General features: G+C 40.5%; 2 non-coding genes across 2 annotated transcripts; both read left to right on the forward strand.

Moving 5' to 3' along the window:
• The first annotated feature begins 4,475 nt into the window (after positions 1–4,475).
• LOC112713615 (small nucleolar RNA R71) lies at positions 4,476–4,583 on the forward strand. Its single transcript, XR_003158585.1, has one exon. It is a non-coding gene; the product is annotated as a small nucleolar RNA R71 (small nucleolar RNA).
• Positions 4,584–37,541: 32,958 nt separating this feature from the next.
• On the forward strand, positions 37,542–37,649 carry LOC112713982 (small nucleolar RNA R71). Its single transcript, XR_003158941.1, has one exon. It is a non-coding gene; the product is annotated as a small nucleolar RNA R71 (small nucleolar RNA).
• The last annotated feature ends 34,440 nt before the right edge of the window (positions 37,650–72,089 follow it).

Consider the following 72,089-nt stretch of genomic DNA (forward strand, 5'->3'; position numbering starts at 1 on the left):
AGCTTTTTGCCTCTGAACAGTTTTGGCATCTCACTCTATCCTTTGAAATTCAGAATGATTGGCTTCTTTAGGAACTTAGAATCCAGATAGTGTTATTGATTCTCCTAGTAAAGTATGATGATTCTTGAACATAGCTACTTATTGAGTCTTGGCCGTGGCCCAAAGCACTCTGTCTTCCAGTATTACCACCGGATACATACATGCCACAGACACATAATTGGGTGAACCTTTTCAGATTGTGACTCAGCTTTGCTAGAGTCCCCAACTAGAGGTGTCCAGGGTTCTTAAGCACACTCTTATTGCCTTGGATCACAACTTTATTTCTCTTTTCTCTATTTTTTCGAATTTTTTTCTCTTTTTTTTTCGAAAATATATATAATTTTTTCATTGCCTTTTCTTGCTTCAAGAATCATTTTTATGATTTTTCAGATCCTCAGTAACATGTCTCCTTTTTCATCATTCTTTCAAGAGCCAACATTCATGAACCACAAATTCAAAAGACATATGCACTGTTTAAGCATACATTCAGAAAACAAAAATATTGCCACCACATCAAAATAATTAAACTGTTATAAAATTCAAAATTCATGCAATTCTTCTCTTTTTCAATTAAGCACATTTTTTTTATTTAAGAAAGGTGATGGATTCATAGGACATTCATAACTTTAAGGCATAGACACTAAGACCCTAATGATCACAAGACACAATCATAGATAAACATAGGCATAATTTTCGAAAAATAGAAAAATAAAGAACAAGGAGATTAAGGAACGGGTCCACCTTAGTGATGGCGGCTCTTTCTTCCTCTTGAAGGTCCTATGGAGTGCTTGAGCTCCTTAATGTCTCTTCCTTGTCTTTGTTGCTCCTCTCTCATGATTCTTTGATCTTCTCTAATTTCATGGAGGATGATGGAGTGTTCTTGATGCTCCACCCTTAGTTGTCCCATGTTAGAACTCAATTCTCCTAGGGAGGTGTTTAGTTGCTCCCAATAGTTTTGTGGAGGAAAGTGCATCCCTTGAGGAACCTCAGGGATCTCATGATGAGTGGGGTCTCTTGTGTGCTCCATCCTCTTCTTAGTGATGGGCTTGTCCTCATCAATAGGGATGTCTCCCTCTATGTCAACTCCAACTGAATAACAGAGGTGACAAATGAGATGAGGGAAGGCTAACCTTGCCAAAGTAGAGGACTTGTCCGCCACCTTATAAAGCTCTTGAGCTATAACCTCATGAACTTCTATTTCTTCTCCAATCATGATGCTATGAATCATGATAGCCTGGTTTATGGTAACTTCGGACCGGTTGCTAGTGGGGATGATTGAGCGTTGGATAAACTCCAACCATCCTCTAGCCACGGGTTTGAGGTCATGCCTTCTCAATTGAACCGGCTTCCCTCTTGAATCTCTCTTCCATTGGGCACCCTCTTCACATATGACTGTGAGGACTTGGTCCAACCTTTGATCAAAGTTGACCCTTCTAGTGTAAGGGTGTTCATCTCCTTGCATCATGGGCAAATTGAATGCCAACCTTACACTTTCCGGACTAAAATCCAAGTATTTCCCCCGAACCATAGTAAGATAATTCTTTGGATCCGGGTTCACACTTTGATCATGATTCTTGGTGATCCATGCATTGGCATAGAACTCTTGAACCATCAAGATTCCGACTTGTTGAATGGGGTTGGTAAGAACTTCCCAACCTCTTCTTCGGATCTCATGTCGGATCTCCGGATATTCACTCTTTTTGAGTGAAAAAGGGACCTCGGGGATCACCTTCTTCAAGGCCACAACTTCATAGAAGTGGTCTTGATGCACCCTTGAGATGAATCTCTCCATCTCCCATGACTCGGAGGTGGAACCTTTTGCCTTCCCTTTCCTCTTTCTAGAGGTTTCTCCGGCCTTGGATGCCATAAATGGTTATGGAAAAACAAAAAGCAATGCTTTTACCACACCAAACTTAAAAGGTTTGCTCGTCCTCGAGCAAAAGAAGAAAGAAGAGAGTAGAAGAAGAAGAAATGAGGGGAAAGGGAATGGCTTTTGTTTTCGGCCAAGAAGGTGAGAAGTGGTGTGTATGTTGTGTGAAAATGAAGGAGTGAAGGAGGGTATATATAGGAGAGGGGGAAGGGAGGGTTCGGTCATGTATGGGTGGGTTTGGGTGGGAAAGTGGTTTGGATTTGAATGGTGGGGTAGGTGGGGTTTTATGAAGGATGGAGGTGAGTGGTGAAGAGAAAGATGGGATTTGATAGGTGAAGGGTTTTGGGGAAGAGGTGTTGAGGTGATTGGTGAATGGGTGAAGAAGAAGAGAGAGAGTGGTGGGGTAGGTGGGGATCCTGTGGGGTCCACAGATCCTGAGGTGTCAAGGAAAAGTCATCCCTGCACCAAATGGCAAGCAAAATCTCGTTTTGTGCCAATTCTGGCGTTAAACACCGGGCTGGTGCCTATTTCTGGCGTTTAACGCCAGCTTCTTGCCCTTTTCTGGCGTTTAACGCCAGTCTGGTGCCTCTTTCTGGCGTTAAACGCCCAGAATGGTGCCAGACTGGGCGTTAAACGCCCAACAGCTAGCCTCACTGGCGTTTAAACGCCAGTGGGTTCTTCCTCCAGGGTGTGCTGTTTTTCCTTCTGTTTTTCATTTTGTTTTTGCTTTTTTCATTGATTTTGTGACTTCTTATGATCATCAACCTACAAAAAATATAAAATAACAAAAGAAAATAGTTAATTATAAAACATTGGGTTGCCTCCCAACAAGCGCTTCTTTAATGTCATTAGCTTGACAGAGGACTCTCATGGAGCCTCAGAAATGTTCAGAGCTATGTTGGAACCTCCCAACACCAAACTTTGAGTTTGAATGTGGGGGTTCAACACCAAACTTAGAGTTTGGTTGTGGCCTCCCAACACCAAACTTAGAGTTTGACTGTGGGGGCTCTGTTTGGCTCTGTTTTAAGAGAAGCTCTCCATGCTTCCTCTCCATGATGACAGAGGGATATCCTTGAGCCTTAAACACCAAGGATTCTTCATTCACTTGAATGATCAACTCTCCTCTATCAACATCAATCACAGCCCTTGCTGTGGCTAGGAAGGGTCTGCCAAGGATGATGGATTCATCCATGCACTTCCCAGTCTCTAGGACTATGAAATCAGTAGGGATGTAATGATCTTCAACTTTAACCAGAACATCCTCTACAAGTCCATGGGCTTGTTTTCTTGAATTGTCTGCCATCTCTAGTGAGATTTTTGCAGCTTGCACCTCAGAGATCCCTAACTTCTCCATTACAGAGAGAGGCATGAGGTTTACACTTGACCCTAAGTCACACAAGGCCTTCTTGAAGGTCATGGTGCCTATGGTACAAGGTATTGAAAACTTCCCAGGATCCTGTCTCTTTTGAGGCAGTTTCTGCCTAGACAAGTCATCTAGTTCCTTGGTGAGCAAAGGAGGTTCATCCTCCCAAGTCTCATTTCCAAATAACTTGTCATTTAGCTTCATGATTGCTCCAAGGTATTTAGCAACTTGCTCTTCAGTGACATACTCATCCTCTTCAGCGGAAGAATACTCATCAGAGCTCATGAATGGCAGAAGTAAGTCCAATGGAATCTCTATGGTCTCTTTTTGAGCCTCAGATTCCCATTGTTCCTCATTGGGGAACTCATTGGAGGCCATTGGACGTCCATTGAGGTCTTCCTCAGTGGCGTTCACTGCCTCTCCTTCCTCCCAAAATTCGGCCATGTTGATGGCCTTGCACTCTCCTTTTGGATTTTCTTCTGTATTGCTTGGAAGAGTACTAGGAGGGAGTTCAGTAATTTTCTTGCTCAGCTGACCCACTTGTCCCTCCAAGTTTCTAATGGAGGACCTTGTTTCAGTCATGAAACTTTGAGTGGTTTTGATCAGATCAGAGACCATGGTTGCTAAGTCAGAGTTATTCTGCTTAGAACTCTCTGTCTGTTGCTGAGAAGATGATGGAAAAGGCTTGCTATTGCTAAACCTATTTCTTCCACCATTATTATTGTTGAAACCTTGTTGGGGTCTCTGTTGATCCTTCCATGAAAAATTTGGATGATTTCTCCATGAAGGATTATAGGTGTTTCCATAGGGTTCTCCCATGTAATTCACCTCTTCCATTGGAGGGTTCTCAGGATCATAAGCTTCTTCCTCAGATGAAGCTTCCTTAGTACTGCTTGGTGCATTTTGCATTCCAGACAGACTTTGAGAAATCATATTGACTTGTTGAGTCAATATTTTATTCTGAGCCAATATGGCATTCAGAGTGTCAATCTCAAGAACTCCTTTCTTCTGACTAGTCCCATTGTTCACAGGATTTCTTTCAGAAGTGTACATGAATTGGTTATTTGCAACCATTTCAATCAGCTCTTGAGCTTCTGTAGGCATCTTCTTCAGATGAAGAGATCCTCCAGCAGAGCTATCCAAAGACATCTTGGATAGTTCAGAGAGACCATCATAGAAAATACCTATGATGCTCCATTCAGAAAGCATATCAGAAGGACACTTTCTGATTAATTGTTTGTATCTTTTCCAAGCTTCATAGAGGGATTCTCCTTCCTTCTGTCTGAAGGTTTGGACTTCCACTCTAAGCTTACTCAATTTTTGAGGTGGAAAGAACTTTGCCAAGAAGGCATTGACTAGCTTTTCCCAAGAGTCCAGGCTTTCTTTAGGTTGAGAGTCCAACCATGTCCTAGCTCTGTCTCTTACAGAAAAAGGGAATAGCATAAGTCTGTAGACCGCAGGGTCAACCCCATTAGTCTTGACAGTGTCACAGATTTGCTAGAACTCAGCCAAAAACTGATGAGGATCTTCCAATGGAAGTCCATGGAACTTGCAATTCTGTTGCATTAGAGAAACTAATTGAGGCTTAAGCTCAAAGTTGTTTGCTCCAATGGCAGGGATAGAGATGCTTCTCCCATAGAAATCGGGAGTAGGTGCAGTGAAGTCACCCAGCACCTTCCTTGCATTGTTGGCATTGTTGTTGTTTTCGGCTGCCATAGGTTCTTCTTCTTTGAAGATTTCGGTTAGGTCCTTTACAGAGAGTTGTGCTTTGGCTTCTCTTAGCTTTCTCTTCAAGGTCCTTTCAGGTTCATGATCAGCCTCAACAAGAATGCTTTTGTCCTTGCTCCTGCTCATAAGAAAGAGAAGGGAACAAGAAAATGTGGAATCCTTTATGTCACAGTATAGAGATTCCTTTAGGTGTCAGAGGAAAAGAAAAGTAGAAGACAGAAGTAGAAAATTCGAACTTATCAAAGAAGATGGAGTTCAAATTTTGCATTAAGGAATAGTGTTAGTCCATAAATAGAAGGATGTGAGAAGAAGGGAAGTAATTTTCGAAAATTAAGTAAGAATTTTTGAAAACATTTTGAAAAACACTAATTAGTTTTCAAAAACCAAGAGTGGGAAAGAGATCAAGTGATTTTTGAAAAAGATTTTGAAATTAGAAATCAGAAAGATTTGATTGAAAATTATTTTGAAAAAGATGTGGTTAAGAAAATATGATTGGTTTTAAAAAAATGTGATTGAGAAGATATGATTTGAAAAACATTTTAAAAGATTTGATTTTGAAAATTAGAAACTTGGCTAACAAGAAAAGATATGATTCAAACATTAAACCTTTCTCAACAGAAAAGGCAACATACTTGAAATGTTGAATTAAATCATTAATTGATAGCAAGTAAGGAAAGAAATTGATTTTGAAAACACATGATTGAAAAGATATGATTTGAAAAAGATTTGATTTTGAAAAACTTTGAAAACTTGAAAAAAATTACATTAAAAAACAGAATCTTCCCTCTTGTGCCATCCTGGCGTTAAACGCCCAGAATGGTGCACATTCTGGCGTTTAACGCCCAAAACTATACCTTTTTGGGCGTTAAACGCCCAACCAGGTACCCTGGCTGGCGTTTAAACGCCAGTCTGTCCTTCTTCATTGGGCGTTTTGAACGCCCAGCTTTTTCTGTATAATTCCTCTGCAGCATGTTCTGAATCTTCAATTCTCTGTATTATTGACTTGAGAAGACACAAATTAAAAATATTTTTGGATTTTAATAATAAGGAAAAACCAAAATGCAACAAGAATCAAATAATAATGCATGCAAGACACCAAACTTAGCAGTTTGTATACTACTAACACTAATGATAATGCATATGAGACACATAAACACTCAAGTCAAGAGAATTCAAAGATTAGAGTAAGAAATCATCAAGAATTATTTGAAGATCCTTAAGACACATGAATGAATGCATGCAATTGACACCAAACTTAACATGAGACACTAGACTTAAACAAGAAATATTTTTGGATTTTATAATTTTATAATTTTTTTGTGTGATTTTCGAAAATGAAAGTGGAAAAAGGTATCAAAATTCTTAATGAGAATTCCAGAAATCATGCAATGTTAGTCTAAGACTCCGGTCCAGGAATTAGACACGGCTTCACAGCCAGCCAAGCTTTCAAAGAAAGCTTCGGTCCAAAACACTAGACATGGCCAATGGCCAGCCAAGCCTTAGCAGATCACTGCTCCAAAAGCAAGATTGATAGAAATCAATAAGCTCTTGTGATGATAAGTTGAAACCTCGGTCCAATGGAATTAGACATGGCTTCACAGCCAGCCAGATTTCAATAAATCATCATGAAACTCTAGAATTCATCTTCAAGAATTTCGAAAAAAAAATACCTAATCTAAGCAACAAGATGAACCGTCAGTTGTCCAAACTCAACAATCCCCGGCAACGGCGCCAAAAACTTGGTATGCGAAATTGTGATCAATACTTTTCAAAACTCTAATAATCCCTAGTAATGGCCCCAAAGACTTGGTGCTCACTACCATGGCATAAACACAACTTCGCACAACTAACCAGCAAGTGTACTGGGTCGTCCAAGTAATAAACCTTACGCGAGTAAGGGTCGATCCCACAGAGATTATTGGTATGAAGCAATCTATGGTCACCTTGTAAATCTTAGTCAGGCAAACTCAAATGGGTATAGTGATAAACGTATAAAACATAGAGATAAAGATAGAGATACTTATGTAATTCATTGGTAGGAATTTCAGATAAGCGTATGAAGATGCCTTTCCTTCCGTCTCTCTGCTTTCCTACTGTCTTCATCCAATCCTTCTTCCTCCTTTCCATGGCAAGCTTAAGCAAGGGTTTCACCGTTGTCAGTGGCTACCTCCCATCCTCTCAGTGGAAATGTTCAACGCACCCTGTCACGGCACGACTATCCATCTGTCGGTTCTCGATCAGGCCGGAATAGAATCCAGTGATTCTTTTGCATCTGTCACTAACGCCCCGCCTTCAGGAGTTTGAAGCACGTCACAGTCATTCAATCATTGAATCCTACTCAGAATACCACAGACAAGGTTAGACCTTCCGGATTCTCTTGAATGCCGCCATCAGTTCTAGCCTATACCACGAAGACTCTAATCTCACGGAATGGCTGGCTCGGTTGTCAGGCGAGCACTCGGTTGTCAGGCGATCAACCATGCATCGTGCAATCAGGAATCCAAGAGATATTCACCCAATCGAAGGTAGAACGGAGGTGGTTGTCAGTCACACGTTCATAGGTGAGAATGATGATGAGTGTCACGGATCATCACATTCATCAAGTTGAAGAACAAGTGATATCTTAGAACAAGAACAAGCGGAATTGAATAGAAGAACAATAGTAATTGCATTAATACTCGAGGTACAGCAGAGCTCCACACCTTAATCTATGGTGTGTAGAAACTCCACCGTTGAAAATACATAAGAACAAGGTCTAGGCATGGCCGTGAGGCCAGCCTCCTAATGATCTAAGAACTAGACGTCCGAAGATGATAATACAATAGTAAAAGGTCCTACTTATAGAAAACTAGTAGCCTAGGGTGTACAGAGATGAGTAAATGACATAAAAATCCACTTCCGGGCCCCCTTGGTGTGTGCTTGGGCTGAGCAATGAAGCATTTTCGTGTAGAGACTCCTTCTGGAGTTAAACGCCAGCTTTAGTGCCAGTTTGGGCGTTTAACTCCCATTTTGGTGCCAGTTCCGGCGTTTAATGCTGGAATTCCTGAGGGTGACTTTGTACGCCGGTTTGGGCCATCAAATCTTGGGCAAAGTATGGACTATCATATATTTCTGGAAAGCCCAAGATGTGTACTTTCCAACGCCGTTAAGAGCGCGCCAATTGGGCATCTGTAGCTCCAGAAAATCCACTTCGAGTGCAGGGAGGTCAGAATCCAACAGCATCAGCAGTCCTTTTTGGTCTCTGAATCAGATTTTTGCTCAGGTCCCTCAATTTCAGCCAGAAAATACCTGAAATGACAGAAAAACACACAAACTCATAGTAAAGTCCAGAAAAGTGAATTTTAACTAAAAACTAATAAAAATATACTAAAAACTAACTAGATCATACTAAAAACATACTAAAAACAATGCCAAAAAGCGTATAAATTATCCGCTCATCATTGCCCAGTAGGCCTTGTGTTCCAGTTCCACTGGCAGGTGACAGACTTTTCCATACACAAGCTGGAATGTAGAGGTCCCTATAGGAGTTTTGAATGCAGTTCTATATGCCCATAGAGCATCATCCAGACTCTTTGCCCAATCATTTCTACGGGTATTCATAGTCTATTCCAGAATTCGTTTTAGTTCTCTATTTGAGACTTCAGCCTGCCTATTTGTCTGTGGATGATATGGAGTTACCACTTTGTGGTTAATTCCATATAGGACTAGAGCAGAGTCAAGCTATTTATTGTAGAAATGAGTTCCTCCATCACTGATTAGTATTCTGGGGACACCAAATCTGCTGAAGATATGCTTCTGGAGGAACATCAGCACTGTCTTAGTATCATTAGTGGGTGTTGTAATTGCCTCCACCCATTTAGATACATAGTCTACTGCCATCAGAACACAAGTGTTTGAGTATGATGGCAGGAAAGGCCCCATGAAGTCAATACCCCATACATCAAACAACTCAATCTCTAAGATCCCTTGCCGAGGCATGGCATAACCGTGGGGCAGATTACCAGCTCTTTGGCAACTGTCACAGCTACGTACAAACTCTCGGGAGTCTCTATAGAGAGTAGGCTAGTAGAAACCACATTGGAGGACTCTTGTGGCTGTCCGCTCACTTCCGAAAATGTCCTCCATATTGTGATCCATGGCAATGCCATAGGATCTTCTGTGCATCTTCTCTGGGTACACACCTACGGATTATTCCGTCTGCACATCTCTTAACGAGATATAGTTCATCCCATAAGTAGTACTTTGCATCAGTAACTAATTTTTTTGTTTGCTGCCTGCTGTACTCTTTGGGTATGAATCTTACCGCTTTATAGTTTGCAATGTCTGCAAACTACGGTACTTCCTGAATGGCAAAGAGTTGCTCATCCAAAAAGGTTTCAGAGATCTCAGTAGAGGGGAGGGACGCCCCTTCTACTGGTTCTATTCGGGACAGGTGATCTGCTACTTGGTTCTCTGTCCCTTTTCTATCTCTTATTTCTGTATCAAACTCTTGTAGAAGCAACACCCATCTTATGAGCCTGGGTTTTGAATCCTGCTTTGTGAGTGGATATTTAAGAGCAGCATAGTTAGTGTACACAATCACTTTCGATCCTACCAAATAGGATCTAAACTTGTCAATGGCATAAACCACTGCAAGCAATTCCTTTTCTGGGGTTGTGTAATTTTTCTGCGCGTCATTTAAAACACGACTGGCATAGTAAATGACGTGCAGAAGCTTGTCATGCCTCTGTCCCAACACTGCACCAATCGCATGGTCACTGGCGTCACACATTAGTTCAAATGGTAATGTTCATTCTGGTGCAGAAATGACTGGTGCTATGACCAGCTTGGCTTTTAGAGTCTCAAACGCCTGCAGACACTCTATGTCAAAGACAAAGGGTGTATCAGCAGCTAGCAAATTACTTAGAGGTTTTGCAATTTTTGAAAAATTCTTTATAAACCTCCTATAGAATCCTGTATGTCCCAGAAAGCTTCTGATTGCCTTAACATTAGCAGGTGGTGGTAATTTTTGAATTACCTCTACCTTAGCTTGATCCACCTCTATTCCCTTATTCGAAATTTTGTGTCCAAGGACAATTCCTTCAGTCACCATAAAGTGACATTTCTCCCAGTTTAAAACCAGGTTAGTCTCTTGGCACCTTTTTAGAATAAGTGTTAGATGGTCAAGACAGGAGCTGAATGAGTCTCCAAATACTGAGAAGTCATCCATGAAGACTGTGATGAGCGGATAATTTGTACGCTTTTTGGCATTGTTTTTAGTATGTTTTTAGTATGATCGAGTTAGTTTTTAGTATATTTTTATTAGTTTTTAGTTAAAATTCACTTTTCTGGACTTTACTATGAGTTTGTGTGTTTTTCTGTGATTTCAGGTATTTTCTGGCTGAAATTGAGAAACCTGAGCAAAAATCTGATTCAGAGACCAAAAAGGACTGCAGATGCTGTTGGATTCTGACCTCCCTTCACTCGAAGTAGATTTTCTGGAGCTACAGAAACCCAATTGGCGCGCTCTCAACGGCGTTGGAAAGTAGACATCCTGGGCTTTCCAGCAATATATGATAGTCCATACTTTGCTTAAGATTTGATGGCCCAAACCGGCGTTCAAAGTCATCCTCAGAAATCCCAGCGTTAAACGCCGGAACTGGCACCAAAATGGGAGTTAAACGCCCAAACTGGCATAAAAGCTGGCGTTTAACTCCAAGAAGAGTCTCTACACAAAATGCTTCAATGCTCAGCCCAAGCACACACCAAGTGGGCCCAGAAGTGGATTTTTATGTCATTTACTCATCTCTGTACACCCTAGGCTACTAGTTCTCTATAAGTAGGACCTTTTACTATTGTATTTTCATCTTTGGATCTTTGGATCATTTTAGATCTTTTGATCATCTTTGGACATCTAGTTCTTAGATCATTGGGAGGCTGGCCTCACGGCCATGCCTAGACCTTGTTTTTATGTATTTTCAACGGTGGAGTTTCTACACACCATAGATTAAGGTGTGGAGCTCTGCTGTACCTCGAGTATTAATGTAATTACTATTGTTCTTCTATTCAATTCCGCTTGTTCTTGTTCTAAGATATCACTTGTTCTTCAACTTGATGAATGTGATGATCCGTGACACTCATCATCATTCTCACCTATGAACGTGTGACTGACAACCACCTCCGTTCTACCTTCGATTGGGTGAATATCTCTTGGATTCCTAATACACGATGCATGGTTGATCGCCTGACAACTGAGTGCTCGCCTGACAAACGAGCCAGCCATTCCGTGAGATCAGAGTCTTCATGGTATAGGCTAGAACTGATGGCGGCATTCAAGAGAATCTGGAAGGTCTAACCTTGTCTGTGGTATTCTGAGTAGGATTCAATGATTGAATGACTGTGACGTGCTTCAAACTCCTGAGGGCGGGGCGTTAGTGACAGACGCAAAAGAATCACTAGATTCTATTCCAGCCTGATCGAGAACCGACAGATGGATAGCCGTGCCATGACAGGGTGCGTTGAACATTTCCACTGAGAGGATGGGAGGTAGCCACTGACAACGGTGAAACCCTTGCTCAAGCTTGCCATGGAAAGGAGTAAGAAGGATTGGATGAAGATAGTAGGAAAGCAGAGAGATAGAAGGGAAGGCATCTTTATACGCTTATATGAAATTCCTACCAATGAATTACATAAGTATCTCTATCTTTATCTTTATGTTTTATGCGTTTATCACCATACCCATTTGAGTTTGCCTGACTAAGATTTACAAGGTGACCATAGATTGCTTCATACCAACAATCTCTGTGGGATCGACCCTTACTCGCGTAAGGTTTATTACTTGGACGACCCAGTACACTTGCTGGTTAGTTGTGCGAAGTTGTGTTTATGCCATGGTATTGAACACCAAGTTTTGGTTTCATTACCGGGGATTATTTGATTTGTGAAAAGTATTGATCACAATTTCGTGCACCAAGTTTTTGGCGCCGTTGCCGGGTATTGTTGAGTTTGGACAACTGACGGTTCATCTTGTTGCTTAGATTAGGTATTTTTTTTTTGGAATTCTTGAAGATGAATTCTAGGGTTTCATGATGATTTGTTGAAGTCTGGCTGGCTGTGAAGCCATGTCTAATTTCATTGGACCGAGGTTTCAACTTATCATCACAAGAGCTTGTTGATTTTTATCAATCTTGCTGTTGGAGCAGTGATCTGCTAAGGCTTGGCTGGCCATTGGCCATGTCTAGTGTTTTGGACCGAAGCTTTCCTTGAAAGCTTGGCTGGCTGTGAAGCCATGTCTAATTCCTGGACCGGAGTCTTAGACTAAACATTGCATGATTCTTGGAATTCTCATTAAGAATTTTGATACCTTTTTCCACTTAATTTTCGAAAATCCAAAAAAAATTTTACAAAATTATAAAAACAAAAAAAAATATTGCATGTTTGAGTCTAGTGTCTCATTTTAAGTTTGGTGTCAATTGCATGCATTCATGTGTCTTAGGGATCTTCAAGTTGTTCTTGATGATTTCATTGCTCTGACCTTTGAATTCTTTTGACTTGAGTGTTTATGTGTCTCATATGCATTCTCATTAGTGTCAGTAGTATACAAACTGCTAAGTTTGGTGTCACTACAAGAAAAACACCCATTCAAGTATACTTGAAAAGTGTAGCCAAAAGTGAAAAAAAATGATGCCTTAGGCTATGGCTACGCTTTTTGGGCTACGGCTACGCTTTTTGGAGTGATTCCTATTCGGCCGTTGCCTATTCTCAAAGGCTACGCTTTTCTACACCAAGGGCTACGCTTTTGGCGTTTGGGAATAGGCTACGCTTTTCAAGTGATGCTGTTCAGGGGAATAGGCTACGCTTTTCAGCTTTCATTCTTCCAGAATAGGCTACGCTTTTCAATGCTACTGCATCACTTGTAAAGCGTAGCCCCATCGCATACCATAGCTACTTTTTATAAGCGTAGCCTTAGGTCCCTCTTTTTTTTTTTTTCTGGTATACTATAGCTACTGTATATAAGCGTAGCCTTAGGTCTCGTTTTTTTTTTTCTGTATACTATAGCTACTGTATATAAGCGTAGCCTTAGGTCTCATTTTTTTTTCCTATACTATAGCTACTGTACATATAAGTGTAGCCTTTGGTCTTTTTTTTCTTCTGTATATATATATAATTATCTAATAATTATTAATACAACATAATAGTTAATATGATTACATGTATAAATGAATTGAATATTACAAAATAAAAATAAAAACATAATTATACTAAATAATTTCTTTATATAATAAAAATTGTCTCAAACCAAAATATATTTATAACATTGATCCAAAAGTACTAGAATGAAATTAACTGTAAAAATTCATACAACTCAAATTAAAGTAAGCATAGCCATATCAAAACCATAATATCACTTGGCCAATAAAGGTATCTTCTAATAAAAATCATTAGTCAACCATACATGTAAAGATCCTAAATACCACTCTATCTTAGCCAAAAAACCACAATAATAGTCAGCTTACTCTTCATTGCTTAATCTTCATTGTTATCCTGCATAATTATATAGATAAGTAGTTAAAAAAATATTCATAATGACATTCGTAATTATAAAAATTAAATGGAACACGTAGTCATAGTAAGCCAAGAAAGCATATATACTAAAGAAATAACATGGTCACAATCCTGATATAAAAATTATGTATGAAGAGGTGAATTCAAGAAATTATGTATTATCTTGTTTCATTCAAACTATGAAAATCTACTGGTGTTTCTTCCTTCCATTTCCTTTAACACAATCCTGATATGTCCCTATAGCATTTTTCATGCACTAATTAACCAGACTTTCACACTTAAATTAGATATAGGGACAAATTCATATGTACCAAGTGCACAAAATCAAAGATACAACCACCAGAATTACACAAACAAATTTCAGCCATAGCAATACAACTTTAGTGTTAATAAAGCCAACAAACATTTTCAGCCATAGCAATTAATGTAAATGCAAGTAAAAACTATGGAATAAGGAATAGATAAGGACATACCACATCTAAGTTCGGAAAATGTGTTGATCCATGGCCGCTATTCGCATCAATAGGAGATTGTTGGGCGTCTTGTAATAAAGCTTCTAGTTCTTCTGGCCTCATTCCAGGTTCCGATCGCTGCAGTAATAACTTGATCATATTTCGCAGCCCATGAATCTCTTCGTCTTGTTTTTGCTGTTTGGCCTCTTGTTTTTGCTGTTGGGCCTCCATGTGTCCAAGTTTATCCTTCAGACTGGATACTTCCTCTTTGTGCTGATTCTTGATTTCATTAATTTCAACATATTTTTTTAAATCAGTCTTTGTCACGGATCTTCCATACAACCTTATCCGACCTGGTTGTTCTTTCCCAAATAAGGCCTCAAATGCTTCCTCTTCTGTTTCACCAGCAGCTTGGCGGTGTTGGAAGTCTTCCTGCATAGAAGAAACATTTAAAATTGAGTTAGTTACGGTATCTTAAATTTGAAATGTAATTATGAATGATTTAGATGAATTTCTGATATAAAAGCAGAGTAGCTCAATTTAGATGAATCTGTAAGTGAGTCAAAACCGATTCTTGAAGCTAACATTGGCAGTTTAAATTGTGAAGAAGACAGTGATATGTTTAAGCAACATTTTGGCAGCTTATCAAATACACACAAGGTTTGTCTTCTTTCATAAAATAATAATGTCATATTAGGCTATTTCTTGGAAGCATAAAGGATTTAAAAGTGTAAGAAAACTCTTATGTCCATTACTTTAAATTAGTCTCTTGGCTTTATTTGTCTTATTCTTATTCTGGGGAAATACTTATTAAGCTGCCCATTATAAAACTGAGAATATAGGTTGGCAATTGACCTAGTTTATAACTAGCTTTAGTAGAAATTAATGCTTAGCTTATAAAATATATTGCTGGTTCTTTTTAGCATCGTCTTGGAAAAATATTGAAAATGACCGGTGGGTGACAAATTGATTATATTTAGGAAAAGGGATTTACGCATCTAATATGTAATATAGAGATAACACTATAATAGGACTAAGCATAAATGACGTTTTTTCTCTAACTATAAAGTTATTGGCAACAATATTCATGGCCTGTTAATTTGTGAAAAGTTGAGGGTTTGAGTGGGGTTAATTTCTTTCCAAAACCAAGCCTTCTTTGCGGAGAAAATTTTGTCACAAATTTTGGATAATATAGATACAGTTGAAGTACTCTACAACTTGAGTTATTTTCTCTCCAGATTAGACCACATTAGCTAAGTATTTTGAGCTCTTTTAATGGTTATGTGCAGACAAAGTCAATAAATTCATTAGTTAAAAGGTTTTCTACAAGGTATGTTGTGCAGCAGAATTACCCAGGAGATTGCAAAAGACTATTTATCAGTCCTGTTAGACATATAACTAATAAAAGCATGAACTCTGAGGAAAAACCTGCAACTTATACCTTATCCAAAAACAGATCCTTGCAGGACAACAAAATTGACGAATTAAGAAATTCTTCTAAGCATGTATATGTGAGTTTTCAATTCAACTTACTTTTCAGCTCACCTTTCTTCTTCCTCTTCTACTTCTTCTCTACTCCTTGTCTTCTTTTCATTCTTTACATTCTTCACACCATTTCTGTTTCTGGCTAACCAAGAAACCGTTCAAACTGTAAGAACTATGTTAGAAACAGGAAGCTGAAAATAGGAAGCTCAAAACAGGAAGCTCAAAACAGAGAAACGAAAGCCAACTTATTCATCGAGAAATCACAGAAACAAAAGCTTATTAACGCTGCATTTGGATTCAGTCTCAGAAACAAAAATACAGAGAAAATAGACAAGCTGTATATTGAATCACAGTTCACAAACCCTAAAAAACCACACATCTTCATCAATAACAGCATGCATGTTATCACATTACAGTTCATAGACCCATATTTCAGAGATTAAAAGCCCCAAATTAAAACCCCTAAAATAGGAACCCTAAGCCACTGATCAATTTTAGAAGCAAATAAAAATCACTACATACCTATTCAATGATGTGAGCACAGCGAAGACGATGATGAGAAGCACGGAGATGATGATGGTGAGAGCGGCGCAGCCACGATGGTGACGATGACTCTCAACGGCGACAGTGAGATGGTTTCCGAGACTGAGAGGGTGAATGGCGGTCAATGGCGAGACTGAGAGGGTGAATGGTGAGACCGAGAGTGAGAGGGTCAATGGCGAGCTATCGAGACCGAGAGTGGGGGGCGACGATGGTTACCTATCGAGACCGAGAGTGAGAGGGTGCTGTGGAGGGCTCGAGGATGAAGGTGATGACTGAGTGTTAAATCAAATCCTTTTTACTAAGTGTTATTTCCTTAGTTTTAATTTACTAACAATACAAACTTTTAATAATTGATTATTTGTTATTTTATTGGCTGATTGTTACTTAAAAAACAATTTCTTAGAAAACAATTAAATAAAGCATTAGACATTTTTAAAATGTTAAAATGGAGATAATATTAAATCAGAATTCAGTTATAATAAAAAGATAATAAACATAAAAAAACAAGGTTAATAAGGTCTTTCAGGAAAAACAAGGAAAAAATTACTAAGTGTTAAAGTTTTTGGCTCTAGAGACATTAGGCATCACTTTTTAAGTGCACCCAAAACTTAAAAAATAGGCTACCCTTTAAAAGCGTCTCCTTTGATACGAAAAGTGAACCTATAGATATCAACCTACGGCTACACTTTATAAGTGATTTCTATAATACCTAAGGCTACGCTTTTTAAATGATGCCGCATTTGTGTATCCTTTTCTCTTATAAAAAGGCAACACGGGGAAAAGCGTAGCCTATTCTATGAATAGGCTACGCTTTTCAAATGTAGCCTAAAAAAAGTGTGGCTGAATGGGTATTTTTCTTGTAGTGTGTCTTACATGCATTGTTATTTGATTTTAGTTGCATTTTGATTATCCCTTATTATTAAAAATCCAAAAATATTTTTAATTTGTGTCTTCTCAAGTCAATAATACAGAGAATTAAAGATTCAGAACATACAGCAGAGGAATTACACAGAAAAAGCTGGGCGTTCAAAACGCCCAGTGAAGAAGGACAGACTGGCGTTTAAACGCCAGCCAGGGTACCTGGTTGGGCGTTTAACGCCCAAAAGGGTATAGTTTTGGGCGTTAAACGCCAGAATGTGCACCATTCTGGGCGTTTAACGCCAGGATGGCACAAGAGGGAAGATTTTGTTTTTAATGCAGATTTTTTTTTTCAGTTTTCAAACTTTTTCAAAATCAAATCTTTTTCAAATCATATCTTTTCAATCATATGCTTTCAAAATCAATTTCTTTCTATTTTCACAGATACTTGCTATCAATTAATGATTTGATTCAACATTTCAAGTATGTTGCCTTTTCTGTTGAGAAAGGTTTAATGTTTGAATCATATCTTTTCTTGTTAGCCAAGTTTTTAATTTTCAAAATCAAATCTTTTTAAAATGTTTTTCAAATCATATCTTCTCAATCACATCTTTTTAAAACTAATCATATCTTCTTAACCACATCTTTTTCAAAATAGTTTTCAATCAAATATTTTTGATTTCTAATTTCAAAATCTTTTTTAAAAATCACTTGATTTCTTTTCCACTTTCATTTTCGAAAATCAATTAGTGTTTTTCAAAAAGGTTTTCAAAATCTTTTACTTAATTTTCGAAAATTACTTCCCTTCTTCTCACATCCTTCTATTTATGGACTAACACTATTCCTTAATGCAAAATTCGAACTCCATCTTCTTTGATAAGTTCGAATTTTCGACTTCTGTCTTCTACTTTTCTTTTCCTCTAACACCTAAAGGAATCTCTATACTGTGACATAGAGGATTCCACATTTTCTTGTTCCCTTCTCTTTCTTATGAGCAGGAGCAGGGACAAAAGCATTCTTGTTGAGGCTGATCCTGAACCTGAAAGGACCTTGAAGAGAAAGCTAAGAGAAGCCAAAGCACAACTCTCTGTAGAGGACCTAACAGAAATCTGCAAAGAAGAAGAACCTATGGCAGCCGAAAACAACAACAATGCCAACAATGCAAGGAAGGTGCTGGGTAACTTTACTGCACCTACTCCCGACTTCTATGGGAGAAGCATCTCTATCTCTGCCATTGGAGCAAACAACTTTGAGCTTAAGCCTCAATTAGTTTCTCTAATGCAACAGAATTGCAAGTTCCATGGACTTCCATTGGAAGATCCTCATCAGTTTTTAGCTGAATTCTTGCAAATCTGTGACACTGTCAAGACTAATGGGGTTGACCCTGAGGTCTACAGACTTATGCTATTCCCTTTTGCTGTAAGAGACAGAGCTAGGACATGGTTGGACTCTCAACCCAAAGAAAGCCTGGACTCTTGGGAAAAGCTAGTCAATGCCTTCTTGGCAAAGTTCTTTCCACCTCAAAAATTGAGTAAGCTTAGAGTGGAAGTCCAAACCTTCAGACAGAAGGAAGGAGAATCCCTCTATGAAGCTTGGGAAAGATACAAACAATTAATCAGAAAGTGTCCCTCTTACATGCTTTCTGAATGGAGCATCATAGGTATTTTCTATGATGGTCTCTCTGAACTGTCCAAGATGTCTTTGGATAGCTCTGCTGGAGGATCTCTTCATCTGAAGAAGACGCCTACAGAAGCTCAAGAGCTGATTGAAATGGTTGCAAATAACCAATTCATGTACACTTCTGAAAGAAATCCTGTGAACAATGGGATTAGTCAGAAGAAAGGAGTTCTTGAGATTGACACTCTGAATGCCATATTGGCTCAGAACAAAATATTGACTCAAGAAGTCAATATAATTTCTCAAAGTCTGTCTGGAATGCAAAATGCACCAAGCAGTACTAAGGAGGCTTCATCTGAGGAAGAAGCTTATGATCCTGAGAACCCTTCAATGGAAGAGGTGAATTACATAGGAGAATCCTATGGAAACACCTATAATCCTTCATGGAGAAATCATCCAAATTTCTCATGGAAGGATCAACAGAGACCTCAACAAGGTTTCAACAATAATAATGATGGAAGAAACAGGTTTAGCAATAGCAAGCCTTTTCCATCATCTTCTCAGCAACAGACAGAGAGTTCTAAGCAGAATACCTCTGACTTAGCAACCATGGTCTCTGATCTAATCAAAACCACTCAAAGTTTCATGACTGAAACAAGGTCCTCCATTAGAAACTTGGAGGCACAAGTGGGTCAGCTGAGCAAGAGAATTACTGAACTCCCTCCTAGTACTCTCCCAAGCAATACAGAAGAAAATCCAAAAGGAGAGTGCAAGGCCATCAACATGGCCAAATTTTGGGAGGAAGGAGAGGCAGTGAACGCCACTGAGGAAGACCTCAATGGACGTCCACTGGCCTCCAATGAGTTCCCCAATGAGGAACCATGGGAATCTGAGGCTCAAAATGAGACCATAGAGATTCCATTGGACTTACTTCTGCCATTCATGAGCTCTGATGAGTATTCTTCCTCTGAAGAGGATGAGTATGTCACTGAAGAGCAAGTTGCTAAATACCTTGGAGCAATCATGAAGCTAAATGACAAGTTATCTGGAAATGATACTTGGGAGGATGAACCCCCTTTGCTCACCAAAGAACTGGATGACTTGTCTAGGCAGAAATTGCCTCAAAAGAGACAGGATCCTGGGAAGTTTTCAATACCTTGTACCATAGGCACCATGACCTTCAAGAAGGCCTTGTGTGACCTAGGGTCAAGTGTAAACCTCATGCCTCTCTCTGTAATGGAGAAGTTAGGGATCTCTGAGGTGCAAGCTGCAAAAATCTCACTAGAGATGGCAGACAATTCAAGAAAACAAGCCTATGGACTTGTAGAGGATGTTCTGGTAAAAGTTGAAGACCATTACATCCCTGCTGATTTCATAGTCCTAGAGACTGGGAAGTGCATGGATGAATCCATCATCCTTGGTAGACCCTTCCTAGCCACAGCAAGGGCTGTGATTGATGTTGATAGAGGAGAGTTGATCATTCAAGTGAATGAAGAATCCTTTGTGTTCAAGGCTCAAGGATATCCCTCTGTCACCATGGAGAGGAAGCATGAAGAGCTTCTCTCAAAACAGAGCCAAACAGAGCCCCCACAGTCAAACTCTAAGTTTGGTGTTGGGAGGCCACAACCAAACTCTAAGTTTGGTGTTGAACCCCCACATTCAAACTCTAAGTTTGGTGTTGGGAGGTTCCAACATTGCTCTGAGTATCTGTGAGGCTCCATGAGAGTCCTCTGTCAAGCTACTGACATTAAAGAAGCGCTTGTTGGGAGGCAACCCAATGTTATATTTTGACTATTTTCTTTTGTTATTTTATGTTTTTTGTAGGTTGATGATCATGAGAAGTCACAAAATCAATGAAAAAAGCAAAAACAGAATGAAAAACAGGAAGAAAAACAGCACACCCTGGAGGAAGAACTTACTGGCGTTTAAACGCCAGTAAGGCTAGCTGTTGGGCGTTTAACGCCCAGTCTAGCACCATTTTGGGCGTTTAACGCCAGAAAGGGGCACCAGACTGGCGTTAAACGCCAGAAAAGGGCAAGAAGCTGACGTTAAACGCCAGAAATGGGCACCAGCCCGGCGTTTAATGCCAGAAATGGCTAAAAACGCATTTTTGCATGCCATTTGGTGCAGGGATGACTTTTCCTTGACACCTCAGGATCTGTGGACCCCACAGGATCCCTACCTACCCCACCACTCTCTCTCTTCTTCACCCATTCACCAATCACCTCAACACCTCTTCCCCAAAAACCCTTCACCTATCCAATCCCATCTTTCTCTTCACCACTCACATCCATCCTTCACAAAACCCCACCTACCTCACCATTCAAATTCAAACCACTTTCCCACCCAAACCCACCCTCAATTAACCGAACCCTACCCTTTCCCCACTCCTATATAAACCCTCCTTCACTCCTTCATTTTCACACAACCTAAACACCACTTCTCCCCCCTTTTTGGTCGAACACAAAGCCATTCCCTTCTTCCTCATTTCTTCTTCTTCTACTCTCTTCTTTCTTCTTTTGCTCGAGGACGAGCAAATATTTTAAGTTTGGTGTGGTAAAAGCATTGCTTTTTGTTTTTCCATAACCATTTATGGCATCCAAGGCCGGAGAAACCTCTAGAAAGAGGAAAGGGAAGGCAAAAGCTTCCACCTCCGAGTCATGGGAGATGGAGAGATTCATCTCAAGGGTGCATCAAGACCACTTCTATGAAGTTGTGGCCTTGAAGAAGGTGATCCCCGAGGTCCCTTTTTCACTCAAAAAGGGTGAATATCCGGAGATCCGACATGAGATCCGAAGAAGAGGTTGGGAAGTTCTTACCAACCCCATTCAACAAGTCGGAATCTTAATGGTTCAAGAGTTCTATGTCAATGCATGGATCACCAAGAACCATGATCAAAGTGTAAACCCGGATCCAAAGAATTGGCTTACCGTGGTTCGGGGGAAATACTTGGATTTTAATCCGGAAAGTGTAAGGTTGGCATTCAATTTTTCCCATGATGCAAGGAGATGAACATCCTTACACTAGAAGGGTCAACTTTGATCAAAGGTTGGACCAAGTCCTCACAGTTATTTGTGAAGAGGGTGCCCAATGGAAGAGAGATTCAAGAGGGAAGCCGGTTCAATTGAGAAGGCATGACCTCAAACCCGTGGCTAGAGGATGGTTGGAGTTCATTCAACGCTCAATCATTCCCACTAGCAACCGGTCCGAAGTTACCATAGACCGGGCTATCATGATTCATAGCGTCATGATTGGAGAAGAAATAGAAGTTCATGAGGTTATATCTCAAGAACTTTACAAGGTGGCGGACAAGTCCTCTACCTTGGCAAGGTTAGCCTTCCCTCATCTCATTTGTCACCTCTGTTATTCGGTTGGAGTTGAAATAGAGGGAGACATCCCTATTGATGAGGACAAGCCCATCACTAAGAAGAGGATGGAGCACACAAGAGACCCCACTCATCATGAGATCCCTGAGATGCCTCAAGGGATGCACTTTCCTCCACAAAACTATTGGGAGCAACTAAACACCTCCCTAGGAGAATTGAGTTCCAACATGGGACAACTAAGGGTGGAGCATCAAGAACACTCCATCATCCTCCATGAAATTAGAGAAGATCAAAGAATCATGAGAGAGGAGCAACAAAGACAAGGAAGAGACATTGAGGAGCTCAAGCACTCCATAGGATCTTCAAGAGGAAGAACAAGCCGCCATCACTAAGGTGGACCCGTTCTTTAATTTCCTTGTTCTTTAGCAAAGCTGAGTCACAATCTGAAAGGGTTCACCCAATTATGTGTCTGTGGCATGTATGTATCCGGTGGTAATACTGGAAGACAGAGTGCTTTGGGCCACGGCCAAGACTCAATAAGTAGCTATGTTCAAGAATCATCATACTTTACTAGGAGAATCAGTAACACTATCTGGATTCTAAGTTCCTAAAGAAGCCAATCATTCTGAATTTCAAAGGATAGAGTGAGATGCCAAAACTGTTCAGAGGCAAAAATCTAAAAGCCCCACTCATCTAATTAATACTGATCTTCATAGATGTTTTTGGAATTCATTGCATATTCTCTTCTTTTATCTTATTTGATTTTCAGTTGCTTGAGGACAAGCAACAATTTAAGTTTGGTGTTGTGATGAGCGGATAATTTGTACGCTTTTTAGCATTGTTTTTAGTATGTTTTTAGTATGATCTAGTTAGTTTTTAGTATATTTTTATTAGTTTTTAGTTAAAATTCACTTTTCTGGACTTTACTATGAGTTTGTGTGTTTTTCTGTGATTTTAGGTATTTTCTGGCTGAAATTGAGAGACCTGAGCAAAAATCTGATTCAGAGACCAAAAAGGACTGCAGATGCTGTTGGATTCTGACCTCCCTGCACTCGAAGTGGATTTTCTGGAGCTACAGAAGCTCAATTGGCGCGCTCTCAACGGCGTTGGAAAGTAGACATCCTGGGCTTTCCAGCAATATATGATAGTCCATACTTTGCCGAAGATTTGATGGCCCAAATCGGCGTTCAAAGTCACCCTCAGAAATCCCAGCGTTAAACGCCGGAACTGGCACCAAAATGGGAGTTAAACGCCCAAACTGGCATAAAAGCTGGCGTTTAACTCCAAGAAGAGTCTCTACACGAAAATGCTTCAATGCTCAGCCCAAGCACACACCAAGTGGGCCCAGAAGTGGATTTTTATGTCATTTACTCATCTCTGTACACCCTAGGCTACTAGTTCTCTATAAGTAGGACCTTTTACTATTGTATTTTCATCTTTGGATCTTTGGATCATTTTAGATCTTTTGATCATCTTTGGACATCTAGTTCTTAGATCATTGGGAGGCTGGCCTCACGGCCATGCCTAGACCTTGTTTTTATGTATTTTCAACGGTGGAGTTTCTACACACCATAGATTAAGGTGTGGAGCTCTGCTGTACCTCGAGTATTAATGCAATTACTATTGTTCTTCTATTCAATTCCGCTTGTTCTTGTTCTAAGATATCACTTGTTCTTCAACTTGATGAATGTGATGATCCGTGACATTCATCATCATTCTCACCTATGAACGTGTGACTGACAACCACCTCCGTTCTACCTTCAATTGGGTGAATATCTCTTGGATTCCTGATACACGATGCATGGTTGATCGCCTGACAACCGAGTGCTCGCCTGACAAACGAGCCAGCCATTCCGTGAGATTAGAGTCTTCGTGGTATAGGCTAGAACTGATTGCGGCATTCAAGAGAATCCAGAAGGTCTAACCTTGTCTGTGGTATTCTGAGTAGGATTCAATGATTGAATGACTGTGACGTGCTTCAAACTCCTGAGGGTGGGGCGTTAGTGACAGACGCAAAAGAATCACTGGATTCTATTCCAGCCTGATCGAGAACCGACAGATGGATAGCCGTGCCGTGACAGGGTGCGTTGAACATTTCCACTGAGAGGATGGGAGGTAGCCACTGACAACGGTGAAACCCTTGCTTAAGCTTGCCATGGAAAGGAGTAAGAAGGATTGGATGAAGATAGTAGGAAAGCAGAGAGACGGAAGGGAAGGCATCTTCATATGCTTATCTGAAATTCCTACCAATGAATTACATAAGTATCTCTATCTTTATCTTTATGTTTTATGCGTTTATCACCATACCCATTTGAGTTTGCCTGACTAAGATTTACAAGGTGACCATAGCTTGCTTCATACCAACAATCTCTGTGGGATCGACCCTTACTCGCGTAAGGTTTATTACTTGGACGACCCAGTACACTTGCTGGTTAGTTGTGCGAAGTTGTGTTTATGCCATGGTATTGAACACCAAGTTTTTGGTTTCATTACCGGGGATTATTTGATTTGTGAAAAGTATTGATCACAATTTCGTGCACCAGACTGCCAGAAATTTTTCTACCATATCAGAGAAAATAGAGAGCATGCATCTATGAAAGGTTGCAGGTGCATTACACAGACCAAATGGCATCCTTCTATAGGCAAATACTCCAGATGGACTTGTGAATGCTATTTTTTCTTGATCCTGAGGATCTACTGTAATTTTGTTGTAACCTGAATAGCCATTCAAAAAGCAGTAGTAATCATGACCTGCCACTCTTTCTAGCATTTGGTCTATGAATGGTAAAGGAAAATGATCCGTTCTGGTGGCTGTATTGAGTCTTCTGTAGTCAATAGACATACGCCACCCTGTAACTGTTCTTGTAGGAACCAGTTCATTTTTTTCATTATGAACCACTGTCATGCGTCCCTTCTTGGGGACTACTTGGACAGGGCTTACCCAGGGCCTATCAGAAATAGGATAAATGATCCCAGCCTCTAGTAATTTAGTGACCTATTTCTGCACCACCTCCTTCATGGCTGGATTCAGCCGCCTTTGTGGTTGAACCACTGGTTTGGCATCATCCTCCAATAGGATCTTGTGCATGCATCTAGCTGGACTAATGCCCTTAAGATCACTTATGGACCATCCAAGAGCTGTCTTGTGTGTCCTTAGCACTTGAATTAGTGCTTTCTCTTCCTGTGGCTCTAAGGTAGAGCTTATGATTACAGGAAAAGTGTTACCTTCTCCCAAAAATGCATATTTCAGGGATGGTGGTAGTGGTTTCAGCTCGGGTTTAGGAGACTTTTCCCCTTCTTGAGGAGTTTTCAGAGGTTCTTCTGTTTTCTCTAGTTCCTCCAGATCGAGCTGAACATCTTTAAAGATGTCCTCTAGCTCTTTTTCAAGACTCTCAGTCATATTGACTTCTTCCACCAGGGAGTCAATAATATCAACCCTCATGCAGTCTTTTGATGTGTCTGGATGCTGCGTAGCTTTGACAGCATTTAACTTAAACTCATCCTCATTGACTCTCAGGGTCACCTCTCCTTTTTGGACATCAATGAGTGTTCGTCCAGTTGCTAGGAAATGTCTTCCTAGAATGAGAGTTGCACTCTTGTGCTCCTCCATTTCCAGGACTACAAAGTCAGTGGGAAAGGCAAATGGCCCAACCTTGACAATCATGTCCTCAATTACGCCTGATGGATATTTAATGGAGCCATCAGCAAGTTGGAGGCATATTCGGGTTGGTTTGACTTCTTCAGTCAAGCCAAGCTTTCTGATAGTGGATGCAGGTATTAGGTTGATACTTGCCCCAAGATCACATAGAGTTGTCTTGGTACAAGTACCCTCTAATGTGCATGGTATCATAAAGCTTCCGGGATCTTTAAGCTTCTCTAGTAAGCTTTTCAGAATGACTGCACTGCATTCTTCAGTGAGGAAAACTTTTTCAGTTTCTCTCCAATCCTTCTTATGACTTAAGACCTCTTTCATGAACTTAGCATAAGAGGGTATTTGCTCAAGTGCCTCTGCAAACGGGATCCTTATTTCAAGAGTCTTGAGATTGTCTGTAAAGTGGGCAAATTGTTTATAATGTTCCGCTTGGCGGAGTTTCTGAGGATAAGGCATCTTGGCTTTATATTCCTCAACCTTAGTTGCTGTAGGTTTATTTCCTACAGAGGTGGTTGGAGAAGCCTTCTTAGGAGGGTTACTATCAGCACTTGCAGGTGTCTAATCCCTCATTAGTGTTTGAACGCCAGGATTAGGGGTTGAATGGGCGTTTAACGCCAATTTTCCACCCTTTTCTGGCATTTGAACGCCAGAACTGGACATGGACTGGGCGTTTCACACCAGTTTTTCACCCTTTTTCTGGCATTTGAATGCCAGAATTATTCCTCTCTGGGCTCTTACTGTCCTCAGAGGGATTTTGGGCAGTGGTTTGCTCATTCTCTGTCAGTTGTTCCTTCCTTGACTTTTTGCTGCTTTGAGTTGAGGTATTTAATGTCTTCCCACTCCTTAAATGAACAGCTTGGCACTCTTCTATTATTTGTTTGGATAATTGCTGTTTTGTCTGATTCAATTGTTTCCATACTCTGGTTAGCATCTTTGGTTTCTTGTAGCATTTCTTTGAATTCTGCTAGCTGTTTTGTTAGAAAATATAATTGCTGATTGAGTTTAGCAACTTATTCTGGAGGACTAAGTTCAGTGGATACTGCCTTAGACTCTTCTTTCATGGAGGACTCACTACTTAAGTACAGATGTTGATTTCTAGCAACTATATCTATGAGCTCTTGAGCTTCTTCAATTGTTTTTCTCATGTGTAAAGATCTACCAGTTGAGTGGTCTAGAGATATCTGGGCTTTTTCTGTAAGCCCATAGTAGAAGATGTCTAACTGCACCCACTCAGAAAACATTTCAGAGTGGCATTTCCTTAGCATCTCTCTGTACCTCTCCCAAGCATCATAAAGAGATTCATGATCCTCTTGTTCAAAGCCTTGGATGTCCAGCCTTAGCTGTGTCATCCTTTTTTGGAGGGAAATATTGATTCAAAAATTTGTGTGACAACTGTTTCCATGTTCTTATGCTGGCTTTGGGTTGGTTATTTAACCACCTCTTGGCTTGGTCTTTTACAGCAAATGGAAACAGCAATAATCTGTAGACATCATGATCCACTTCCTTATCACGTACTGTGTCAGCAATTTGTAAGAACTGTGCCAGAAACTCAGTAGGTTCTTCTTGTGGAAGACCGGAATACTGGCAGTTTTGCTGCACCATGATAATGAGCTGAGGATTTAGCTCAAAAGTGTTAGCTCTTATGGGGGGTATTCATACCCTGGGTCGAGCTATCCGACCCGGGATGTTTAGCGACAAGGCAACCGACCTCTTCAGGTCAGACTATTCGACCTCTTCTCAAAGAGCTCGGCCAAATTACCAAGAAAGCCCAGTAAAGGGCCAAAATAGAGGAACGCGACCCAAATCCTAAGGCAGCCCAAGCCTACAGAGAGAAGGGTGGTTCCCTTGAAGATAAGATGACCTCACTTGAAGATAAGATAAAGATAAGATAAGATAACTAACTTATCTTATCTAAGAAGGTCACTTTATGCCATTATAAATACACTGAAGCACCCAGGTATAACTCGGACTCTGATTCTACGAAAAACCTATTTAATACCCTTGATAACTTAAGCATCGGAGTCCCTTGCAGGTACCACCACCCTCCGGTGACAAAGGATCAGCAGCATTAGCAGTCCAACATGCAGGACACGTCATCCCCGACCAGCGCAGAAGATCTCGATCGAGATCGAGCTACAGTTTTAGGTAACCCTCAAAACATTGGCGCCGTTGTCGGGGAACCTGGAAATCATCCTATCACCATGGCAGACGACCATGACAACGACCACAACTCAGATCCGGAGGATAGAACGCCGCACAAAAATGCGAACACTACACTAAAGGATACCCCTCAACTTAACAACAAGAAGAATTCTCCAAATGCAGGAGCCATGGAGGCGCTTCAAGACCGTTTAAAACAACTTGAAGAAGAAGCCCTACGTCAACGAGAGGCTGAGAAAGACCTACAGAAGGAAATAAGGCGATGCCGGGAATTGGAGGACAAACTCCTAAAGCTCGAAGCCGATCTCAAGACCAAAGCTAACCGATCCCCTCTGGAGGATAATTCCCGCAAGGACCAAGATTCATTCACCAAGGAGATCATGAAGACCAAAATCCCAAAAGACTTTAAGCTCCCGGATATGACTTTGTACGATGGCACTACAGATCCCGCCCATCATCTCAGCAATTTCAGAAGTAGAATGTACCTCACCGACGCCTCAGATGCAGTTCGCTGCAAAAGCCTTTCTAACTACTTTAACAAAGGTAGCAATTAGATGGTTCAACAATCTACCTCCTAGGTGCATCTCGAGTTTCGACGACTTAGCCAAGAAGTTTTTGGCCAGATTCTCCATCCAAAAAGATAAGGCTAAGCACGCCTCAAGTCTATTAGGAATCAAGCAAGGAGAACGGGAAAGTCTTCGCAAATACATGGAAAGATTCAACAAAACGTGCCTGGACATACAAAGCCTACCAACAGAGGCTGCCATTATGGGCATCATCAATGGCTTGCGAGAGGGTCTATTCATACCCTGGGTCGAGCTGTCCGACCCAGAATGTTCTACCGACAAAGCGACCGACCTCTTCAGGTCAGGATAATCCGGCCTCTTCTCAAAGAGCTCGGCCAAACTACCAGGAAAGCCCAATAAAGGGCCCAAACAGAGGAACACGACCGGAATCCAAGGACAGCCCAATCCTACAGAGATAAAGGTGGTTCCCTTAAAGATAAGATGGCCTCACTCGAAGATAAAGATAAGATAAGATAACTAACTTATCTTATCTAAGGAAGGTCTCTCTACACCATTATAAATACACTGGAGCACCCAGGTATAACTCATACTCTGATTCTACTCAATACCTGCTTAATACCCTTGCTAACTTAAGCATCGGAGTCCTTTGCAGGTACCCCCACCCTCCGGGGACGAAGGAATCAGCACCACCAACAAGTCCAACAAATCGGATACAACCATTCCGACCAGCACAGAAGATCTCGTTCGAGATCGACCTACAGTTTCAGATAACCCTCAGAACATTGGCGCTGTTACCGGGGAACCTGGAAGTCATCCTATCACCATGGCGAACAACCATGACAATGATCATAATTCAGACCTAAAGGATAGAACGTCGCATAAAAACGCGGACATTACCCCATAGAATACTCCTCAGCTTAACAACAAAAAGAATTCAAACTTGGGAGCCATGGAGATACTTCAAGACTGTCTAAAATAACTTGAGGAAGACGCTCTACGTCAACGAGAAGCTAAGAAAGACTTACAGAAGGAAATAAGGCGATGCCGGAAATTGGAGGACAAATTCCTAAAACTCGAAGCTGATCTCAAGACCAAAGCCAACCGATCCCCTCACGAGGACAACTCCCACAAGGAACAAGATCCATTCACCAAGGAGATTATGAAGACCAAAATCCCTAAAGACTTTAAAGCTCCAGATATGACACTATACGACGGCACTACGGATCCTGGCCATCACCTCAGCAACTTCAGAAGTAGAATGTACCTCACTGATGCCTCAGATGCAGTTCGTTGCAAAGCCTTTCCAACTACTTTAACAAAGACGGCAATCCGATGGTTCGACAATCTAACTCCTAGGTCCATCTCAAGTTTTGACGACTTAGCTAAGAAGTTTTCGGCCAGATTTTTCATCCAAAAAGATAAGGCTAAGCATGCTCCAAGTCTATTGGGAATTAGGCAAGGAGAACGGGAAACTCTCCGCAACTACATGGAAAGATTCAACAAAAAATGCCTAGACATACAGAACCTGCCAACAGAGGCTGCCATTGTGGGCCTCATCAACGGGTTGCGAGAGGGACCTTTTAGCCAATCTATATCAAAAAAGCACCCCACATCTCTAAACGAAGTACAAGAACGAGCAGAAAAATATATCAACATGGAGGAAAACTCTTGACTAGGAGAGGCCCTAAAATCTGGACTCACCTCCCGGGATAAAGACAAAGAATCCAAAAAGAAGGAAGATCGATATGGAGAAAAAATAAAAAATATCACAATTACACCCCCCTTCGGGTGTCTCTCGTGGACGTCTACAGAGAAGTATGCAACACTGAAAGAATACTCCTAGCTCGACCACTCAAAGGCAAAAAAGGAGGAGAAAATCGCGCTGAATATTGTGAATGCCATCAAATCCGTGGACATTCCACCAATGAATATTTTGACTTAAAAAACGTCATCAAAAAACTAGTAAGAGAGGGGAAGCTAGATCGGTTTCTGGCCACCCAGGAAGATGAACAAAGAAAAAGAAGAAAGGAAGAAGATATCGGACGAACCGAAAAGTCATCCTGTACACCAGAAAGTCACGTCCACATGATACACGAAGGATTTGCGGGAGGAGGAGTCTCCAAATCATCTCGCAAAAGATATCTTAAAGAGATATATTATGTCGAGGGAAAGAAGGAAGCACCCAACTTTCGGATGCATGAAAACTTGTCTCTCAACAAATTTCCCTTCGGCAAGTATACCAAATTTTTCGTCAAGTAAAAACTCACAATAGAGTGAGGTCGAATCCCATAGAGATTGATTGGTCAAGCAACTTTAGTTGGAAGAGTATGCTAGTTGAGCTAAACAGAGTGTAGTTTGAGAATTGCAAAAAATTAAATGACAGAAAAGTAAATAGCAGAAATTAAAGTGCAGAATCTTAAATGGGGTTTGGGGTAATGAGCATGAAAATAAATGACAGAAAATAAAGAGAATGGGTAAGATCAGAAATGGGGAATTCATTGGGATCAGGAGATGTTGTATTCTCTGGATCAAGTTCATTTTCATCTCTTCCTCAATCAATGCATCTATTGATCTCCTTGGCAATCTTAGGTGATTAGATTCCAATTCCTTGATAACCCAATCTCTCTAAGCTTGAACAATTGCCCAATTCCTTGATTTAATTGCTCATGGTAAGAGATGAAGTATGGTCACTGATTATACCACATGTATTTCCAAATCAAAGTGTTGGGAGGATTACATGTCACTATATCCGCCCAGACCCCAATTTGGTCCAACATGAGAAAGCATTTCTAGCATGATCTCCTCATTCCTTTTCCAAGGCTAAGAGGAGATCCAATTATGGAGAGTTTCTTTTCCAAGACAACTAACCAATTGAATTAAGATCGAAAGCTTTCTAGTAAATCAAAAAAGAAGAAAGAAGAAGAGAATGAAAACTATAATTGATCCATCAAATTACAACAGAGCTCCCTAACCCAATGAAAGGGGTTTAGTTGTTCATAACTCTAGAAATGGAAAATGGCAGAAAAGAATACATCCCAGCTAAAAGTGCAGAAAAGTAAATGTATAGAGAGTAGTTCTCCAAAGTGCCAATGGTATGCGAAATTGTGATCAATACTTTTCAAAACTCTAATAATCCCTAGTAATGGCCCCAAAGACTTGGTGCTCACTACCATGGCATAAACACAACTTCGCACAACTAACCAGCAAGTGTACTGGGTCGTCCAAGTAATAAACCTTACGCGAGTAAGGGTCGATCCCACAGAGATTGTTGGTATGAAGCAAGCTATGGTCACCTTGTAAATCTTAGTCAGGCAAACTCAAATGGGTATAGTGATAAATGCATAAAACATAGAGATAAAGATAGAGATACTTATGTAATTCATTGGTAGGAATTTCAGATAAGCGTATGAAGATGCCTTCCCTTCCGTCTCTCTGCTTTCCTACTGTCTTCATCCAATCCTTCTTCCTCCTTTCCATGGCAAGCTTAAGCAAGGGTTTCACCGTTGTCAGTGGCTACCTCCCATCCTCTCAGTGGAAATGTTCAACGCACCCTGTCACGGCACGGCTATCCATCTGTCGGTTCTCGATCAGGCCAGAATAGAATCCAGTGATTCTTTTGCGTCTGTCACTAACGCCCCGCCCTCAGGAGTTTGAAGCACGTCACAGTCATTCAATCATTGAATCCTACTCAGAATACCACAGACAAGGTTAGACCTTCCGGATTCTCTTGAATGCCGCCATCAGTTCTAGCCTATACCACGAAGACTCTGATCTCACGGAATGGCTGGCTCGTTTGTCAGGCGAGCACTCGGTTGTCAGGCGATCAACCATGCATCGTGTATCAGGAATCCAAGAGATATTCACCCAATCGAAGGTAGAACGGAGGTGGTTGTCAATCACACGTTCATAGGTGAGAATGATGATGAGTGTCACGGATCATCACATTCATCAAGTTGAAGAACAAGTGATATCTTAGAACAAGAACAAGCGGAATTGAATAGAAGAACAATAGTAATTGCATTAATACTCGAGGTACAGCAAAGCTCCACACCTTAATCTATGGTGTGTAGAAACTCCACCGTTGAAAATACATAAGAACAAGGTCTAGGCATGGCCGAATGGCCAGCCTCCCAATGATCTAAGATAGCATCAAAACAAAGATAACTACCCCGATATGATCTAAGAACTAGATGTCCAAAGATGAAAATACAATAGTAAAAGGTCCTACTTATAGAAAACTAGTAGCCTAGGGTGTACAGAGATGAGTAAATGACATAAAAATCCACTTCCGGGCCCACTTGGTGTGTGCTTGGGCTGAGCAATGAAGCATTTTCGTGTAGAGACTCCTTCTGGAGTTAAACGCCAGCTTTAGTGCCAGTTTGGGCGTTTAACTCCCATTTTGGGCCATCAAATCTTGGACAAAGTATGGACTATCATATATTGCTGGAAAGCCCAGGATGTCTACTTTCCAACGCCATTAAGAGCGCGCCAATTGGGCTTCCGTAGCTCCAGAAAATCCACTTCGAGTGCAGGGAGGTCAGAATCCAACAGCATCTGCAGTCCTTTTTGGTCTCTGAATCAAATTTTTGCTCAGGTCCCTCAATTTCAGCCAGAAAATACCTGAAATCACAGAAAAACACACAAACTCATAGTAAAGTCCAGAAAAGTGAATTTTAACTAAAAACTAATAAAAATATACTAAAAACTAACTAGATCATACTAAAAACATACTAAAAACAATGCCAAAAAGCGTACAAATTATCCGCTCATCACAACACCAAACTTAAATTGTTGCTTGCCCTCAAGCAACTGAAAATCAAATAAGATAAAAAGAAGAGAATATGCAATGAATTCCAAAAACATCTATGAAGATCAGTATTAATTAGATGAGCGGGGCTTTTAGCTTTTTGCCTCTGAACAGTTTTGGCATCTCACTCTATCCTTTGAAATTCAGAATGATTGGCTTCTTTAGGAACTTAGAATCCAGATAGTGTTATTGATTCTCCTAGTAAAGTATGATGATTCTTGAACATAGCTACTTATTGAGTCTTGGCCGTGGCCCAAAGCACTCTGTCTTCCAGTATTACCACCGGATACATACATGCCACAGACACATAATTGGGTGAACCTTTTCAGATTGTGACTCAGCTTTGCCAAAGTCCCCAACTAGAGGTGTCCAGGGTTCTTAAGCACACTCTTATTGCCTTGGATCACAACTTTATTTCTCTTTTCTCTATTTTTTCGAATTTTTTTCTCTTTTTTTTTCGAAAATATATATATTTTTTCATTGCCTTTTCTTGCTTCAAGAATCATTTTTATGATTTTTCAGATCCTCAGTAACATGTCTCCTTTTTCATCATTCTTTCAAGAGCCAACATTCATGAACCACAAATTCAAAAGACATATGCACTGTTTAAGCATACATTCAGAAAACAAAAATATTGCCACCACATCAAAATAATTAAACTGTTATAAAATTCAAAATTCATGCAATTCTTCTCTTTTTCAATTAAGCACATTTTTTTTATTTAAGAAAGGTGATGGATTCATAGGACATTCATAACTTTAAGGCATAGACACTAAGACCCTAATGATCACAAGACACAAGCATAGATAAACATAGGCATAATTTTCGAAAAACAGAAAAATAAAGAACAAGGAGATTAAGGAACGGGTCCACCTTAGTGATGGCAGCTCTTTCTTCCTCTTGAAGGTCCTATGGAGTGCTTGAGCTCCTCAATGTCTCTTCCTTGTCTTTGTTGCTCCTCTCTCATGATTCTTTGATCTTCTCTAATTTCATGGAGGATGATGGAGTGTTCTTGATGCTCCACCCTTAGTTGTCCCATGTTGGAACTCAATTCTCCTAGGGAGGTGTTTAGTTGCTCCCAATAGTTTTGTGGAGGAAAGTGCATCCCTTGAGGAACCTCAGGGATCTCATGATGAGTGGGGTCTCTTGTGTGCTCCATCCTCTTCTTAGTGATGGGCTTGTCCTCATCAATAGGGATGTCTCCCTCTATGTCAACTCCAACTGAATAACAGAGGTGACAAATGAGATGAGGGAAGGCTAACCTTGCCAAAGTAGAGGACTTGTCCGCCACCTTATAAAGCTCTTGAGCTATAACCTCATGAACTTCTATTTCTTCTCCAATCATGATGCTATGAATCATGATAGCCCGGTCTATGGTAACTTCGGACCGGTTGCTAGTGGGGATGATTGAGCGTTGGATAAACTCCAACCATCCTCTAGCCACGGGTTTGAGGTCATGCCTTCTCAATTGAACCGGCTTCCCTCTTGAATCTCTCTTCCATTGGGCGCCCTCTTCACATATGACTGTGAGGACTTGGTCCAACCTTTAATCAAAGTTGACCCTTTTAGTGTAAGGGTGTTCATCTCCTTGCATCATGGGCAAATTGAATGCCAACCTTACACTTTCCGGACTAAAATCCAAGTATTTCCACCGAACCATAGTAAGATAATTCTTTGGATCCGGGTTCACACTTTGATCATGATTCTTGGTGATCCATGCATTGGCATAGAGCTCTTGAACCATCAAGATTCTGACTTGTTGAATGGGGTTGGTAAGAACTTCCCAACCTCTTCTTCGGATCTCATGTCGGATCTCCGGATATTCACTCTTTTTGAGTAAAAAAGGGACCTCGGGGATCACCTTCTTTAAGGCCACAACTTCATAGAAGTGGTCTTGATGCACCCTTGAGATGAATCTCTCCATCTCCCATGACTCGGAGGTGGAAGCTTTTGCCTTCCCTTTCCTCTTTCTAGAGGTTTCTCCAGCCTTGGATGCCATAAATGGTTATGGAAAAAACAAAAAGCAATGCTTTTACCACACCAAACTTAAAAGGTTTGCTCGTCCTCGAGCAAAAGAAGAATGAAGAGAGTAGAAGAAGAAGAAATGAGGGGAAAGGGAATGGCTTTTGTTTTCGGCCAAGAAGGTGAGAAGTGGTGTGTATGTTGTGTGAAAATGAAGGAGTGAAGGAGGGTATATATAGGAGAGGGGGAAGGGAGGGTTCGGTCATGTATGGGTGGGTTTGGGTGGGAAAGTGGTTTGGATTTGAATGGTGGGGTAGGTGGGGTTTTATGAAGGATAGAGGTGAGTGGTGAAGAGAAAGATGGGATTTGATAGTTGAAGGGTTTTTGGGGGAAGAGGTGTTGAGGTGATTGGTGAATGGGTGAAGAAGAAGAGAGAGAGTGGTGGGGTAGGTGGGGATCCTGTGGGGTCCACAGATCCTGAGGTGTCAAGGAAAAGTCATCCCTGCACCAAATGGCAAGCAAAATCTCGTTTTGTGCCAATTCTGGCGTTAAACGCCGGGCTAGTGCCCATTTCTGGCGTTTAACGCCAGCTTCTTGCCCTTTTCTGGCGTTTAACGCCAGTCTGGTGCCCCTTTCTGGCGTTAAACGCCCAGAATGGTGCCAGACTGGGCGTTAAACGCCCAACAGCTAGCCTCACTGGCGTTTAAACGCCAGTGGGTTCTTCCTCCAGGGTGTGCTGTTTTTCTTTCTGTTTTTCATTCTGTTTTTACTTTTTTCATTGATTTTGTGACTTCTTATGATCATCAACCTACAAAAAATATAAAATAACTAAAGAAAATAGTTAATTATAAAACATTGGGTTGCCTCCCAACAAGCGCTTCTTTAATGTCATTAGCTTGACAGAGGACTCTCATGGAGCCTCAGAAATGTTCAGAGCTATGTTGGAACCTCCCAACACCAAACTAGAGTTTGAATGTGGGGGTTCAACACCAAACTTAGAGTTTGGTTGTGGCCTCCCAACACCAAACTTAGAGTTTGACTGTGGGGGCTCTGTTTGGCTCTGTTTTGAGAGAAGCTCTTCATGCTTCCTCTCTATGATGACAGAGGGATATCCTTGAGCCTTAAACACCAAGGATTCTTCATTCACTTGAATGATCAACTCTCCTCTATCAACATCAATCACAGCCCTTGCTGTGGCTAGGAAGGGTCTGCCAAGGATGATGGATTCATCCATGCACTTCCCAGTCTCTAGGACTATGAAATCAGTAGGGATGTAATGATCTTCAACTTTAACCAGAACATCCTCTACAAGTCCATGGGCTTGTTTTCTTGAATTGTCTGCCATCTCTAGTGAGATTTTTGTAGCTTGCACCTCAGAGATCCCTAACTTCTCCATTACAGAGAGAGGCATGAGGTTTACACTTGACCCTAAGTCACACAAGGCCTTCTTGAAGGTCATGGTGCCTATGGTACAAGGTATTGAAAACTTCCCAGGATCCTGTCTCTTTTGAGGCAGTTTCTGCCTAGACAAGTCATCCAGTTCCTTGGTAAGCAAAGGAGGTTCATCCTCCCAAGTCTCATTTCCAAATAACTTATCATTCAGCTTCATGATTGCTCCAAGGTATTTAGCAACTTGCTCTTCAGTGACATACTCATCCTCTTCAGAGGAAGAATACTCATCAGAGCTCATGAATGGCAGAAGTAAGTCCAATGGAATCTCTATGGTCTCATTTTGAGCCTCAGATTCCCATGGTTCCTCATTGGGGAACTCATTGGAGGTCAGTGGACGTCCATTGAGGTCTTTCTTAATGGCGTTCACTGCCTCTTCTTCCTCCCAAAATTCGGCCATGTTGATGGCCTTGCACTCTCCTTTTGGATTTTCTTCTGTATTGCTTGGAAGAGTACTAGGAGGGAGTTCAGTAATTTTCTTGCTCAGCTGACCCACTTGTGCCTCCAAATTTCTAATGGAGGATCTTGTTTCAGTCATGAAACTTTGAGTGGTTTTGATCAGATCAAAAACCATGGTTGCTAAGTCAGAGTTATTCTGCTTAGAACTCTCTGTCTGTTGTTGAGAAGATGATGGAAAAGGCTTGCTATTGCTAAACCTGTTTCTTCCACCATTATTATTGTTGAAACCTTGTTGGGGTCTCTGTTGATCCTTCCATGAAAAATTTGGATGATTTCTCCATGAAGGATTATAGGTGTTTCCATAGGGTTCTCCCATGTAATTCACCTCTTCCATTGAAGGGTTCTCAGGATCATAAGCTTCTTCCTCAGACGAAGCTTCCTTAGTACTGCTTGGTGCATTTTGCATTCCAGACAGACTTTGAGAAATCATATTGACTTGTTGAGTCAATATTTTATTCTGAGCCAATATGGCATTCAGAGTGTCAATCTCAAGAACTCCTTTCTTCTGACTAGTCCCATTGTTCACAGGATTTCTTTCAGAAGTGTACATGAATTGGTTATTTGCAACCATTTCAATCAGCTCTTGAGCTTCTGTAGGCGTCTTCTTCAGATGAAGAGATCCTCCAGCAGAGCTATCCAAAGACATCTTGGATAGTTCAGAGAGACCATCATAGAAAATACCTATGATGCTCCATTCAGAAAGCATATCAGAAGGACACTTTCTGATTAATTGTTTGTATCTTTCCCAAGCTTCATAGAGGGATTCTCCTTCCTTCTGTCTGAAGGTTTGGACTTCCACTCTAAGCTTACTCAATTTTTGAGGTGGAAAGAACTTTACCAAGAAGGCATTGACTAGCTTTTCCCAAGAGTCCAGGCTTTCTTTAGGTTGAGAGTCCAACCATGTCCTAGCTCTGTCTCTTACAGCAAAAGGGAATAGCATAAGTCTGTAGACCGCAGGGTCAACCCCATTAGTCTTGACAGTGTCACAGATTTGCAAGAACTCAGCCAAAAACTAATGAGGATCTTCCAATGGAAGTCCATGGAACTTGCAATTCTGTTGCATTAGAGAAACTAATTGAGGCTTAAGCTCAAAGTTGTTTGCTCCAATGGCAGGGATAGAGATGCTTCTCCCATAGAAATTGGGAGTAGGTGCAGTGAAGTCACCCAGCACCTTCCTTGCATTGTTGGCATTGTTGTTGTTTTCGGCTGCCATAGGTTCTTCTTCTTTGAAGATTTCGGTTAGGTCCTCTATAGAGAGTTGTGCTTTGGCTTCTCTTAGCTTTCTCTTCAAGGTCCTTTCAGGTTCAGGATCAGCCTCAACAAGAATGCTTTTGTCCTTGCTCCTGCTCATAAGAAAGAGAAGGGAACAAGAAAATGTGGAATCCTCTATGTCACAGTATAGAGATTCCTTTAGGTGTCAGAGGAAAAGAAAAGTAGAAGACAGAAGTAGAAAATTCGAACTTATCAAAGAAGATGGAGTTCAAATTTTGCATTAAGGAATAGTGTTAGTCCATAAATAGAAGGATGTGAGAAGAAGGGAAGTAATTTTCGAAAATTAAGTAAGAATTTTTGAAAACATTTTGAAAAACACTAATTAGTTTTCGAAAACCAAGAGTGGGAAAGAGATCAAGTGATTTTTGAAAAAGATTTTGAAATTAGAAATCAGAAAGATTTGATTGAAAATTATTTTGAAAAAGATGTGGTTAAGAAAATATGATTGGTTTTAAAAAAATGTGATTGAGAAGATATGATTTGAAAAACATTTTAAAAGATTTGATTTTGAAAATTAGAAACTTGGCTAACAAGAAAAGATATGATTCAAACATTAAACCTTTCTCAACAGAAAAGGCAACATACTTGAAATGTGAATCAAATCATTAATTGATAGCAAGTAAGGAAAGAAATTGATTTTGAAAACACATGATTGAAAAGATATGATTTGAAAAAGATTTGATTTTGAAAAACTTTGAAAACCTGAAAAAAATTGCATTGAAAAACAGAATCTTCCCTCTTGTGCCATCCTGGCGTTAAACGCCCAGAATGGTGCACATTCTGGTGTTTAACGCCCAAAACTATACCTTTTTGGGCGTTAAACGCCCAACCAGGTACCCTGGCTGGCGTTTAAACGCCAGTCTGTCCTTCTTCACTGGGCGTTTTGAACGCCCAGCTTTTTCTGTATAATTCCTCTGCAGCATGTTCTGAATCTTCAATTCTCTGTATTATTGACTTGAGAAGACACAAATTAAAAATATTTTTGGATTTTTAATAATAAGGAAAAACCAAAATGCAACAAGAATCAAATAACAATGCATGCAAGACACCAAACTTAGCAGTTTGTATACTACTAACACTAATGATAATGCATATGAGACACATAAACACTCAAGTCAAGAGAATTCAAAGATTAGAGTAAGAAATCATCAAGAATTATTTGAAGATCCTTAAGACACATGAATGAATGCATGCAATTGACACCAAACTTAACATGAGACACTAGACTTAAACAAGAAATATTTTTGGATTTTATAATTTTGTAATTTTTTTGTGTGATTTTCGAAAATGAAAGTGGAAAAAGGTATCAAAATTCTTAATGAGAATTCCAGGAATCATGCAATGTTAGTCTAAGACTCCGGTCCAGGAATTAGACATGGCTTCACAGCCAGCCAAGCTTTCAAAGAAAGCTTCGGTCCAAAACACTAGACATGGCCAATGGCCAGCCAAGCCTTAGCAGATCACTGCTCCAAAAGCAAGATTGATAGAAATCAATAAGCTCTTGTGATGATAAGTTGAAACCTCGGTCCAATGGAATTAGACATGGCTTCACAACCAGCCAGATTTCAACAAATCATCATGAAACTCTAGAATTCATCTTCAAGAATTTCGAAAAAAAAAATACATAATCTAAGCAACAAGATGAACCGTCAGTTGTCCAAACTCAACAATCCCCGGCAACGGTGCCAAAAACTTGGTATGCGAAATTGCGATCAATACTTTTCAAAACTCTAATAATCCCTAGTAATGGCCCCAAAGACTTGGTGCTCACTACCATGGCATAAACACAACTTCGCACAACTAACCAGCAAGTGTACTGGGTCGTCCAAGTAATAAACCTTACGCGAGTAAGGGTCGATCCCACAGAGATTGTTGGTATGAAGCAATCTATGGTCACCTTGTAAATCTTAGTCAGGCAAACTCAAATGGGTATAGTGATAAACGCATAAAACATAGAGATAAAGATAGAGATACTTATGTAATTCATTGGTAGGAATTTCAGATAAGCGTATGAAGATGCCTTCCCTTCCGTCTCTCTGCTTTCCTATTGTCTTCATCCAATCCTTCTTCCTCCTTTCCATGGCAAGCTTAAGCAAGGGTTTCACCGTTGTCAGTGGCTACCTCCCATCCTCTCAGTGGAAATGTTCAACGCACCCTGTCACGGCACGACTATCCATCTGTCGGTTCTCGATCAGGCCGGAATAGAATCCAGTGATTCTTTTGCGTCTGTCACTAACGCCCCGCCTTCAGGAGTTTGAAGCACGTCACAGTCATTCAATCATTGAATCCTACTCAGAATACCACAGACAAGGTTAGACCTTCCGGATTCTCTTGAATGCCGCCATCAGTTCTAGCCTATACCACGAAGACTCTGATCTCACGGAATGGCTGGCTCGGTTGTCAGGCGAGCACTCGGTTGTCAGGTGGTGGACGAAATTGTGATCACTATTCTTTGATTTGAATTTATTGTAGAACTGTGGAACTTAGGATTTTTCTTATTATGGCACTGGTTGAATTCACAACTCCGTTCAACTAACCAGCAAGTGTACTGGGTCGTCCAAGTAATAACCTTACGTGAGTAAGGGTCGAATCCACAGAGATTGTTGGTATGAAGCAAGCTATGGTCACCTTGCAAATCTCAGTCAGGCAGATTAAACATGATACTTGATTAGATTCAAAATAAATAAAAAGGAATAATAAAAGGGATAGAACACTTATGCAGATTCATTGGTAGGAATTTCAGACAAGCGGATGGAGATGCTGTAGAGCTCTTGGACGCCTGCTCTCCTACTGCTTCTATTCAATCCTTCTTACTCCTTTCCATGGCAAGCTTTGTATAGGGGTTCATCATCAACTGTGGCTACTTTCATTCCTCACGGGGAAATAACCTGTGCGGCTGTCACTCGCACAGCTAACCAGTCTGGAGGCATCACCCATGGCTGATGGCTACATCCCATCCTCGCAGTGAAAACTATGCAACGCACTCTGTCACAGTACGGCTAATCACCGGTTGGTTCCCGCTCCTACTGGAATAGAATCCCTCTTTTGCGTCTGTCACCAACGCCCAGCAGGTTAAAGTTTGAAGCACGTCACGGTCATTCATGATCGGAATCCTACTCGGAACACCACAGACAAGGTTGGACTTTCCGGACTCCCAGGATCCTACTCGGAACACCACAGACAAGGTTGGACTTTCCGGATCCAGATGAATGCCGCCAACTATCTAACTTATACCACGAAGATTCTGTTGGGGAATCTAAGAGATACGCATTCAAGCTCTGTTGCATGTAGAACGGACATGGTTGTCAATCACGCGCATTCATAAGTGAGAATGATAATGAGGGTAATTGAACTCATTACATTCATCATGTTCTTGGGTACGAATGAATATCTTGGAATAAGAATAAGAGAGAATTGAATAAAAGAAGATAGAATTTCATTAATACTTGAGGTACAGCAGAGCTCCACACCCTTAATCTATGGTGTGCAGAAACTCCACCGTTGAAAATACATAAGCAAAAGGTTCAGGCATGGCCGAATGGCCAGCCCTCTCCAACGTGATCACCGGATTCAAAATACAATCCAGGATGTCTAATACAATAGATAAATGTCCTATATATACTAGACTAGCTACTAGGGTTTACATGAGTAAGTAATTGATGCATAAATCCACTTCCGGGGCCCACTTGGTGTGTGCTTGGGCTGAGCTTGATGAATTCACGTGCTAAGGCATATCTTGGCGTTGAACTCTGAGTTATGACGTGTTTTGGGCGTTCAACTCCAGATCATGACGTTTTTCTGGCGTTTTACTCCAGACAGCAGCGTGTACTTGGCGTTCAACGCCAAGTTACGTCGTCATTCTTCGAATAAAGTATGGACTATTATATATTGCTGGAAAGCTCTGGATGTCTACTTTCCAACGCCGTTGAGAGCGCGCCAATTGGAGTTATGTAGCTCCAGAAAATCCATTTCGAGTGCAGGGAGGTCAGATTCCAACAGCATCAGCAGTCCTTTTGTCAGCCTTCTTCAGAGTTTTGCTCAAATCCCTCAATTTCAGTCAGAATTTACCTGAAATCACAGAAAAACACACAAACTCATAGTAAAGTCCAGAAATGTGAATTTATCATAAAAACTAATGAAAACATCCCTAAAAGTAGCTTAAACTTACTAAAAACTATGTGAAAACAATGCCAAAAAGCGTATAAATTATCCGCTCATCACAACACCAAACTTAAATTGTTGCTTGTCCCCAAGAAACTAAAAATAAAATAGGATAAAAAGAAGAGAATATACTATAAAGTCCAAAATATCAATGAATATTAATTTAATTACATGAGCGGGACTTGTAGCTTTTTGCTTCTGAACAGTTTTGGCATCTCACTTTTTCCTTTGAAGTTTAGAGTGATTGGCTTCTCTAGGAACTTAGAATTTCAGATAGTGTTATTGACTTTCCTAGTTAGGCATGTTGATTCTTGAACACAGCTACTTTATGAGTCTTGGCTGTGGCCCTAAGCACTTTGTCTTCCAGTATTACCACCGGATACACAAATGCCACAGACACATAACTGGGTGAACCTTTTCAGATTGTGACTCAGCTTTGCTAAAGTCCCCAGTTAGTGGTGTCCAGAGCTCTTAAGCACACTCTTTAGCTTTGGATCACGACTTTAACCATTCAGTCTCAAGCTTTTCACTTGGACCTTCATGACACAAGCACATGGTTAGGGACAGCTTGATTTAGCCGCTTAGGCCTGGATTTAATTTCCTTGGGCCCTCCTATCCATTGATGCTCAAAGCCTTGGATCCTTTTTACCCTTGCCTTTTGGTTTTAAGGGCTATTGGCTTTTTCTACTGCTCCTTCTTTTTTCTTTCTATTTTTTTTTTCGCCACTTTTTTTTTTTCGCAAGCTTTCTTTTTTCACTGCTTTTTCTTGCTTCAAGAATCAATTTCATGATGTTTTTCAGATCATCAATAACATTTTTCTTTGTTCATCATTCTTTCAAGAGCCAACAATTTTAACACTCATAGACAACAAGATCAAAAATATGCACTGTTCATTCATTCATTCAGAAAACAAAAATTATTGCCACCACATCAATATAATTAAATTAAATTCACTAATAATTTCGAAAATTATGTACTTCTTGTTCTTTTGAATTAAAACATTTTTCTTTTAAGAGAGGTGAAAGACTAATGGATTTTATTCATAGCTTTAAGGCATGGTTTACACACTAATGATCATGAAGTAGAAACACAAAAACATAGATAAACATAACACTTAAAAACAGAAAACAGAAAGAAATAAAGAACAAGGAATGAATCCACCTGAGTGAGGGTGGCGCCTTCTTGAAGGTGCAATGGTGCTCTTTGAGCTCCTCTATGTCTCTTCCTTGCTTCTTTTGAATGCTTCCAATATTTGTGTGGAGGACAACTTATCCCCTGAGGTATCTCAGGGATCTCTTGATTTGCAGCCACATGTTCTACCACTGAGCTATGACGGCTTATATTTTTTTCATCTCCCAAGACTCAGAGGTGGAAGCTTTTGTCTTCCCTTTGAGGTTTCTCTAGCCTTAGGTGCCATTAATGGTAATGAAAAAGCAAAAAGCTATGCTTTTACCACACCAAACTTAGAAAATTGCTCGCCCTCGAGCAAGAGAAGAAAGAAAAGATGATGAAGAAGAAGAAGAGATGGAGGGATGTGTGTATTCGGCTATATGGGTGGGTTTGGGTGGGAAAGAGTTTTAAATTTTGAAGGTGAGTGGGGAAGAGTGGATAGAATGAAAATTGGGAATTGTGACATGGGGAATTCAAATCACAAAAATAGGATTAGAAGGTAAGGTAAGTGGGGATCCTGTGGGGTCCACAGGTCTTGAGGTGGGGATCCTGTGGGGTCCACAGGTCCTGAGGTGAAAAGAAATACCATTCCTTCACCCTATAGGCGTGTAAATTGCCTTCATGCACCATTCTGGCGTTCAAACGCCCATTGGTGCATGTTCTGGGCGTTAAACGCCCATGTGATGCTTGATTCTGGCGTTGAACGCCAGTTTCAAGCTTGTTTCTGGCGTTCAGCGCCAGATTGTCCTCTGCGTGCGCATCCTGGCGTTAAACGCCAGGATGTTGCTTGTTTTGGGCGTTCAGCGCCAGGAAGATGCTCTGTTCTGGCGTTGAACGCCCGCCAGATGCATCTTCTGGGCGCTGAACGCCGGCCCGTGCGTCCTCCAGGGTGAAAAATTTTTTTCTTCTGTTTTTGACTCTGTTTTTAATTTTTTTGATTTTTTCGTGACTCCTCATGATCATGTACCTAATTAAACACAAAAATAACAAAGAAACAAAATAAAATAAAATTAGATAAATAAAATTGGGTTGCCTCCCAACAAGCGCTTCTTTAATGTCAATAGCTTGACAGTGGCTCTCATGGAGCCACAGAGCAATCAAGTCAATGTTGTCTAGTCCCAACACCAAACTTAGAGTTTGGATATGGGGTTTGAACACCAAACTTAGAGTCTGACTGTGTGGGCTCTTCTTGACCTTGAACTGAGAGAAGCTCTTCATGCTTTCTCTCTTTTGTCACAGAGGGATGGCCATGTGCTTGGAACACAAGGTATTCTCCATTCAATTAAAGGACTAACTCTCCTCTGTTGACATCTATCACAGCTTCTGCTGTGGCTAGGAAAGGTCTTCCTAGGATGATGCATTCATCATCTTCCTTCCTAGTATCTAGGATTAGGAAATCAGCAGGGATGTAAAAGTCTTCAACTTTTATAAGCACGTCCTCTACTATCCCATGAGCTTGTCTCACTGACTTATCTGCCAGTTGCAGTGAAAACAAAGCAGGTTGCACCTCAATGATCCCTAGCTTCTCCATTACAGAAAGTGGCATAAGGTTTATCCCTGACCCAAGATCACATAGAGCTTTCTCAAAGCTCATGGTGCCAATGGTGCAAGGTAATAAGAACTTGCCAGGATCTTGTCTCTTTTGAGGTAGAGTTTCCTGAATCCAAGTATCCAAATCACTAATGAGCAAGGGAGGTTCACTTTCCCAAGTCTCATTACCAAACAGCTTGGCATTCAGTTTCATGATAGCTCCTAGATATTGAGCAACTTGCTCACTAGTCACATCTTCATCCTCCTCAGAGGATGAATAATAGTCAGAGCTCATGAATGGCAGAAGGAGATTTAGTGGAATTTCTATGGTCTCTGTGTGAGCCTCAGATTCCTCAGGATCCTTATTATGAAGCTCCTTCTTGCTTGGAGGACGTCCCAGGAGTTCTTTCTCACTAGGATTTTCGTCCTCCTCCTCCTTTGTGCTTTCGGCCATGTTGACTAAGTCAATGGCTTTGCACTCTCCTTTTGGATTCTCTTCTGTATTACTTGGGAGAATACTGGGAGGAGTTTCAATAACTTTCTTACTCAGCTGGCCTACTTGTGCCTCCAAATTTCTAATGGAGGATCTTGTTTCATTCATGAAACTGAAGGTGGCCCTTGACAGATCAGAGACTATATTAGCTAAATTAGAATTATTTTGTTCAGAGTTCTCTGTCTGTTGCTGAGAAGATGATGGATATGGCTTACTATTATTCAGCCTATTGCGTCCACCATTGTTAAAACCTTGTTGAGGTTTTTGTTGATCCTTCCAGGAGAAATTTGGATGATTTCTCCATGATGGGTTATAGGTATTTCCATATGGTTCACCCAGATAATTAACCTCTGCCATGGCAGGGTTCTCAGGATCATAAGCTTCTTCAGAAGCTACCTCTCTAGTACTGTTGGATGCATGTTGCAATCCATTCAGATTTTGAGAGATCATGTTGACCTGTTGAGTCAACACTTTGTTCTGAGCCAGTATGGCATTCAGAGCATCAATTTCAAGAACTCCCTTCTTCTGAGGTATCCCATTATTCACGGAATTCCTCTCAGAGGTATACATGAACTGGTTGTTTGCAACCATGTCAATGAGTTCTTGTGCCTCTTCAGGCGTTTTCTTCAGGTGAATAGATCCACCTGCAGAATGGTCCAGTGACATTTTCGAAAATTCAGAGAGACCATAATAGAATATATCTAATAGGGTCCATTCTGAAAACATGTCAGATGGACATCTCTTGGTCAGCTGCTTGTATCTTTCCCAAGCTTCATAGAGGGATTCACCATCTTTTTGTTTGAAGGTTTGAACATCCACTCTCAGCTTGCTCAGCTTTTGAGGAGGAAAGAACTTATCTAAGAATGCAGTGACCAGCTTATCCCAGAAGTCCAGGCTATCCTTAGGTTGTGAATCCAACCATATTCTAGCTCTGTCTCTTACAGCAAAAGGGAAAAGCATGAGTCTGTAGACTTCAGGATTAACTCCATTCGTCTTTACAGTATCACAGACTTGCAAGAACTCAGTTAAAAACTGATAAGGATCTTCAGATGGAAGTCCATAAAACTTGCAGTTTTGTTGCATTAATGCAACTAGTTGAGGCTTAAGCTCAAAGTTATTGGCTCCAATGGCAGGAATGGAGATGCTTCTTCCATCAAACTTGGATGTTGGCTTTGTGAAATCACCAAGCATTCTCCTTGCATTATTATTATTATTTTCGGCTGCCATCTCCTTCTCTTGTTCGAAAATTTCTGAAAGGTTGCTTCTGGATTGTTGTAATTTAGCTTCTCTTAATTTTCTCTTCAGAGTCCTTTCAGGTTCTGGATCAACTTCAACAAGAGTGCCCTTTTCCTTGTTCCTGCTCATAAGAAAGAGAAGAAAACAAGAAAAGAAAAAGGAATCCTCTATGTCACAGTATAGAGATTCCCTCAGGTTAGTAGAAGAAGAAAGAGGTAGAAGAATGAAGAAGGATGAAGAAGAATTCGGATGAAGAGAGGTGAAGAGAAGTGTTAGTAGTTAAATAATTAAAATAGAAGAAGAAAAGAAAAGAAGATTTCCGAAAATAATTTTGAAAAAGAGGTTAGTAATTTTCGAAAATTAAAGATATTATGGGATTAAAATTAAAATTTAAAACAAAAAGAATTTTTGAAAAAGAGAGGGAGAATTTTCGAAAATTAGAGAGGGAGAAGTAGTTAGGTGGTTTTGAAAAAAATAAGGAACAAACAAAGAGTTAGTTAGTTGATTGAAAAAGATTTGAAATCAAAATTTGAAAAAGATAAGAAGATAAGAAAAAGATAAGATATTTTGAAATCAAATTTTGAAAAAGATAAGATTTTTGAAAAAGATAAGATAAAAGATAAAAAGATATATTTGAAAAAGATATTTTGAAAAAGATTTAATTTTTAAAAATTACTTAACTAACAAGAAACTACAAGATAAGATTCTAGAATTTAAAGATTGAACCTTTCTTAACAAGAAAGTAACAAACTTCAAATTTTTGAACCAATCACATTAATTGTTAGCTAATTTTCGAAAATTTGATAAAAAGATAAGAAAAAGATTTTGAAAATATTTTGAAAAATATTTTTGAAATTTTCGAAAATGCTAAAAAAAATGAAAAAGATATGATTTTTGAAAAAGATTTTGAAAAGATAAGATTTTTTAAAATTGAAATTTTGACTTGACTTGTAAGAAACAACTAATTTTTAAAAATTTTTGACCAAGTCAACCCAAAATTTCGAAATTTTAGAGGAAAATAAGGAAAAGATATTTTTGATTTTTAAATATTGAATGAAAAACACAAAAATGACCCAAAACATGAAAATTTTGGATCAAGACACAAGATGCATGCATGAATGCTATGAATGTCAAGATGAACACCAAGAACACTTTGAAGATCATGATGAACATCAAGAACATAATTTTGAAAAATTTTGATGCAAAGAAAACATGCAAGACACCAAACTTAGAAATTTTTAATGCATGGAAAATATGAATGCAAAAATGCACATGAAAAACAACAAAAGACACAAAACAAGAAATCATCAAGATCAAACAAGAAGACTTGTCAAGAACAACTTGAAGATCATGAAGAACACTATGAATGCATGAATTTTCGAAAACAATGCAAGAAAAATTTTAAAAGCATGCAATTGACACCAAACTTAAAAATTAACACAAGACTCAAACAAGAAACACAAAATATTTTTGATTTTTATGATTTTATGATTTTTTTGTATTTTTATTGATTTTTTCGAAAAACATTTTTGGAAAAACGAAAAAGGAAAGAAAAATTTTTGAAAAAGTTTTTGAAAAGAAAATTACCTAATCTGAGCAACAAGATGAACCGTCAGTTGTCCATACTCGAACAATCCCCGGCAACGGCGCCAAAAACTTGGTGGACGAAATTGTGATCACTATTCTTTGATTTGCATTTATTGTAGAACTGTGGAACTTAGGATTTTTCTTATTATGGCACTGGTTGAATTCACAACTCCGTTCAACTAACCAGCAAGTGTACTGGGTCGTCCAAGTAATAACCTTACGTGAGTAAGGGTCGAATCCACAGAGATTGTTGGTATGAAGCAAGCTATGGTCACCTTGCAAATCTCAGTCAGGCAGATTAAACATGATACTTGATTAGATTCAAAATAAATAAAAAGGAATAATAAAAGGGATAGAACACTTATGCAGATTCATTGGTAGGAATTTCAGACAAGCGGATGGAGATGCTGTAGAGCTCTTGGACGCCTGCTCTCCTACTGCTTCTATTCAATCCTTCTTACTCCTTTCCATGGCAAGCTTTGTATAGGGGTTCATCATCAACTGTGGCTACTTTCATTCCTCACGGGGAAATAACCTGTGCGGCTGTCACTCGCACAGCTAACCAGTCTGGAGGCATCACCCATGGCTGATGGCTACATCCCATCCTCGCAGTGAAAACTATGCAACGCACTCTGTCACAGTACGGCTAATCACCGGTTGGTTCCCGCTCCTACTGGAATAGAATCCCTCTTTTGCGTCTGTCACCAACGCCCAGCAGGTTAAAGTTTGAAGCACGTCACGGTCATTCATGATCGGAATCCTACTCGGAACACCACAGACAAGGTTGGACTTTCCGGATCCAGATGAATGCCGCCAACTATCTAACTTATACCACGAAGATTCTGTTGGGGAATCTAAGAGATACGCATTCAAGCTCTGTTGCATGTAGAACGGACATGGTTGTCAATCACGCGCATTCATAAGTGAGAATGATAATGAGGGTAATTGAACTCATTACATTCATCATGTTCTTGGGTACGAATGAATATCTTGGAATAAGAATAAGAGAGAATTGAATAAAAGAAGATAGAATTTCATTAATACTTGAGGTACAGCAGAGCTCCACACCCTTAATCTATGGTGTGCAGAAACTCCACCGTTGAAAATACATAAGCAAAAGGTTCAGGCATGGCCGAATGGCCAGCCCTCTCCAACGTGATCACCGGATTCAAAATACAATCCAGGATGTCTAATACAATAGATAAATGTCCTATATATACTAGACTAGCTACTAGGGTTTACATGAGTAAGTAATTGATGCATAAATCCACTTCCGGGGCCCACTTGGTGTGTGCTTGGGCTGAGCTTGATGAATTCACGTGCTAAGGCATATCTTGGCGTTGAACTCTGAGTTATGACGTGTTTTGGGCGTTCAACTCCAGATCATGACGTTTTTCTGGCGTTTTACTCCAGACAGCAGCGTGTACTTGGCGTTCAACGCCAAGTTACGTCGTCATTCTTCGAATAAAGTATGGACTATTATATATTGCTGGAAAGCTCTGGATGTCTACTTTCCAACGCCGTTGAGAGCGCGCCAATTGGAGTTATGTAGCTCCAGAAAATCCATTTCGAGTGCAGGGAGGTCAGATTCCAACAGCATCAGCAGTCCTTTTGTCAGCCTTCTTCAGAGTTTTGCTCAAATCCCTCAATTTCAGTCAGAATTTACCTGAAATCACAGAAAAACACACAAACTCATAGTAAAGTCCAGAAATGTGAATTTATCATAAAAACTAATGAAAACATCCCTAAAAGTAGCTTAAACTTACTAAAAACTATGTGAAAACAATGCCAAAAAGCGTATAAATTATCCGCTCATCATCAGGCGATCAACCATGCATCGTGCAATCAGGAATCCAAGAGATATTCACCCAATTGAAGGTAGAACGGAGGTGGTTGTCAGTCACACGTTCATAGGTGAGAATGATGATGAGTGTCACGGATCATCACATTCATCAAGTTGAAGAACAAGTGATATCTTAGAACAAGAACAAGCGGAATTGAATAGAAGAACAATAGTAATTGCATTAATACTCGAGGTACAGCAGAGCTCCACACCTTAATCTATGGTGTGTAGAAACTCCACCGTTGAAAATACATAAGAACAAGGTCTAGGCATGGCCGTGAGGCCAGCCTCCCAATGATCTAAGAACTAGACGTCCAAAGATGAAAATACAATAGTAAAAGGTCCTACTTATAGAAAACTAGTAGCCTAAGGTTTATAGAGATGAGTAAATGACATAAAAATCCACTTCCGGGCCCACTTGGTGTGTGCTTGGGCTGAGCAATGAAGCATTTTCGTGTAGAGACTCCTCTTGGAGTTAAACGCCAGCTTTTATGCCAGTTTGGGCGTTTAACTCCCATTTTGGTGCCAGTTCCGGCGTTTAACGCTGGGAATTCTGAAGGTGACTTTGAACGCCAGTTTGGGCCATCAAATCTTGGGCAAAGTATGAACTATCATATATTGCTGGAAATCCCAGGATGTCTACTTTCCAACGCCGTTGAGAGAGCGCCAATTGGGCGTCTGTAGCTCCAGAAAATCCACTTCGAGTGCAGGGAGGTCAGAATCCAACAGCATCTGCAGTCCTTTTTAGTCTCTGGATCAGATTTTTGCTCAGGTCCCTCAATTTCAGCCAGAAAATACCTGAAATCACAGAAAAACACACAAACTCATAGTAAAGTCCAGAAAAGTGAATTTTAACTAAAAACTAATAAAAATATACTAAAAACTAACTAGAACATACTAAAAACATACTAAAAACAATGCCAAAAAGCGTACAAATTATCCGCTCATCAGTTACCATGAAAGCCTAAACCTCAGAGGCAGAAGAGAAGAATTCCACACAATCGAACTCGGTAGAGTGCAGAGGCGGGATGAATTCCGCCCACAACCTGAAGGTGAAGTAGAGAAAGTCCAGATCGGGGACACCCCGGACCAAACAACCAATATCGGTACAATCCTAAAAGGAGACATAAAAGAATCACTCATACAGTTCTTGAAAGATAACGTCGACCTCTTTGCATGGAAGGCCGCAGACATGCCAGGAATAGACCCCAAGTTAATGTGCCACAAGCTATCAGTTTACCCAGGATCTCGGCCAGTACAACAGAGGCGTAGAAAGCTCGGACCAGAACGATCCCAAGCTGTGGAAGAGCAGGTACAAGCTCTACTGGAGGCAAGATTCAGAAGAGAAGTCAAATACCCATTATGGCTAGCTAACATCGTCTTGGTGAAAAAATCAAACGGAAAGTGACGAATGTGCACCGACTACACTGATCTCAACAAAGCCTGCCCAAAAGATCCTTATCCACTCCCAAGTATCGATGCTCTAGTAGATGCCTCCTTCAGATATAAATACCTCTCGTTTATGGATGCATACTCGGGATACAATCAAATCCCAATGTATCCACCCGACCAACAAAAAACTTCCTTCCTAACTCCAAAAGCAAACTTCTGCTACATCGTCATGCCTTTCGGTCTTAAAAATGCGGGAGCTACTTATTAGATATTAATGAATAAGGTCTTTACGGATCACATCGGAAAAATCATGGAAGTCTATATGGACGACATGTTAATAAAGACACCAAGTGAAGCGACGCTATTGTCCGACCTAAGTATTCGACACTATAAGACGGCACAGCGTGCGACTCAATCCTGAAAAATGCACCTTCGCAGTGGAAGGTGGCAAATTCTTAGGTTTTACGCTCAGACAAAGAGGAATCGAGGCAAATTCGGATAAATGCCGAGCCATACTCGACATGAAGAGTCCGACTTGTGTCAAAGAGGTACAACGACTCAACGGGAGGTTGGCAGCCTTGTCCAGATTTCTAGCCGGATCGGCGATAAGATCTCTTCCCTTATACGCCACTCCAAGGAAGGGAAAGGAGTTTGAATGGACAACAGAGTGCGAGCAAGCCTTCCAAGATTTCAAAAGATTCCTGGGACAACTGATGATTAGATTTTTGACGGTTTAGAATTTCACAAATGAAATCTTGTTGAAGTATAGTGTCTAAACCAACAATAATCCTCTCATACAAAAATTTGTTTGTCACAAGTACAAACCCCTAAAATCTATAAACCGAAGTATTTAAACCTCGGGTCGTTCTCCCTAGGATTTACAATAAAGTGTCTTGTTATTGGTTGTGAGTTATATTTGGGGTTTTTAAGATTTTAGACAAGAAATATAAATGGCAAAGAAAATAAACTAACAACTAGCAAAGCTCTTGGCAAGATATGAGAACTAGAAGTCCTATCCTAGTTATCCTCCTCAATTGTGATGACAAATTGTCCATTGCTCCCACTTAGTCAACCTCTAACCATGGAGGAAAGTCAAGTGGATGAATCAATTTGATTCCTCAAGTCCTAATCAACTCCTAAAGGAAAGACTAGCTTTAGAGGCATTCAAATCAATTAGCAACTTCTAATTATCAATCAACAAAGGAATTAGATAACTCAAGAGTCACTAATTACTCTACCTAGGCCAAGAGGAACAAAACCTACACTAAAATCCAACCAAGCATTTCATCAAACACTTGGAAGGTACAAAAGAAAAGCAAAGCAATTTGACAACAAGAAGAGAATCTAACAACAATTATTGAAAGAACTTAACAACAACAATCAAAAGAAACACAATTATTATGAATTACCTTGAATTGAATTGAAAGAAAGTAGAAGGAACAATACTAGATCTACAATAAAATATAAGAACAACATAAAAGAGATTACACCAAAAGAGTAGGAGAAGGATGAATGTAACTACAAGGAATTGAGAAGATAGAAGTAGAAGAAGATGAATCTAAATCTAGATCTAAGAACTAAACCTAATCCTAATCCTAATTCTAGAAAGAAGTGAGAGCTTCTTTCTCTAGAAACTAGTTCTAACTACTTCTAAAACTAAACTATGACTAATGGTAACTAACATGTGTTTCCCTCTTCACTCCTTGGGTTAAATAGCATCAGAAATGAGTTGGATTGCGCCCACAAGGCTTCTAAAATCGCTGGCCACGTTTTGCTTCAAGTGGACTAGGTGGCAGCAACGGCGCGTGCGCGCCACCATACTTGTAGCAACTATGGCAAATCTTATATCGTTTCGAAGCCCCGGATGTTAGCTTTTTAACCCAACTGGAACCGCATCATTTGGACCTCTGTAGCTCAAGTTATGGTCGTTTAAGTGCGAAGAGGTCGGCTTGACAGCTTTCCGGTTCTTTCATTTCTTCATGAGTTCTCCAACTTTTCATGCTTCTTTCTTCATTCCCTTGATCCAATCTTTGCCTCCTAAACCTTAAATTACTTACCAAACATATCAAGGCATCTAATGGAATCAAGGTGAATTAAATTTAACTATTTTAAGACCTAAAAAGCATGTTTTCACTCTTAAGCACAATTAAAGGAGAATATACAAAACCATGCTATTTTATTGAATAAATGTGGGTGAAAGGTGATAAAATCCCCTAAAATCAATACAAGATAAACCCTAAAAATGGGGTTTGTCAACAACCACCTATCCTAACTCGACCGCGGGAAGGAGAACCACTCATATTGTGCCTTGTGGCAGGAAGTCGGGCAGTAGCCTTAACACTAGTTCGAGAAGACGACAGTGGACAACAACCCGTATACTTCATCAGTAAAGCATTACAAGGATCCGAGCTGAACTACCAAAAAATAGAAAAATTTGCCTACGCTCTCATACTAACATCTCGATGACTTCGTCCATACTTCCAAGCTCACACCATTAGGGTTCGGACCAACCAGCCCATGAAAGGGATTTTACAGAAAACAGACCTGGCAGGCAAAATCTTGCAATGGGCAGTCAAGTTGTCCGAATTTGATCTTTAATACGAAGCTCGGACAGCCATCAAATCACAATATCTGGCTGACTTTATTACAGAATTTACAGACACACCAGAAATTCCCACAGAATAGAATCTATACGTGGACAGTTCCTCAAATAAAACTGGAAGCGGCGCGGGTGTGATAATTGAAAGCGACCAAGGAACCCAAATCGAACTCTCCCTCAAATTCGGGTTCCCTGCCTCGAACAACCAAGCGGAATATGAGGCACTACTAGCTGGTTTGAAGCTGGCTAGGGAGATTGGAGCTCAAAAGCTTATTATCTTTAGCAACTCACAAGTAGTCACTTCACAAATAGCAGGAAGCTACCAAGCCAAAGATCCCGCCATGAAAAAGTACTTGGACAAAATCAGGGAACAGCTCAGACAACTCAGAGAATATGAGGTCCGTCACATACCCCGAGAACAGAATGCCCGAGCTGATGCACGCTCAAAACTAGCCAACACCAAACCAGGGGCAACAATAGAAGCCTCATCCAAGAAATTCTGCAGAACCCATCAATCTCGGAAGAAGAAAAAGTCCTAGCCATAATAGGTCAGGATCAAGGATGGATGACTCCCATAATCAATTACCTCAAAACAAAAACACTCCCCACAAAGGAAAATGAGGCAAAGAGGTTAAAATAGGAGGCACAATACTACACTATCATAAAAAAACTCTATACAAAAGAGGAATTTCAATACCATTGTTAAAATGTGTGCCGACCTCCAACACAAAGGAAGTTCCAGAAGAAGTATACAGTGGCATTTGTGGCAATCATCTCGGAGCGCAAGCACTTACCAAAAAAGTACTCCGAGCAGGATTTTATTGGCCAACTCTACAAAAGGAAGCCACAGAGTTCGTAAAGACATGTCCACCATGTCAGAAACATGCCAACTTTCACATCGCCCCACCAGAGGAACTCATCAACGTGACCTCACCTTGGCCATTCGCAAAATGGGGACTCGACCTTCTTGGACCCTTCCCTCAGGGATTGGGACAAGTTAAATTCCTCATAGTGGGGGTAGACTATTTCACAAAGTGGATCGAGACAGAACCCCTAGCTAATGCCACTGCTCAAAGAAGTCAAAAATTCCTATATAGGAACATTGTCACAAGGTTCGATGTTCATTACTCCATCACCACAGATAATGGTACTGTTCATACCCTGGGTCGAGCTGTCCGACCCGGGATATTCTACAGACAAAGCGACCGACCTCTTCAGAATAGGACGACCCGACCTCCTCTTAAAGAGCTCGACCAAATTGCCAGGAAAGCCCAGTAAAGGGCCCAAATAGAGGAACATGACCCAAATCCATAGGCAGCTTAAGCCTAAAAAGATAAGGGCGGTTTTCTTGAAGGTACGAGGACCTCACTCAAAGATAAGATAATATAAGATAAGATAACTAACTTATCTTATCTAAAAAGGTCACTCCGCACATTATAAATACGCTGGAGCACACAGGTATAACTCATACTCTGATTCTACTAAAAACCTGCTTAATACCCTTGCTAACTTAAGCATCGGAGTTCTTTGCATGTACCACCACCCTCTGGTAATGAAGGATCAGCACCATCACTCTGTTCAACAAGTCGGACACAACAGCTCTGACTAGTACAGAAGATCTCATCCGAGATCAACCTACAGTTTCAGGTAACCCTCGGAACATTGGCGCTGTTGCTGGGGAACCTGGAAGTCATCCCATTATTATGGTGGACGACCATGACAACGATCACAATTCAGATATAGAGGATAGAATGCCGCACAAAAATACGGACACTACCCCAAAGGATACTTCTCAACTTAACAACAAAAAGAATTCGCCAAACGCAGGAGCCATGGAGGAGCTTCAAGACCATTTAAAACAACTGGAAAAAGAAGCCCTACAACAACGAGAGGCTGAGAAAGACCTACAGAAGGAAATAAGGCGACGCCAGGAATTGGAGGACAAACTCTTAAAACTCGAAGCTGATCTCAAGACCAAAGCCAACCGATCCCCTTACGAGGACAGCTCCCGCAAGGAGCAAGATCCATTCTCCAAAGAGATCATGAAGACCAAAATCCCAAAAGACTTTAAACTCCCAGATATGACTTTATATGACGGCACTACAAATCCCGGCCACCATCTCAATAATTTCAGAAGTAGAATGTACCTCACCGACGCCTCAGATGCAATTCGTTGCAAAGCCTTTCCGACTACTCTAACAAAGACGGCAATTAGATAGTTCGACAATCTACCTCCTAGGTCCATCTCGAGTTTCGACGACTTGGCCAAGAAGTTTTTGGCCAGATTCTCCATCCAAAAAGACAAGGCTAAGCACGCTCTAAGTCTATTAGAAATCAGGCAAGGAGAACTGGAAACTCTCCGCAACTACATGGAAAGATTCAACAAAATGTGCCTAAACATATAGAACCTACCAACAGAGGCTGCCATTATGGGCCTTATCAATGGCTTGTGAGAGGGACCTTTTAGCCAATCTATATCAAAAAAACACCCCACATCTCTGAACAAAGTACAAGAACGAGCAGAAAAGTACATCAACATGGAGGAAAACTCTTGACTAGGAGAGACCTCGAAATCCGGATTCACCTCCTGGGATAAGAACAAAGAATCTAAAAAGAAGGAAGATCGACACGGAGAAAAAATAAAAAATATCACAATTACAACCCCCCTTCGGGTGTCTCTCGTCGATCTCTGTAGAGAGGTATGCAATACTAAAAAAATACCCCTAGCTCGATCACTCAAAGGCAAAAAAGGAGGAGGAAATCGGGCTGAATATTGCGAATATCATCGAATCCGCGGGCATTCCACCAATGAATATTTTGACTTAAAAAATGTCATAGAAAAGCTAGTAAGAGAGGGGAAGCTAGATCGATATCTGGCCACCCGGGATGATGAGCAAAGAAAAAGAAGAAGGGAAGAAGATGTCAGACGAACCGAGAGGTCACCTTATACACCAAAAAGACACGTCCACAAGATAAACAGCGGATTTACGGGAGGAGGAGTCTCCAAATCATCTCGCAAAAGATATCTTAAAGAGGTATATCATGTCGAGGGGAAGGAGGAAGCGCCCGACATCCCCGAGATTACCTTTACCAAAGAAGATGCATCTGGTATAATCTCAGGACACGACGATCCCATGGTCATCACTGTTATACAGGCGAATACAAACCTCCGCTGCACACTGATAGACCAAGGGAGCTCCGCCAACATCTTGTTCAAAACTACCTTCGACAAGCTCAGTTTGGAAGAAAAAGAACTCAGAGCATATCTGAACAGCCTGTTCGGACTAGGAGACACCCCGGTTCAACCACTTGGATACATCTCATTGCACACAACCTTTGGAAAAGGAAACCAATCGAGAACACTCAAGATAGATTACATCGTGGTCGACGTAGGTTCAGCTTATATCGCCTTAATGGGCCGGACAATATTAAATCAACTCGGTGCAATAGTCTCAACTCTACATCTATGCATGAAAGTCCCAACTCCAGAAGGGAGAGCTACAATAAAAGTAGATCAGAAGACGGCACGCCGCTGTTACAACGAAAGTCTAGACCTCAGAAGCAAAGGAGAAGAATTCCACACAATCGAACTCGGTGGAGTTCAGAGGCGGGAAGAACTCCGCCCACAACCTGAAGGCAGAATAGAGAAAGTCCAGATTGGGGATACCCCTGACCAAATGACCAGTATCGGTACAATCCTACAAAGAGACATAAAAGAATCGCTCATACAGTTCTTACGAGATAACGTCGACCTCTTTGCATGGAAGGCTCCAGATATGCCAGGCATAGACCCCAAGTTAATGTGCCACAAACTAGCAGTCTACCCAGGATCTCGGCCAGTGCAACAGAGGCGCAGTAAGCTCAGACCAAAACACTCTCATGCTGTGGAAGAGCAGGTACAAGCTCTATTGGAGGCAGGATTCATAAGATAAGTCAAATACCACTATGGCTAGCTAACGTCGTCTTGGTGAAAAAATCAAACGGGAAGTGGCGAATGAGCACCGACTACACTGATCTCAACAAAGCTTGCCCAAAAGATCCTTATCCACTCCTAAGTATCGACACACTGGTCGATGCTTCCTCTAGATATAAATACCTCTCATTCATGGATGCATATTCGGGATACAATCAAATCCCAATGTATCCACCCGACCAAGAAAAAAAATTCCTTCTTAACCCCAAAAGCAAACTATTGCTACATCATCATGCCTTTCGATCTTAAAAATGCGGGAGCTACTTATCAGAGATTAATGAATAAGGTCTTTTCGGATCACATCAGAAAAATCATGGAAGTCTACGTAGACAACATGCTAATAAAGACACAAAATGAAAAGACGCTATTGTCCAACCTGACCCAGGTGTTCGACACTATAAGACGGCATGGCATGCGACTCAACTCCCGCAAAATGCAGATTCGCAGTAGAAGCCGGCAAATTCTTAGGTTTTATGCTCACACAGAGAGGAATCAAAGCAAACCCGGATAAATTTTGGGCCATACTCGACATGAAGAGTCCAACCTGTGTCAAAGAGGTACAACAACTCAATGGGAGGCTAGCAGCCTTGTTCAGATTTCTAGCCGGATCGGCAATAAGATCTCTTCCCTTCTACTCTACTCTAAGGAAGGGAAAAAAGTTTGAATGGACAACAGAGTGCGAGCAGGCCTTCTAAGATTTCAAAAGGTTCCTGGGACAACCACCTATCCTAACTCGGCCACGGGAAGGAGAACCACTCATATTGTACCTCGCAGTAGGAAGTCAGACAGTAGCCTCAGCACTAGTCCGAGAAGACGACAACGGGCAACAACCCATATACTTCATCAGTAAAGTGCTACAGGGAGCCGAGCTGAACTACCAAAAAATAGAAAACTTTACCTACACACTCATACTAACATCTCGATGACTTCATCCATACTTCCAAGCCCACACCATCAGGGTCCGGACCAACCAGCCCATAAAAAGGATCTTACAGAAAACAGACCTGGCAGGTAGAATCTTGCAATATGTAGTCGAGTTGTCCGAATTCGATCATCAATACGAAGCTCGGACAGCCATCAAATCACAATACCTAACTGACTTCATTGCAGAATTTACAGATACATCAAAAACCCCCCACAGAATAGAATCTCTACGTGGACGGGTCCTCAAATAAAGTTGGAAGCAGCGCGGATGTGATAATTGAAAGCGACCAAGGAACCCAAATCAAACTCTCCCTCAAATTTGGGTTCCCTGCCTCAAACAACCAAGCGGAGTATGAGGCACTGCTAGCTGATTTGAAGCTGGCTAGGGAGGTTGGAGCTCAAAAGCTTATCATCTTCAGCGACTCACAGGTAGTCACTTCGCAAATAGCAGGAAGCTATCAAGCCAAAGACCCCACAATGAAAAAATACTTAGACAGAACTAGGGAACAGCTCGGACAACTCGAAGAATATGAGATCCGTTATATACTGATAAGCGGATAATTTATACGCTTTTTGGCACTGTTTATAGTATGTTTTGGTTAGTTTTTAGTGTGTTTTTATTAGTTTTTATTTAAAATTCACTTTTCTGGGCTTTACTATGAGTTTGTGTGTTTTTCTGTGATTTCAGGTAATTTCTGGCTGAAATTGAGGGACCTGAGCAAAAATCTGATTCAGAGGCTGAGAAAAGACTACAGATGCTGTTGGATTCTGACCTCCCTGCACTCGAAGTGGATTTTCTGGAGCTACAGAAGCCCAATTGGCGCGTTCTCAATTGCGTTGGAAAGTCGACATCCTGGGCTTTCCAGCAATGGATAATAGTCCATACTTTTCCCAAGATTTAATGGCCCAAACTGGCGTTTCAAATCAGCTTCAGAATTCCCGGCGTTTAACACCGGAACTGGCACAAAAATTGGAGTTAAACGCCCAAACTGGCACAAAAGCTGGCGTTTAACTCCAGGAAAAGTCTCTACACATGAAAGCTTCAATGCTCAGCCCAAGCACACACCAAGTGGACCCCAAAAATGGATTTTTACGTCATTTACTCATTTCTGTATACCCTAGGTTACTAGTTCACTATTAATAGGACCTTTTGACATTGTATCTTTACCTCATGACACATTACACGTTTCTTATTGTATCTTCTACGGCATGAGTCTATAAACCCATGGTTGGGGGTGAGGAGCTCTATTGTGTCTTGATGGATTAATGCAATTTCTACTGTTTTTCATTCAATCACGCTTGCTTCTATTCTAAGATATCACTTGTTCCTCAACTTGATGAATGTGATGATCCGTGACACTCATCATTCATTCTCACCTATGAATGTGTGCCTGACAACCACCTCCGTTCTACTTTAGATTGAGTGAATATCTCTTGGATTCCTTAATCAGAATCTTCGTGGTATAAGCTAGAATTGATAGCGGCATTCAAGAGAATCCGGAAGGTCTAAACCTTGTCTGTGGTATTCTGAGTAGGATTTAAGGATTGAATGACTGTGATGAGCTTCAAACTCCTGAGGGCTGGACGTTAGTGACAGATGCAAAAGAATCACTGGATTCTATTCCAACCTGATTGAGAACCGACAGATGATTAGCCGTACTGTGACAGAGCGCGTTGAACATTTTCACTGAGAGGATGGGAGGTAGCCATTGACAACGGTGGAACCCTACATACAGCTTGCCATGGAAGGAGCCTTGCGTGCATGAAGAAGAAGACAGTAGGAAAGCAGAGATTCAGAAGATAGAGCATCTCCAAAACCTCAACCTGTTCTCCATTACTGCAAAATAAGTATTTATTTCATGTTTTTCTACTTTTCACAATTAAACCTCAGAATTATTGATATCATGACTAAGAGTTACAAGATAACCATAGCTTGCTTCAAGCCGACAATCTCCGTGGGATCGACCCTTACTCACATAAGGTATTACTTGGACGACCCAGTGCACTTGCTGGTTAGTTGTGCGGAATTGCAAAAGTGTGATTGCAATTTCGTGCACCAAGTTTTTGGCGCCGTTGCCGGGGATTGTTCGAGTTTGGACAACTGACGGTCTATCTTGTTGCTTAGATTAGGACTATTTTCTTTTTGTTGGTTTAGAGTCCTTTATTTGAGTTTAGTTTCATATTTTAAGTTTGTTGTCAATTGCATGTGTTTGTTTTCTTTTAATTTTTTTTTTAAATTTGCATGATTCTTAGTCCTTTCTTGATTTTCTAAAAGTTCTAAGTTTGGTGTCCTCTTTGTGTTTTCTTTTAAAATTTTCGAAAATTTGTGTTTGATTTTCTAAAAATTTTAAGTTTGGTGTCATTTTCTTGTTTTTCTCTCTCCTCATTTCAAAAATCAAATCTTTTTCAAAATAATTTTCAGTCATATCTTCTTAATTGCTAATTCCAAAGCCTTTCTAATTAATTGATTGATTTAGTTTTCAATTTGCTTTGATTTTATTTTATTTTAGTTTACGAAATTTTATTTTATTTTCTTTTCTATTTATTTTATTATTTTCGGTCATTTTTAATTAAAAACGGAAAAAAGGTATTTTATACTTTACTTGTGAATCCATATCATTTTCCTTTCTCCATCATGGACTTAAGTGGAATTGAGCAGTCCAGAAGGACTCTGGGGTCATATGCTAACCCCATTACAGCTGCATATGGGAGTAGCATCTGTATACCTCCCATTAAAGCAAGCAGCTTTGAGCTAAACCCTCAACTCATTATCATGGTGCAGCAAAATTGCCAGTATACTGGTCTTCCACAGAAAGAACCTACTGAGTTTCTGGCACAGTTCTTACAAATTGCTGACATAGTACGTGATAAAGAGGTGGATCAGAATGTCCACAGATTGTTATTGTTTCTATTTGCTATAAAAGATCAAGCTAAGAGGTGGTTGAATAACCAACCCACAACAAGCATAAAAACATGGAGATAGTTATCAGACAAATTCCTGAATCAATTTTACACTCCAAAAAGGATGACACAGCTAAGGCTGGACATCCAAGGCTTTAAACAAGAGGATAATGAATCCCTTTATAATGCCTGGGAGAGGTACAGAGGTATGCTAAGAAAATGCCCCTCTGAAATGTTTTCAGAGTGGGTACAGTTAGACATCTTCTATTATGGGCTCACAGAAAAAGCTCAAATGTCTTTAGACCACTCAGCTGGTGGATCTATACACATGCGGAAGACGATTGAAGAGGCTCAAGAGCTCATAGATACAGTTGCTAGAAATCAATATTTATACTCAAACAGTGAGTCCTCTATAAAAGAAGAAGCTATGGTAGTAACTACTGATCCTAACCCTCAAGAACAGATGGTTGAGCTTAATCAGCAATTACTCATGATGACAAAATAGTTAGCAGAATTTAAAGAGATGCTCCAAGAAACTAAAATTGCTAACAAGAATATGAAAGCACAATTAAATCAGACAAGACAGCAACTATCTAAACAGATAACAGAAGAATGCCAAGCTGTTAAATTAAGGAGTGGGAAAACATTGAATGTATCGACTCAAAGCAGCAGAAAGCTAAGAAAGGAACAACTAACAGAGGATAACCAAACCACTGTCCAAAATCCCTCTGAGGACAGTAAGAGCCCAGAGAGGAATACTTCTGGCGTTCACACGCCAGAAAGGGGGGGAAAGTTGGCGTTAAACGCCCATTCCCTGCCTAGTTCTGGTGTTCAAACGCTAGAAAAGGGGGAAAAGTTGGCGTTAAATGCCCATTCCTCACCCAATCCTGGCGTTCAAATGCTAATGAGGAATCAGACACCTGAGAGTGCTGATAGTAACCCCTCTAAGAAGGCTTCTCCAACTACTTCTGTAGGAAATAAACCTGCAACAACTAAGGTTGAAGAGTATAAAGCCAAGATGCCTTATCCTCAGAAACTCCGCCAAGTGGAACAGGATAAGCAATTTGCCCGCTTTGCAGACTATCTCAGGACTCTTGAAATAAAGATTCTGTTTGCAGAAGCACTTGAGCAAATACCTTCTTATGCTAAGTTCATGAAAGAGATCTTAAGTCATAAGAAGGATTGGAGAGAAACTGAAAAAGTGTTTCTCACTGAAGAATGCAGTGCAGTCATTCTGAAGAGCTTACCAGAGAAGCTTCAAGATCCAGGAAGCTTTATGATACCATGCACATTAGAAGGTGCTTGTACCAAGACAGCCCTATGTGACCTTGGAGCAAGTATCAATCTAATACCCGCATCCACTATCAGAAAGCTTGGGTTGACTGAAGAAGTCAAACTAACCCAGATATGCCTCCAACTTGCTGATGGCTCCATTAAATACCCATCAGGTGTAATTGAGAACATGATTGTCAAGGTTGGGCCATTCGCCTTTCCAACTGACTTTGTAGTGCTGGAAATGGAGGAGCACAAGAGTGCAACTCTCATCCTAAGAAGACCTTTCCTAGCAACTGGACGAACTCTCATTGATGTACAAAAAGGGGGAGTGACCCTGAGAGTCAATGAGGATGAGTTCAAGTTGAATGCTGTCAAAGCTATGTAGCATCCAGACACATCAAATGACTGCATGAGCGCTGATATTATTGACTCTTTAGTGGAAGAGATCAATATGACTGAGAGTCTCGAATCAGAGCTAGAGGATATCTTTAAAGATGTTCAGCCTGACCTGGAGAAACCAGAAGAAATAAAAGAACCTCTGAAAATTCCTCAGGAAGAGGATAAGCCTCCTAAACCCGAGCTCAAGCCACTACCACCATCCCTGAAGTATGCATTTCTAGGAGAAGGTGACACTTTTCCAGTGATTATAAGCTCTGCTTTAAACTCACAGGAAGAGGAATGGTGCGCGAAATTGTGAACAATACTTTTCACAACTCTCATAATCCCCGGTCATGAACCCCAAAAACTTGGTGTTCAATACCATGGCATTACACAACTTCGCACAACTAACCAGCAAGTGCACTGGGTCGTCCAAGTAATAAACCTTACGCGAGTAAGGGTCGATCCCACGGAGATTGTTAGTATGAAGCAAGCTATGGTCATCTTGTAAATCTTAGTCAGGCAAACTCAAATGGATATGGTGATGAACGCATAAAAACATAAAGATAAAGATAGAGATACTTATGTAATTCATCGGTAGGAACTTCAGACAAGCGTATGAAGATGCCTTCCCTTCCGTCTCTCTGCTTTCCTACTGTCTTCATCCAATCCTTCTTACTCCTTTCCATGGCAAGCTTATGTAGGGTTTCACCGTTGTCAGTGGCTACCTCCCATCCTCTCAGTGAAAATGTTCCTATGCTCTGTCACAGCATGGCTAATCATCTGTCGGTTCTCGGTCAGGCCGGAATAGAATCCAGCGATTCTTTTGCGTCTGTCACTAACGCCCCGCCTGCTAGGAGTTTGAAGCACGTCACAGTCATTCAATCATTGAATACTACTCAGAATACCACAGACAAGGTTAGACCTTCCGGATTTTCTTGAATGCCGCCATCAGTTCTAGCCTATACCACGAAGACTCTGATCTCACGGAATGGTTGGCTCGGTTGTCAGGCGAGCACTCGGTTGTCAGGCGATCAACCATGCATCGTGCAATCAGGAATCCAAGAGATATTCACCCAATCGAAGGTAGAACGGAGGTGGTTGTCAGTCACACGTTCATAGGTGAGAATGATGATGAGTGTCACGGATCATCACATTCATCAAGTTGAAGAACAAGTGATATCTTAGAACAAGAACAAGCGGAATTGAATGGAAGAACAATAGTAATTGCATTAATACTCGAGGTACAGCAGAGCTCCACACCTTAATCTATGGTGTGTAGAAACTCCACCGTTGAAAATACATAAGAACAAGGTCTAGGCATGGCCGTGAGGCCAGCCTCCCAGTGATATAAGATAGCATAAAAATGAAGATAGCTACCAAAGTCCGCAAATACAATAGTAAAAGGTCCTACTTATAGAGAACTAGTAGCCTAAGGTTTACAAAGATGGGTAAATGACATAAAAATCCACTTCCGGGCCCACTTGGTGTGTGCTTGGGCTGAGCAATGAAGCATTTTCGTGTAGAGACTCTTCTTGGAGTTAAACGCCAGCTTTAGTACCAGTTTGGGCGTTTAACTCCCATTTGGGTGCCAGTTCCGGCGTTTAACGCTGGAAATCTTGAAGGTGACTTTGAACGCCGGTTTGGGCCATCAAATCTTGGGCAAAGTATGGACTATCATATATTGCTGGAAAGCCCAGGATGTCTACTTTCCAACGCCGTTGAAAGCGCGCCAATTGGGCTTCTGTAGCTCCAGAAAATCCACTTCGAGTGCAGGGAGGTCAGAATCCAACAGCATATGCAGTCCTTTTTGGTCTCTGAATCAGATTTTTGCTCAGGTCCCTCAATTTCAGCCAGAAAATACCTGAAATCACAGAAAAACACACAAACTCATAGTAAAGTCCAGAAAAGTGAATTTTAACTAAAAACTAATAAAAATATACTAAAAACTAACTAAATCATACTAAAAACATACTAAAAACAATGCCAAAAAGCGTACAAATTATCCGCTCATCACAACACCAAACTTAAGTTGTTGCTTGTCCTCAAGCAACTGAAAATCAAATAAGATAAAAAGAAGAGAATATGCAATGAATTCCAAAAACATCTATGAAGATCAGTATTAATTAGATGAGCGGGGCTTTTAGCTTTTTGCCTCTGAATAGTTTTGGCATCTCACTCTATCCTTTGAAATTCAGAATGATTGGCTTCTTTAGGAACTTAGAATCCAGATAGTGTTATTGATTCTCCTAGTAAAGTATGATGATTCTTGAACATAGCTACTTATTGAGTCTTGGCCGTGGCCCAAAGCACTCTGTCTTCCAGTATTACCACCGGATACATACATGCCACAGACACATAATTGGGTGAACCTTTTCAGATTGTGACTCAGCTTTGCTAAAGTCCCCAATTAGAGGTGTCCAGGGTTCTTAAGCACACTCTTTTTGCCTTGGATCACAACTTTATTTTTTTCTTTTTCTTTTTTTTTCTCTTGTTTTTTTTTTCGTTTTCTCTCTTTTTTTTCTTTTTTTTTTCATTGCTTTTTCTTACTTCAAGAATCATTTTTATGATTTTTCAGATCCTCAGTAACATGTCTCCTTTTTCTTCATTCTTTCAAGAGCCAACATTCATGAACCACAAATTCAAAAGACATATGCACTGTTTAAGCATACATTCAAAAAACAAAAATATTGCCACCACATCAAAATAATTAAACTGTTATAAAATTCAAAATTCATGCAATTCTTCTCTTTTTCAATTAAGCACGTTTTTTATTCAAGAAAGGTGATGGATTCATAGGACATTCATAACTTTAAGGCATAGACACTAAGACACTAATGATCACAAGACACAAACATGGATAAACATAAGCACTAGAATTCGAAAAACAGACAAATAAAGAACAAGGAAATTAAGGAACGGGTCCACCTTAGTGATCAAGCAAAGGATAGTGGTTCATAATGAAAAAAATGAACTGGTTCCCACAAGAACAGTTACAGGGTGGCGTATGTGTATTGACTACAGAAGGCTCAATACAGCCACCAGAAAGGATCATTTTCCTTTACCATTCATAGACCAGATGCTAGAGAGACTAGCAGGTCATGAATATTATTGCTTTTTGGATGGCTATTCAGGTTACAACCAAATTGCAGTAGATCCTCAGGACCAAGAGAAAACAGCATTTACATGTCCTTCTGGAGTATTTGCCTACAGAAGAATGCCTTTTGGTCTATGCAATGCACCTGTAACCTTTCAGAGGTGCATGCTCTCTATCTTCTCAGATATGGTAGAGAAATTTCTGGAAGTATTCATAGATGAATTTTCAGTATTTGGAGACTCATTCAACTCCTGCCTTAACCATCTAGCACTTGTTCTGAAAAGATGCCAAGAGACCAACCTAGTTTTAAACTAGGAAAAATGTCACTTCATGGTGACTGAGGGGATTGTCCTTGGGCATAAAATTTCAAGCAAGGGAATAGAGGTGGATCAAGCAAAGGTAGAGGTGATTGAAAAATTACCACCACCTGCCAATGTTAAGGCAATCAGAAGCTTTCTAGGACATGCAGAATTCTACAGAAGGTTTATAAAGGATTTTTCAAAAATTGCAAAACCTCTGAGTAACCTGCTAGCTGTTGACACACCATTTGTGTTTGACACACAGTGTCTGCAGGCATTTGAGACCCTGAAAGCCAAGCTAGTCACAACACCAGTCATCTCTGCACCAGACTGGACATTACCATTTGAACTAATGTGTGATGCCAGTGACCATGCCATTGGTACAGTGTTGGGAGAAAGGCATAACAAGCTTATGCACGTCATTTATTATGCTAGCCGTGTTCTAAATGATGCACAAAAGAATTACACAACCACAGAAAAAGAGTTACTTGCAGTGGTTTATGCCATTGACAAGTTTAGATCCTACTTAGTAGGGTCAAAAGTGATTGTGTACACTGACCATGCTGCTCTTAAATACTTACTCACAAAGCAGGATTCAAAACCCAGGCTCATAAGGTGGGTATTGCTTCTGCAAGAGTTTGATATAGAAATAAGAGACAGAAAAGGGACAGAGAACCAGGTAGCTGATCATCTGTCCCGAATTGAACCAGTAGCTGGGGTGTCCCTCCCTTCTACTGAGATATCTGAAACCTTTCCAGATGAACAACTCTTTGCCATCTAGGAAGAACCATGGTTTGCAAATATTGTAAATTATAAAGCTATGAGGTTCATACCACAGGAGTACAGCAGGGTGCAAAGAAAAAAATTAATTTCAGATGCCAAGTACTACCTATGGGATAAGCCATATCTCTTTAAGAGATGTGCAGATGGAATAATTCGCAGATATGTACCTAGAGAGGAATCACAAAGGATCCTGTGGCATTGTCATGGATCGCAGTATGGTGGACATTTCGGAGGTGAGCGAACAGCCACTAAGGTCCTCCAATGCGGATTCTACTGGCCTACTATCTATAGGGATGCCCGGGAGTTTGTGCATAACTGTGACAGTTGCCAAAGAGCTGGTAACTTGCCTCATGGTTACGCCATGCCTCAACAAGGGATCCTAGAGATTGAATTGTTTGATGTATGGGGAATTGACTTCATGGGTCCCTTCCCACCATCATACTCAAACACTTATATTCTAGTGGCAGTAGACTATGTATCTAAATGGGTAGAAGCAATTGCCACACCCAATAATGATACCAAGACCGTACTGAAATTCCTACAGAAACACATCTTCAGCAGGTTTGGTGTTCCCAGAGTACTAATCAGTGATGGGGCACTCATTTCTGCAATAAACAGCTGTACTCTGCTATGGTCTGATATGGATTAGCCACAAAGTAGCAACTCCGTATCACCCACAGACAAATGGGCAAGCTGAAGTCTCTAATAGAGAGCTAAAAAGAATCCTGGAACGGACTGTTATTGCCCGTAGAAAGGATTGGGCAAAGAGCTTGGATGATGCTCTGTGGGCATACAGAACAGCCTTCAAGACTCCTATAGGAACCTCTCCATACCAACTTGTGTATGGGAAGGCTTGTCATCTGCTCGTGGAACTGGAACATAAAGCCTACTGGACAACCAGATTCCTAAACATGGATGCTAAGTTAGCTGGTGAAAAAAGATTGCTCCAGCTAAATGAGCTAGAGGAGTTCAGACTCAGTGCCTTTAAAAATGCAAAAATTTATAAGGAAAAGGCAAAGAAGTGGCATGACAAGAAGTTGTCATCCAGAGTCTTTGAGCCAGGACAAACAGTTTTACTCTTCAACTCTAGGCTCAGACTATTCCCAGGAAAACTTAAATCCCGGTGGAGGGGTCTGTATGTGATCACAGGGGTCTCACCATATGGATATGTTGAGCTTCAGGATATTGATTCTGACAAAAAGTTCATTGTTAATGGACAGAGAATCAAACATTATCTTGAAAGCAATTTTGAGCAGGAATGCTCAAAACTGAGGCTTGAATGAGTCTCAGTAAAGGTCCAGCTAAAGACAATAAAGAAGCGCTTGCTGGGAGGCAACCCAATCATTAGCAGGTTAATTGTTCTTTAAAATTTTGATATACATATTCTCAAAGGGCGATCATCAAAATTGAAGGAATTCATAGAGTTACAGAAGGATTCAGTGCAAAAAGCAGAGAAAAGGAGCTTGCTGGCGAAAAAACGCCAATAAGGGGTACTCTGGGTGTTAAATGCCAGAATGGATACCATTCTGGGCGTTTAACGCCAGTAAATGTACCATTTTGGGCGTTAAACGCTAGAATGGGCACCATTCTGGGCGTTTAACGCCAGGTGTGCAACATCCTGGGCGTTTAGCAAAATGCCCAGTGATAAAGGGGTTTCTGGCGTTTAACGCCCAGCCAGGTGCAACGCCCATAATGGCCACCAAGTGGGCTTTAAACGCCAGAATGGATACCATTCTGGGCGTTTAACGCCAGAAAGGTAGGGGGAGGAGATTTTGTTTTCAACTTCAAATTTTTTCAAACTTTCTTGTTTTGATCCATAATTTTCTAAATATACACATTGCAAACTTTCATCATTCATCCTCAAAATTCGAACATTAAACAATTTTCTAAATCATTCTTCAAATCTCTTTCAAATCCTTTTCAAATCTTCTCCAAAAACTCAATTATCTTCTCAAATTCTTTCCAAATCCTCTCAAATCTCCACCAAAATTTTCGAAATCTCTCCCCCTCCCTTTATAAATAAAGCTCGGCCATCCCCCTCTCCCCACCATTCGAATTTGCTCTCCTCCTCTCTCTCCTCTTTCCTTTCTTTTGCTTGAGGACAAGTAAACCTCTAAGTTTGGTGTGCTTTTCCGTGATCACTAAGCCAAGATTTATCAAGATCATGGCTCCTAAGGGAAAACAAACCAATTCAAGAGGCAAGAAAGAGAATACTCCAAAGAATCTTTGGAGTCAAGAGAAGTTCTTAACCAAAGAACATGCAGACCATTACCACAAAATAATGGGTCTAAGGTCAGTGATCTCGGAAGTCAGATTCGATCTGAAAGAAGATGAATATCCAGAGATCTAAGAGCAGATTCGAAACAGAGATGGGAAGTTCTAACCAACCCTGAGACAAAGGTTGGAAGAAACATGGTTCAGGAATTCTACTCAAATCTGTGGCTGACAGATAAGCAGAGAATGACTGGAACTGCTTTTCATACCTACAGAACCATGGTCAGAGGGAGAATTATTTACTTCCATTTGGACAAAATAAAAGAGATCTTCAAATTTCCTTAACTGCAAGATGATCCTGAATACTTTAATAGGAGAATGGTGAGAGCAGATAAGGGGTTGGATCAAGTTCTAGAGGACATATGCCTCCCTGGAACTAAGTGGACAACCAATTCAAAAGGTGTCCCAAACCAACTCAAGAGGGGAGATCTCAGACCAATTGCAAGAGGTTGGCTAGACTTCATTGGGCATTCCATATTGCCCACTAGCAACCGTTCTGAGGTCACTATCAAGAGAGCAGTGATGATTCATTGCATTATGCTGGGAAAAGAAGTGGAGGTTCATCATCTGATTGCTTGTGAGATCTACACAATTGCAAACAAGAACTCCACTGAAGCCAAACTGGCTTACCCAAGCTTAATCTCTTTGCTATGTAAAGATGTTGGGGTGAAGATGGGAGTAGATGAATTCATCCCAATTGAACACCCAATCACCAAGAAGTCAATGGAAGGACAAATGCAAGACAACTCTATCAAAAGGAGGGCGCAGGAGTTCCTCCCTGAACTTCCTGAAATTGACTACTGGACCCGCCTAGAAGCATCTGTTGCCAAGATGCAAGAAGCTGTGGAACAAATTAAGGAAGAACAGCAGAATCAAAACTGCATGCTCTGCAAATTGCTGAAAGAACAAGAGAAGCAGGGGCGTGAGCTACAGGAGCTAAAGCGCCAGAAGCTCTCCCTTGAAGGGTCAAATACCCCACAAGTTGAGGGAGCATCCACTTCTCAAAATCAAGGTTGTTGAGTCCTAACTCTGTGATAACTTCTATCATTAGGAGTCTATTTTAGAGTCATTTAAATTTTTATTTTCTATTACTATTAGTCTTATCTTATATTTATTTTTGAGTCTTGTTCTTAATTCATGATTAATAAAATTCAAGGTTCATGTCTTAAAGCTATGAATGTCTTATGAATCCATCACCTCTCTTAAATGAAAAATGCTTTAATCACAAAAGAACAAGAAGTGTAGGATTTCGAATTCATCTCTGAAACTAGTTGAATTAGTTTGATGTGGTGACAATACTTTTTGTTTTCTGAATGAATGCTTGAACAGTGCATATGTGTTTTGAATTTGTTGATTAAAGAATGTTAAACTAGTTGGCTCTTGAAAGAATGATGGAAAAGGAGAAATGTTATTAAGGATCTGAAAAATCATCAAATTGATTCTTGAAGCAAGAAAAAGCAGTGTATTCAAAAAAAATGATCCAAGGCAAAAAGAGTGTGCTTAAGAACCCTGGACACCTCTAATTAGGGACTCTAGCAAAGCTGAGTCACAATCTACAAAGGTTCACCCAGTTATGTGTCTGTGGCATGTATGTATCCGGTGGTAATACTGGAAGACAGAGTGCTTTGGGCCACAGCCAAGCTCATAGAATAACTATGTTCAAGAATCATCACACTTAATTAGGAGAATCAATAATGCTATCTGAATTCTGAGTTCCTATAGATGCCAATCATTCTAATCTTCAAAGGATAAAGTGAGATGCCAAAACTGTTCAGAAGCAAAAAGCTACTAGTCCCGCTCATCTAATTGGAGCTAAGTTTCATTGATATTTTGGAGTCTATAGTATGTTCTCTTCTTTTTATCCTAATTGATTTTCAGTTGCTTGGGGACAAGCAACAATTTAAGTTTGGTGTTGTGATGAGCGGATAATTTATACGCTTTTTGGCACTATTTTTAGTATGTTTTTAGTATGTTTTGGTTAGTTTTTAGTGTGTTTTTATTAGTTTTTATTTAAAATTCACTTTTTTGGGTTTTACTATGAGTTTGTGTGTTTTTCTATGA

The sequence above is a fragment of the Arachis hypogaea genome, chromosome 9, assembly GCF_003086295.3.
Source record: "Arachis hypogaea cultivar Tifrunner chromosome 9, arahy.Tifrunner.gnm2.J5K5, whole genome shotgun sequence".
In the NCBI taxonomy this organism is placed as follows: domain Eukaryota; kingdom Viridiplantae; phylum Streptophyta; class Magnoliopsida; order Fabales; family Fabaceae; genus Arachis; species Arachis hypogaea.